This window comes from Crinia signifera, chromosome 2 (genome assembly GCF_055691185.1).
Source record: "Crinia signifera chromosome 2, ASM5569118v1, whole genome shotgun sequence".
NCBI classification, from domain to species: Eukaryota; Metazoa; Chordata; class Amphibia; order Anura; family Myobatrachidae; genus Crinia; species Crinia signifera.
The window spans coordinates 53,647,977-53,720,065 of record NC_139218.1 but is presented as its reverse complement, the minus strand read 5'-3'; the positions used below and the strand labels follow the sequence as shown (position 1 = coordinate 53,720,065).

Below are 72,089 nucleotides of genomic sequence, written 5' to 3'. Positions count from 1 at the left end.
GCAGGTTGGAATGTGTTCCTGAAACACCCCCACCATCCACCCCATCTCATAGCGAGCCCCACGAGGGGCAGTGGTACACGTCCTACCGACCTTTTCATACCCCCACCATCCACATCGGCGTGGAGTTGATTTTATATAGTGTGGCGAGGGGACGTGGATAACTTCACATGTATTCCTGCTGTGCTCGCCACACTATATCAAATCAACTCCACGCCGATGTTGATGGTGGGGGTATGATAAGGTCGGTAGGACGCGTACCGCCGCCGCTCGCCATGCTTCGGGATGGCGTGGATGGTGGGGGTATGAAATGGAGGCATTTGCCAGTATGTAATATGGAGCACTTGCAAATGCCTCCATCATTTTGCATCAGACGCAGGAGAGTCTCATTGCTTGAGCTTCTGAGGCGCTCCTACGTATCACACACATGGAGCTGCTGCTGCTGGAGCGTCTGAGGCGCTCCTACGTATCACACACATGGAGCTGCTGCTGCTGGAGCGTCTGAGGCGCTCCTACGTATCACACACATGGAGCTACTGCTGCTGGAGCGTTTGAGGCGCTCCTACGTATCACACACATGGAGCTGCTGCTGCTGGAGCGTCTGAGATGCTTCTACGTATCACATGGAGCTGCTGCTGCTGGAGCGTCTGAGGCGCTCCTACGTATCACACACATGGAGCTGCTGCTGCTGGAACGTCTGAGACGCTCCTACGTATCACACGCATGGAGCTGCTGCTGCTGGAGTGTCTGAGGCGCTCCTACGTATCACACACATGGAGCTGCTGCTGCTGGAGCGTCTGAGGCGCTCCTACGTATCACACACATGGAGCTGCTGCTGCTGGAGCGTCTGAGGCGCTCCTACGTATCACACACATGGAGCTGCTGCTGCTGGAGCGTCTGAGGCGCTCCTACGTATCACACACATGGAGCTACTGCTGCTGGAGCGTTTGAGGCGCTCCTACGTATCACACACATGGAGCTGCTGCTGCTGGAGCGTCTGAGATGCTTCTACGTATCACATGGAGCTGCTGCTGCTGCTGGAGCGTCTGAGGCGCTCCTACGTATCACACACATGGAGCTACTGCTGCTTGAGCTTCTGCGGCGCTCCTACGTATCACACACATGGAGCTGCTGCTGCTGGAGCGTCTGAGGCACTCCTACGTATCACACACATGGAGCTGCTGCTGCTGGAGCGTCTGAGACGCTCCTACGTATCACACACATGGAGCTGCTGTTACTGGAGCGTCTGAGGCGCTCCTACGTATCACACACATGGAGCTGCTGCTGCTGGAGCGTCTGAGGCGCTCCTACGTATCACACACATGGAGCTGCTGCTGCTGGAACGTCTGAGACGCTCCTACGTATCACACGCATGGAGCTGCTGCTGCTGGAGCGTCTGAGGCGCTCCTACGTATCACACACATGGAGCTACTGCTGCTGCTGGAGCGTCTGAGGCGCTCCTACGTAACACAAAGATGGAGCGCCTCTCCGCCGGAGCCCTCATGATCCCCTCTCCACAGGAGAGAGGATATCATGCGGGCACAAGCGCTGTGTGAGAGGCGCTCACTTGACAGGAGGTTAGGGGTAGCAGCGCTGGCCTGCCACGGAGAAGTCAGCGTAAGGCAGCACGCGATGCCGCCCTGAAACTAAACAAGTAGCCTGATACTGTAAGGCAGCTAGGTAGCTGGCAAGCTGCCAGAATGCAAACAGTCGCTACGCTACTAGCCCAGCTTAAGGCAGTCTGGCAGGCTGTCAATATTCAAGCTAGAGCGTCTCGTGCTGCTGACGTGAAACTAAACAAGTACCAAACATATATATATAGAGAGAGAGAGAGAGAGAGAGAGAGAGAGAGAGGGAGAGAGAGAGAGAGATTGTCAAAGATAGACCTTCTTAAAGATTCATAGGGCCTGATTCAGGTGGGGGTCTGTGAATGCGCATGCGTGGATCTGCGCATGTACAGAATCCCTGTGCGAATGCCTTTGGTAAGTGTCACACTCTCCAAGGCGTTCGCATGGGCAGAGGAGGGCGGGGGAGGCAGCAGGGGAACACAAAGCGTCCCCATGAACTGACATTCCCATGGGATGCAGCGTCTGCCCCCATTTCAGTCATCAGCAGCCATCTGACAGGTAAGTATTGACTTACTTTTCTGACTGAAAGCTGCAGAAAGTTGACGCTTGGTCTTTCCGATATATCTTTTTCCACATTTACAGTCAAGTATATAGATCAGGTGTGTAGTGAGACGTGTCATGCAGCTTTTAATAACCCATGATTTGTCCCAAAATATGTGCCATAATCTTCATCTGCATATTGGCACGTTTTGCACTTATTGCATGGGGAAAACACCTTCGCTGTCTGTAACCAATTTATTTTAACAGTTGACCTAAGGCGACTTGACAGATTTCAGAATGGCAGCTCACCTAAACACTAACTGAGGCTTGGGAGGAAGAAAAGTTTGTAGCAGGGGGTGGACCAGGGGCGGGCTGGGCCGGGGGACAGGGTGCCATCTGCCCCCCAGGCCGCTCTGGCAGGTGTGCTGCTGGCCGTGTCCGAGGCCGCCTTACCGTTTTTTTTTTCACTGCCGGCGGCCATGTTCCTGTGGTCTTTTAAATGATGTCTGCGGCCACAGAAACATGGCCGCCGGCCTCCACGGCTACGTGGAGGAGGGCCCCGGCAGCCTGTTCCCTGTTATCCCCGGCGGCAGTAGCAGACGCTGGGTGGGGACGTCATGACGATGACGCCTCCCACCCACGCGTCTGCAGAGACTGGAGGAAGGCAGGCCGCAGGACAAGTCGTGGTTGCCGCTTCAGGAGGCCGCAGAGAGGGGAATTGAAATTCGTGGAGCCGCAGTAGGACAGGAGGAGCCTGAGGGATAAAAGGCAGTAAGTTAACATTAAACACCTAATACGATATGTTTCATGTATATTAATAATAATGCAATGACACCACAGGCTGCTCCCCCTGTATAATAATTTGTGTCATGGCATTAATATTAATAATAGTAATGCCATGACACAAATTATTATACAGGGGGAGCAGCCTGTGGTGTCATGGCATTACTTTTATATTATACAGGGGGAGCAGCCTGTGGTCACCATGACAGCACAGGCTGCTCCCCCTGTACAATAATAATAATGCCATGACACCACAGGCTGCTCCCTCTGTATAATATAATAATAGTAATGCCACGACACAAATTATTATACAGGGGGAGCAGCCTGTGGCATCATGGCATTATTATTATACAGGGGGAGCAGCCTGTGGCATCATGGCATTATTATTATACAGGGGGAGCAGCCTTTGGTGTCCTGTCTTTTAACAATGCGCTACTTATGGGCCACTTATGCGCTACTTATGGGCCAGTGCTCTAGAATTGCCCCCCCAGGCTAAAAGTTGCCAGCCAGCCCCTGGGGTGGACAGTTAGTACATCCCAATGTTTAGTTAACATTTCTCTTATATTAGAAAGTAGTAGTGTAAGAGACATTTTAAGTAAACATTGGGATGTACGTGGACCCCCTGCTACAATGTGGCTCTGTCCAGTATATTCCTGGCAGCAGAGGATGATGTGGGGTATACTGTACATGTGATGTGCTACATGGCCATAACCAACTGCCACCACCAACTGCCGCCCGCATGCCACATCAATCCTCAGTGCACAGCAATATCACTGGCATTTCCTGGGCAGCAGCTGATGTGGACGCAGGAGAAAAGGCCTCTCAGGTGAGATCAATTTGCAGACTATTAATCGCTACCAGTGATTCTCCTAGTGAGTGACTAGTGAGTGGAGCTCAGCGCACAATTACATCTGTGCTTTTTCTTTCTCTTTTTCCCCTTTTTTTTCCCCCTTAAACTTGATCACCTTCTGCCTCCGGTGACAATGAGCCGCCGAGAGTTATCCCAGCTGATTGGAAATGAAGGTCAGTAAAATGTTTCTTTAGTAAATTAAATCTTAGACCAATGTCTCATCTCTAGCAGTTGGCCTTTGTAGTGGGAGGGATTATAGCAGTGGTGTTTGGCCAGTGTCCCTGTGTTACTGGCTGGCACCTCCCATGCTGTCAGTTACAGATCAGGAACCGCTAAGCACTGGGGCCTGCATCCATACACTCATACTGTTACAGCTCTGTTTTTCAGTTGTATAGTAATATAATATATAAATCATGTTACTGCTGGAAGTCTTATTGTGCACCAGCAATATCTGACCTTTACATGTCACATATGGCTATTTGTTATTTCTACAATATATGAAATATCATTTTAGAACACCAGAGAGCCATGGCTGAGGTCAGGACGCCGCAGACCATCCCGTGGGAGTCAGTCAGCAAGAACATCTGGACCATCATCGGGAAGAAGAAGGTCTGGACGAAGAGGAAGAGACCATCAGACAGTTGCAGAGAGAGTAGATCGCCTCCTGCAGGACACCATCATGCGGCTCGTCCTGTCCCGTCTCCCCACCTACAGCAGGCGCACCATTGCAGACGGAGAGGAACCAGAGCACTGCTCCATCTGCATCTCTGAAATTGAGGTAGGTACAGAAATGGCTGTATCGCACTGTCACCACACCTTCCATGTCCCCTGTCTGACAGAATGGCTGCAGGTCAATCACATCTGCCCTCTGTGCCGCGCGAGACTCTTGAACCCGGATCATTTCTCCCACCTTTACTGACGGCTCCCCAGCAAAGCAGAACAACAAACATAAGATCATGGTCTAAAGCGGTAAGTTCCTGTTACAAAGTTCAAAAGTTTTTACACTTTTACAGTGTTTTTTCAATTTACAGTTTTTGTATTTTTCTAATTAATAAAAGACTTGTCACTGATCCCTCCAGTTCCAACAATTGTTGTTACACGTTTACAGTGTTTTTCACTATTATTTTAATGTTCTGTTTTGAAACTGGAGGGAATTGACGTGAACAAGCTGGGGATTAGGGCTACTGGCGACACCCCAAAAAAAAAAACGACATTGAGCAGCCACCTCATGGGTGTGTTGGAAGAGCTGCTAAGCTGCTAATTATTTTGGAAATGGACAATTAAATCCAACTCATTAATTACTTAATACTTGAACATTTAACATTTAAACCATCGCCGGGTACTTCAGCTAGTAAACCTGACCCTTTTCATCGCCAATACGTCTCCAAGTCATTATTTTAAATTTGTTTACTATTTATTTATTACCAGTTTCTTATATAGCGCATACATATTCCGCAGCGCTTTACAGAGAATATTTGATTATTCACATCAGTCCCTGCCTCAGTGGAGTTTACAATCTATATTCCCTACCACATGTAAACGCACACACGGATATTGTAGGGTTAATTTTTAGCCCAAAAGAAAAAAGGGGGTATAATTGAGCACTTGGGTGGGCTCAAGAATAGAACAGGCGCCTAGTGGGGTGTTGTGTCGAGCTGCTCCCACATAGGCGGCGCTTGTACTTTTAAAACCAGCTCCGGATTCTAAAGGTTGCACTGTTTTTTTCCTACTACAATTTATCTCTGTATCTCATCCCTGGGTTTAACTTTGGAACTTTCTCAGCAATATACCAACATATGGGACACCACCACCTGCATACTGTGGATTACAAATACCGCATACATCGTGAGGACACTCCCTTGACTCAAGGATTGCATTCACCCTCCAGCGATATTTCAAGATCCTGCATGGTTTATGGACTCCCTTAATTCAATCATGGCCAAATCACCCAGTGGGAAAATGAGTTATTAATCTATATAGGAGATACACAAGAACAAGCAGGACTCCAGTACTACTAAGTTACATAGTTACATAGTAGGTGAGGCTGAATAAAGACTTGCATCCATCTAGTTCAACCTATGTTTATAATAGTTTATCCCTTGTTGTATAGTATGTTCCGATATTTTAAAGACAGATTATGTTACTTGTTCGTACCCATGGATGTTTTTAACCAATAAATGTTTATCCAACCTTATTTTAAACGTACAGATGGGACTGGTGTCATCTTTGCAGTGCTGGTGCTTATAACGCCAGCACAGCCATCACGCCAGCCCTGCCAGGGGGCGCGCGCGCATGAGACACTTGCACGCCCCCTGGCAATGGATCCTGCCTCTGGTCCCCGCCGCCGCCTGTCAATACAGGTAACCCTGCCCGTCTCCCTGAAGCGGAGATGGGCAGGGACATGCAGCGTCCCCGCCGAGAGACTGGGACGCACGAGCGTCCCAGTTCAGTGTAGCCCCTGTCCACCGGCTCTCGCCAGCGTGAATGGTCTGGCGAGCCCCGGCCAAGGATGACAGGGGCTCCATCTGTATTTATAGTGTCTGCCGACACCACTTCTCCAGGAAGAGAGTTCCAAAGTTTGACTGCTCTGACTGTAAAGAAATTTTTTCTTCTAGAAGAACAAAATCTTTTTTCTTCTAATCTAAACTCGTCCTAAATTCCTTTCTAGCAGAAAAAAGGGTGTTTGACAGTTCCTTATATTGGCCCCTAATATATTTATACATGTTGAGCATGTCCCCCCTTAAACGTCTCTTCTCTAGTGTAAATAGTCCCAAATTTATCCCTTAATCTCTCCCCGTAGCTTAAATTCTCCATTCCCTTAATAAGCTTGGTTGCTCTTCTTTGGATTTTCTTTGGATTTTATAAGTATACAACCTTTAATATTTTATTACTCAATATATACAGTACAGTACACCTATTGAATTTATAAGTATTATTATTGACAACCGCAGAGCCAGATTAAGGTCTAAATGGGCCTGAAGCTGAATGATCAAGGGCCTATTATGTGCAATAATAGGGATTGTGGCCAGCACCTAATAATGTGGGTGGCGTGACCAGTGTTCTGTTTGGGTGGCCTGCTCATGGGTGTGTCTGTATTTGTGCAAATACTTTCAACTCATTACATATGCCTGGAAAAGGCAGGGGGCTGGCATAAGAAAAATGCAGGGAGATATATTGGCGGGTGCACTCCAAAGGTGCACCCGCAGGACGTCAATGTCATAAGATACTTGCGGGGTGAAGCGACACTGCAGTCATAAAAAAAAAATACTGAAAGCCGAAACTTGGTAGACAACATTTCAGCACCTTTTATGTGGTCACCTAAGTTTACCACACCATATACCCCTTATACAAATCATGCAACACAATAGTAACCCTCTTATACTGTACTTGCCTCTATTACATTATGCCACATGGAATGAGCCAAAATTCACACCGAGTGAGCCAAAATTCACGTTATGCCACACAGATTAAGGCCAAATTCACATTGTGCCACATGGATTGAGCCAAAATACACACTACACCAGGCATATCGAAACAGTGGCCCTCCAGCTGTTGTGAAACTACACATCCCAGCATGCCTTGACATAGTTTTAGCATTCCCTAATAGCAAAACTGTGGCAATGCATGATGGGACTTGTAGTTTCACAACAGCTGGAGGGCCATAGTTTGGACATGCCTGCACTATACCAAACAGATTGAGCAATAATGCACAATATGCTTCATAAATAGGGGCATTGGCGCGCATTAAAAATTTACACCATAATGTCCATTACATGTTAAGACACACACCATAATCTCCATTACGTATTATGCCAAACACCATAATGCCTATTAAAATTTATGCTACAAAAGTGTTGCTTACCTACATGTTTATTGCGAGGGGTTCCATGTTCATTGCCAGGGGTTCCATGCTCGTTGCCATGTGGGATTACATGCTCATTGCCAAGGGGGAATACATGCTCGTGGTAACTGGGGGACAGCCGACTTCGGGCAGAAATGACAGCCATTGACAGCCGGGCAGAGAGCAGGGGGCTGCCCGGCTGTATTCAGAGCACTGCTATTTAAAATAATACCCCTTTCACACCAGAAAATGTAGGGACTTACCCAGGAATATGGTCCCAGGATCATGCAGGGACATTCCCGGACTGGCCCCTTTTACACCAGCCTAGTCCCTGCATTTTCTGGTGTGAGGGGGAGAGAAAACCACCCCCTTTAAACAACCAGATATATCTTCGGAACCAACTGACCCATTTACATGTAGACTTCAAATTATTTTGGGCCCGTGAAACTGGGCCGTTTGGTTCCAGAGAAATCTGTCCTCAAACAACATGAACAGCCATGAAATGACATTTCAGAACTGAAAATAATTGGTTTACCCGCAATATCTCTAGAACCAATAAACCCATATGGACCTGGCATCAGATTGAAGGCCCAGCGATTTGAGCTCTACTGAGATCAACCTCGAGCTTCTGTGATGCCGGAGGGGGAACTGGCAGCCGTTGGAACCGGGTGGAGGTCGGAATTAGCGGGTCCCATGTTATCCTATGGGGAAAACGTTACAGGTTTGCCTGGCGGTATCTCCGGTTCCCGGGGGGCTAGCGATGCGGGGCTCGGCTCGTTGGAAAGCCCTGACCCTCAGCTACAAAATGGGCCTATTCGGAGAGTGGGCCTGGAGCTGTAGCTCCATCAGGCCCATTGTTAATCAGGCCCTCGGTGCGATAGACAAAGTGTTAACATATTTACATCGAAGCTGGAGTTACACACTAGTTAAACAGGAGGAAAACAGAAGGATTACAATGGAGACTAATCTGTCAGCCAACTCTTCTGATATGGACTGCATTCATAAATTTCTAGCTTCTTACTCTGGATACCCTTCAGACCACATCATCCACCCACGTGTCTGGTCCACCTTGCTCCCTTATTGCTACAAATACCATCTGCTGCTCCCTGAAACATGTGAAATCTAATTCCATTACTTTCATACTGAACTTACCACTGTAATACTGCCATTTATGCGACTGTCATTTACTCTTATATTTTCTTCCTGTTACCCCATAGTTGCCTACCTTTTAGATTTCCTCTCCGGGAGAAGCCTTAACAGACATGGTGGGGGATGCAGGGGAGAGGCTGATGTCATGAAGCCCCACCCCTATTCCACAAAAACGCAGTGATTTGCGGGTCCGTGAAGAGGGGGTGGGCTTAAATGATGCAAAATGCAGTGATTTTCATAATTTAAGCCCCACCCCTCTCCCGTAGAGCGCGAATTCCAGCTGTTGTAATTGTGGGGAAGGGGGTGCCTGGGCTCCGAGAAAATTGGGGGAGACCTTCCCACCATCCCGGGGGGATTTCGGGAGAGACTTCCGGCCATTCCGGGAGGGTAGGCAAGCCTGTGTTACCCCCCCAACTGTATGTACCTCTATTATGCACACCCTGCCAGCAGCAACCTACATTGTGTGCCTCACTCAGATGGCTGAATGGATGGTTTCTCCATTGGCAGGTTGCACTACATATTAATATATTCGTGTGTGGCAGACATTCCTGGCCTTGGTCCTCGGGGCACACTGGCGGTGCAGGTCTTTGTGGTATCCGGCCTTTGGCACAGATGGTTAAATCAGAACAATTGAGGATGGTACTGATTGGGTCACCTGTCCTCGGGTGTTGATACTGGGGCATGGGCTGCTGATGTGCTTTGGGGACTGAGTCGGGAAAAGTCTGATACAGACTATGGCCGTATCCAGATCTGATTGCAGTACAAATTTATTCTCAAAATGTGCAAAACCATGTGCACTGCAGGTGAGGCAGATGTAACATGTGCAGAGAGAGTACAATTTGGGTGGGGTGTGTTGAAACAGTAATCTAAATTGCAGTGTAAAAATAATGCAGCCAGTATTTACCCTGCACAGAAACAAAATAACTCACCCAAATCGAACGCTCTCTATACAGGTTACATCTGTCCCACCTGCAGTGCACATGGTTTTGCCCATTTTGAGCACAAATTTGTACTGTGGTCAGATCTGAATAAGGGCCCATATATCATATTGCACAAGTGTGACATTTTTCCCATATATTCCTTGGGTCCTTGTATGGCTTATGTGTAACATTTGTTGTGCAACCTCACCAGGTACTTAAAGGTTCCCATACATCTACGATGTATTCATGTTGAGGGTCTTGAGGGTCATGTTTGGGGATATTTAGCTGGTTTAAAAATCCTGATCCCCTGATCCTGGTGGGAATCAGGGAAAGGGAAATGTTTAACATGTTTCATTTCCCTGTTCAGAGGGTGAAATCACTTGAAAAAGACCACAGATGCACACCATGGTAAGTCACCACATTGCAGCTAGTACACATACAAGTACATCTTTAGGGCCTTTAGCCTTTGGGGGAAACTTACCAAGATGGGAATTCTATTTCACATGTGATGTTGCTATGAACAGCCAATCAGAAACTACTTCTCCTTTATTTAGCACCTTCTGGAAGATAATAGATAGTATATGATTGGTTGCCCATAGCAACATCCATGTGAAATGCAAATCCCATCTTAGTAAATTTCCCCCTTTGAGTCCAGGGTGCTTCTCCTACGTTCATTCATAGGGGGAATTCAATTAGCAACAATAAGGCGATCTGACATTTCGTAGACAAAGTTAAGATAAGAAAATAACCAGGAAAAATGGTTTATCGCTTGTTTGGATTCAGTACTGAATCCCGTCGGTCGGGATCCCGGCGTTCAGAATCCCAACAGCCGAAATGCCGACAAGGGGGGGACGTGGATCGCCCCCCCTTGCGGGCTCGCTGAGCTCGCCACGCAGCGGGCCTGGTGCCTCGCTGCGCTCGGCACACTAATTTATTCTCCCTCCAGGGGTGTCGTGGACACCCACGGGGGGAGAAAGTGTCGGGATTTCGGCGGTCGGGATTCTGAACGCCGGGATCCCGACCGCCGGGATTTTTACTGCATCTCGCTGGTTTGCCCCCTCCCCACATGATTCAACTTATCCTATTGTTACTTTGCAAAATAAGATACTTGTGATAATTATTGGCATTAAAACCTGACAAAAGTGTAGAAGAAAATGGGGAAATCGGTCTGTAAAGGCCCCCATACACTATCCGATTTTGGGATGATTTCATTCGATTTCGGCACTTTGCAGGTGTGTGATATCTGATCCGATCCGATGCGCGGTCCCGTGCACATCGGACTGGATCAGGGAGGTCGGACGGTCAGTACATACGATCACGTCCGACCTCCCTGTATGCATATGCCTGCCCACATGACAGGCATATGCATGCAGACACCGGGGGAGCAGTGGGGCGGGCAGCGGGTCCCTGAGCGCCAGGGAGTGCTGACCTGGCCGGGCGGTGATGTTCATTTATATCAGCAGCGCTGCGGGAGTCGGGAGGGGACGTGGTGCCAGGTGCGGCGGGTGCTGCTGGCTGACCTGGCCGGGCATGTGATAACAAATAGCAGCAGCGGGGATGGGACGCACAGTGGCGGCTATTAGATTTTTAAAATACCTGTCAAATGACCGGCCGTTCTTTGATTGGCTGAGAGAGCTCTCTCAGCCAATCAGAGAACGGCCGGTCATTTGACAGGTATTTTAAAAATCTAATAGCCGCCACTGCGCGTCCCGCTGCTGATATATATGAACATCGCCGCCCAGCCAGGTCAGCACTCCCCGGCGCTCAGGGACCCGCTGCCCACCCCACTGCTCCCCGATGAGAGCACTGCCGCCCCCTGCCCCTCACCGCCCGCCCCCTGCGCCCCGACATGTGATAAATCGCAAGCCATTTATCACATGTCAAATTTGGCTCATCAAGTGCCAAATTGTGTGTGAGCCTCCCTGGCGGCTCACAGGAGAATTGGGTCCGACTTGTCTTAAGGACAAGTCGGCCTAATGTATGGGGGCCTTAAGAATAATGCTTCATGATAAATTCAGTGTACTTTTTTTATTGCAGATGCATGCTGACCACTCAAGTGGACAAGTGTATAAAACTTTAGCTTTGGATTTTATTTTTAGTTTATAAAACCCCCCAATGCTGCTTTGTGTTTTTATAATCACTACAGACTACTAAGAAATATTATGAAAAACAAATCTTGCATTAGATTTTCAGGATTCCTTCATGAAGTCTTTAAAGTAGACTTTTACCAGAATACAAATAATGTATTGTTGAACTTGTCCATTGGCGTGCTTGTCCACGGCAGTTGGTATTCTGGCGCCGGCATCCTGATCTATTTGATGTTTCAGAGTTGGTCTTCTGAGGGCTGTTGGCATACTGAACACCACCATCCTGACCCTTTTGGGTCATTGGTGCTACACCCACTTGGGTTAAGTGGCTAAAGGTGTTATTCAGACTTGATCGGTTCTCTGCTAATCTGCAGACACCCGTGATCAGCTGATCGCCCAGCCAGAGTGAAATCCCACCACGTGTAAGCATGCAAATCGATGTGCATGGCTTGCAAAAATTACACAGATCAGCAGCAAATCCATATGCAAGACTCACCATCAAATCATTTTTACAGTGTGCGCAGTCTGTGCGTAGTCCAGGATGTACTCGGCAGCTGCAATAGAAACAGGCTGTTTGGAGCAAGAGTTGGGGTGACATTTAATAGAATGAGAGTTTTTCGCACTTTCAAAATCGCCCATTATCGCACTTTTTTTAAATCGCGTTCTTGCCGCGGATTCACATATTTAATAAGGTGCGTGTGTGTGCGCTGTGGACATGATTCAGAGTTGAGTGTAAAAACCAAGTTGCACTACATATGTTTTTGCATGCAGGGTAAATACTGTCTGTTTTGCATGTAAGTCACAAATACTGGACAGATTTATTGTTACACTGCAATATAGTTTGCATTTGCACACAACTCTATCAAATCTAAATCTGCACATTTGAAATCTGCCACACCTGTGGTGCAGCATGGCTTTGCCAAGGAGCAGTTATTTGCTGGATTTGGTTTTACTCTCAACTCAGAATCAGGCCCCGTGTTTGTCTGACTGCTTCTGACGTGACTAAGTAAAATGAAACCATTAAACATACATAAATAAAAAAATAGTAAAAAAAAATAATAATATAACAGGAAATAAATAGTAAGAAAACAAACGGGTTATGACAATTATTGGTAAAAACAAGTCTGTAAAAAAGAATTCAGTAACAAAACTATAGTTAAAGAGACAACAATATAAATGAACATACTACCAGACAATATTTAAAAATTGTTTTCTTTTTGTTTATTGAAATGACTCGTAATTCATGGAGATGAAAAAGACAAACTTAATATAACTTCATCTTACTTGTTCTAGGTAGACAGGTTTAGGGTCAGTTACAGAGCGCATGAGAGGTATACTGTAAGCATGTGCATGAACAGTATGGACATTTACATAAAAATAACGAAAGTGTAAAAGGTCAAATAATTCCATGTGCAGATCACCTACAACCTTTCTTACAAAATTGTCAGGAATATGTCCACTGTCATCCATATTACAATGCTAGAAGAGGTCTAGGGTGAAATTTTATTCGCCCCTGATTAAAGTCTTCAATTCCATCTAAAGTGTTCTGGGTGAGAGACTAGGGGTGAAATGTAATAGGATGGGAGATTCAGAAAGTGAGAGATTTGGTAAGAAATCTCCAATTTTTTTTTAAAGCGGCAATCATTTACACTGCAAAACCAGTTTGATTATGAAGTGTAAACAGGGCCGGGCGCCACCACTAGACAGGTCTAGGCATTTGCCTAGGGTGCCGGCCACTGAAGGGTGGCAGTTCGCCCCTCGCCCCCCCCCCCACCCCCCCCCCGTGTAAAGGGGGTCCATGCTGGCTTCTGACAGAAGCCTGCAGTGGTGTCCTTGCCGCGCGGGTACCTCCCGCGGCGCTGAGTATAAAGCTTAAGCTGGCGGCGGTGGGGGGTCCCTTCAGTGAATAAGAAATAACTAGCTGCTAGCGCTATGCGGCGGCGCGGGAAGCGTTTTTGTTTTGAAAACACTGGCCGCACGGCGCACACTGATTGGCTGAGATTCAGCCAATCAGCGTGCGCCGTGCGGGCAGTGTTTTCAGTGGCAGTGTGGCGCATAGCGCTAGCGGCTAGTTATTTCTTATTCACTGAAGAGACCCCCCACCGCCGCCAGCTTTATACTTAGCGCCGCAGGAGGTACCCACGCGGCAAGGACACCACTGCAGGGCTGGCTCCTGTCAGACGCCAGCCTGGACCCCCCTGCCCGCTCCCCAGACGGCGCAACAGGTACCCCGGCACTGGGGCGCCCCCACCCCGACTCGCCTGGGGCGCTCTGGTGCCTTGCACCGGCCCTGAGTGTAAATGATTGACGCTTTAAAAAACGGGAGATTTCTTACCAAATCTCTCACTTTCTGAATCTCTCATCCTATCACATTTCACCCAGAACACTTTAGATGGAATAGATAACTTTAATCAGCGGTAAATCAGTTGCCTCTAATTCAAAAACCCGTTTAGAAACATACGGGGACTTCTGCATTTTTTTTTTTTGCTCTATAATCGATCCAACTAGGCCACGGAAATCAGCGGGGAAACAAAAACTAAATGTAAAACAAAGATTATTGCTGAACATTAAACGGTGGAGTCAATGCAGCCTGAGATTAGTATATATACTGTATATATATTTCCTGAGACGCCCAGGCTTTGATCGCTTACATTTACATTATGGTCCAAAGAAAATTACATCTAATATTCAATATCTTACTGCACATCCCTCCAAAAATAAGAGATCTTAATATGTAAGTACATCTTATGTAAGAAACTATACTATATAACTAGACTTTATTTTATGGCATGATTGCTTGTATTTCATATACTATGTGAATCCTATATAAAACCGGAATGGTGGGTTTGAAACTACCCTGGTCATCAGTAAGACATGCACGATTTACATAGAACTTATAATGTATATTTCATTATTGGAGGAGCGTTTTAAAGTGCAAACTCGGTAAATATAGGAGAGGGGGCACCTTCACTTCTTTTCTTGGTACAATACCACAATGCCTTTATTTTACAGTGGTGTTACCTTATCTTCCTGCACATCTACTGCCAGTACAGAACTACACTGAACTGATGTAATACAGTGCTTACAGCAGGGATGGGGAACCTTCTGCCCTCCAAATGTTGTTGAACTACACATCCCAGCATGCCCTGCAACAGTTTTAGTATGACCGAATAGCAAAACTGTGCCAGGGCATGCTGGGATGTGCAGTTCGACAACAGCTGAATGGCCGAAGGTTCCCCATCCCTGGCTTACAGCATAACTATGAAATCTCCGGCTTAATACTTCATGGATACAAAGATCGCCCGATCCTACATTCTTTCCCTACACAGTAAAATGCTGGCTGGTCTTGCTACTGGGTAGTATTAATACTGGAGTGTAACAAGCTTATGGCTTTTTTGTATTTTAGATACAGTTATGCGACATCCCATTTAAGATGTAGCCAATGCCATTGTGTTTCACTAAAATAATAGCGATGTCTATTATGCTAGGAGACGGACCACTCCATTGTCAGAGCCCAGCAGCAGAAGTCTCTTGGTAGGTAGGACAGCCAGGTTGGTTAAGGTCCCCTTAAAGTTCTCGGAGCTGAGTTTGGTTGTGCTGTTTGGCTGCGAGGAAGCATCAACAAGAGAGTATATGCCAATCTTGTTTGCCACAGTGCCAGTTATGATCTCATTGCCATATAGGTCAAGGGCATGAATCGGGTCAGAAGTGGATTTGAACTGATGTAACGGCTTCTGCTCCAACTCCTTCCAGACGGTCAGAGAATGGTCAGAGGAGGAACTCACCACGATGTTCCCATCTGCCGCCTGTGGGATAGAAAAAAAAGTCATCAGTGTACAGGACAGTAACTTAGTGTAGTGGGGTGAATTATACCCCTCAACTGTAATGCATAGGACGACTGATTGCATTGTAAAATGTACCTGTTGCAACACCATGGAATCTATGGCCCTTATTCTGGTTCACTCGCAACAGTAAATTCCTTCTCAAATGGACAAAACCATGTTGCACTGCAGGGGGGAGGGATTTACAGTGCAATATAGATCCCACTTTGAAGTAAAACCCCTACATTGAATGTTGAACGATGTTAATGTTCTTATTTTAACGTGGCTCACCATTGGATCTGCTACTAGCGCTAGGGCTGTTGAGCCTGACTAGACATTAGACTTGAAAGGGTTAAAGCAGCAATGGTTTAAGCAGTTTAATCCCTGGAAGTGCTCACTGGACCGCGGTGTGGATAATCTAAAAGAACTTGCACTTAATTGAACAGGCCCCTAACTGTGTGGAATTTGCATATTCTCCCTGTGTTCTCCCTGTGTTTGCTCCAGGTACTACGGATCCCACACCAAAAATATACTGATACTGTAGTTTATTTGTAGCCCAACAAAGATTATCAGTAGTGTGTATGTACTGTATGTGGTAGGGAACAGAGATTGTAAGCTCCACTGGGGCAGGGTCTGATGTGAATAAAGCACCGTGGAATATGTAAACACTAAATAAATAATTGGTCATAAATGAATAGGATCCAAAATTTCATAAATGAATCCATAAATAGAAATATAAAACAAAATCTAATCTGAAGCTAGGTACACACTAGTAGATATATCCGCAGATTAATTCATCTGCAGATATATCTACAGGTGGATCGGGCAGTGTGTTCTCCATACACACTGCACAATCTGTCAGGACTGACATGCAAATGCACCCAATCACCGGTGACTCCTAGCGTGGCTGTGCGGGTGGTGGTTTGCAGTACACACAGCACGATGCGCCGATATATCTTTCGAATGGCCAATAGATCAGCCAGTGTGTACACACCGTAAGAAAAAGATTGTTCACACAACATCTACACATCCAATCTACTGAAAGATCTTGGTTTAAGTCAGCGCACATGATTAGATGCACAGTAAACCGATGTAATTGTAGATCGACATATACTGTACAGAAAAAGTGAAGCAAATAGTTCTGGCAAAAACCAACTGTATGGAACACCCCAATGTGGTAATGTGTCCCCTGCACTGCGGCGCCCCACTTGGTGGCTGACATATGTAAGGTGCATAGTGACACATCTTATAGCCAAAGGCAACTTTTTTTCAATAAAGGGACCATCTCCTCAAAATAATAAACAAGTTCTGATAGAATGAACATTATTTCACCTTGACACAGAAAAGGTTAAACAAACTATCACAGCGTGCACTGGGGTAGGCAAATATAAAGAAGAGTTACTCATTACTGAGGCTTGGGTAAAATACAATAACACACTTATTTAAACAAACTGCTCAATACAAACCATTGCAAATACACCATATAGATCCCATATAGGAGAATATGTTACAATATCAAATCCCCTACAGTGACCCTCCTTTCAGCGAGCTGCACCATGGTATGCTGCCCCCCAAAGGAAAAAACACACCTCAGGAGATGGCGCCTAAGGCTCGGCCACCTCTGCTGCTCCTCACAGACGAGTTGAGTGCCACAGTATCACAAGATGCACTCAAGTCAGCTTAGCTCAGGAGCTGGGGTAATAAGGGACATACAGTCCAGTAGCAAAGCTTATCCAACCCACGATGCATGCATAGTGTGACTAGTGCCCGTGATACATCTGTATATAGTTATGGGGGTACTTATGTATTATCTGGGCTGCCGATTTTTTGATTGTATGCCTTAACTTAAGGCATACAATCAGATGTGATGCGATATCGCATCGCATACGACCATATCGCATGCGATGCGATGACCCGATTTTTCCATAGGATTCAATGTAAAAATGGACTGAGTCCATTTTAACATGGAATTCAATGGAAAAAAGGGGTCCTTTTCATACCCCTACTATCCAAGTGGGCATGGAGTTGGATATAAACCTGTGGCGAGCGTAGCGAGCCACCGAGCCCGAAGCGTGGCGAGCGAAGCGAGCCCCGCGAGGGGACGGTATTCTGTGTCCCCCTCGCGGGGCACGCTACGCTCGCCACGCTTCGGGCTTGGTGGCGAGCGTAGCTCGCCACAGGTTTATATCCAACTCCATGCCCACTTGGATAGTAGGGGTATGAAAAGGACCCCTTTTCCCATTGAATTCCATGTTAAAATGGACTCAGTCCATTTTAACATTGAATCCTATGGAAAAATCGGGTCCATCGCATCGCATGCGATATGGTCGGATGCGATGCGATGGACCCGATTTCAAAATCGGCAACCCAGTTAGTACATAAGTACCGTTATGGGTTATAAAAAATGACCCATTTTAAAAGCTACGTAGATTATAAAATAAATCATACAGGGAATGTAGGAAAACTACTTCAAAACACAGGTTTCAAAGTTTGTCAGACAACTACACTATTCTCAAGGGAATACTTTATGCTCCAATATAGGATATTATAGTAGTGTAAGGGAACGAAAAGTAAGATTCAAATCAGCAATTCTACAGTAGAAAGTGAAGCAAAAGCTAGTGGAGAAATGGTCACGGTGTGAAGTTTCCATTGACTAAGATACTACTAACTGTACATATTGATTTTACAACCCACACGTGCTGGCCTTCAACCTGCAATGCTAACACACCAAAAGTCAAAGAAAGGTGAAAACAAACAAACCAATATATTTAGTAGGAAAATATGCTTCTCATTTAGATCAGAATTGTTTTGACAGTTTTGTGTTTGAATTTGACTACCGTCATGGGGGCACATGACGGTAGTCAGATTGCAGCATAGAGCGAGGCGTGGCGTGCGGCTGCTCGTTCCTGATATTAGCTACAATGGGGCCAGTGGCGCATACACATCGCAGAATCGCTGTATGCAGCAAGGACACATCTGTAAGCTGTAACGTATGGACTAGAGGTATGGAGCGGACGCAAGTGTGTAATATACATAGGACCGGGCTTGGAAGAGTAAAACTACAGCCACTATAGCTGCCATGTAATGCAACGTTGTATGAAAGAGGCCCCTTTATGACTGGGACTTTAGAAATACATGACTGGAATTTATATTACCTTCATCTGAAGGATGTCACCCTCGTGAGCCGGCCAACCTCTCAGAATCAGGCCTGTCCTGGTGTCCAGCAGTATAATAAATCCAGATGAATATCCAGCAACAACGTTGCGTCCACTAGGGCTGACTGCCAGGTAGCGGATAAGCCCAGCATTCACATTACCAGCCAGCCTGAACTCGTGCTGAAGAACAAATGAAAGACAGGAGCACATTATGAAGTCAGTTTAACATTGAAAGCAGGGTATTTAGTTTTATCAAACATGAAAAAACCCTACCTTCTCTTATTAGTATTAAGATGGGGATTTCCTCACCTGAGAACCTGTTGGAGAGCTTGGAGCACCAATAAGAGGTCAAATGAAGCCACCAGAGGGAGAAAAACTGAGGCCGGCGGTGGAGAACACCCTTTAAGAATATCTGAAAATCTGGAAGAAAAGCAACCTTCTTCTGGGAAAGGGCTGAGATTTTGTATTTACAAGAGGCCCAAATCCAATCCTGAGTGTAGGAAAGACTAAAACCGGGGTAAACAAAAAGGTTGGGATTAAAATCCCAGAACGTGCATAAGTTTTCCAGACCAGATATTAAATTCCGGGGGAAAGGTTTACGCAATGTATGAATCACCTGAAACAAGAGCCACCTCAGGAGCCTCCCTTCAAAGCGAGGCAATCTAGATCTGCGTGAAGACCCATGAGACAGCAGGTATGGCAGGGAGTCGATGGACAGGCCTAAAAAGGTCTGTGTACCAGGCTAAGCGGGGCCAAGAAAATGGAGGTCCCCCCTTCCTTCTCCACTTTCCTTGAAATTGGGAAAAGGAAGACCGGCACCCAACTGAATGGCTCCCAGATCACTGGTGCAGGAGTAAGAGAATTTGCAATTGTGATACAGCTTCATCAAGTCTATATCTGGGAGAAACCAGTGACGCGCCACCATGTTAAACACTTTGGGCTTTAGAGACCATTCGGTGTGGACATCCTGTCAGCTCAAACTCCGCCTCCCAGTTTTGTATGGTGGGGTTGAGAACTCCTGACAGCACCGGGAGATTCTGTTCAGCCAAACAAAAAATTTAGCTGACCTCCTTTGTGGTCTCTTTGCTCCCATGATTTATATATACAACTACTGTTGCGTTGGCTGACTGAACTTTGACCGTCCTATACGCAAGTACATATTCTGGACATCCAGGATATGAAGCGCTCTGGTTAGAATTATGGAGCGAGGTGACTTCATCCGGACTCTGGGAAACCTAACATACAGGTTGAAGGATTTGAGGTTGAGTACACATTGGAAAGAAACATATGGCGTTTCACTAATAAGAGATTGCTGTAAAAACTAATTTTCTTTTGAGAAGGAGGAACTGGGACAATCATGTGGACAGTAATTATGCCATTGTACAAAGCACTGGTTAGACCGCATCTGGAATATGGAGCACTATAAAAAGGAACATTATAGAACTGGAAAAAATCCAGAGAAGAGCAATAAAGATAATATAGGGAAAGGAGAATTTAAGCTATGAGGTCAGGTTGAACAAATTGGGATTGTTTACACTAGAGAAGAGACGCTTAAGGGGGGATATGCTTAACAAGTACAAATATGCCAGGGACCATTATAAGGATCTGTCAAGCATCCTTTTTACTGTAAGGAAGGTCTCCAGGACACGTGGGCATGAGTTTAGATTGGAGGAAAGAAGATTTCGCTCCCTTAGAAGGAAACATTTTTTTACAGTCAGGGCAGCAAAATTGTGGAACTCTCTTCCGGACGAGGTGGTGACGGCAGACACAATAAATACATTTAAGATAAGAATGGACAAACATCAATTGGTTAAAAACATCCAGGGGTACTAACAATAATCATGATCTGTCTTTAAGGACATTAGAAAACACTAAGTATAACTATGGGATAAGATAATAGATTATACTCACTAAAACCGAGGTTGAACTAGATCAGGAGTCTTCAACCCATGGCCCGCGGGCCACAGCTGATCTCAGTGGCCCCCTGCCCACCAGCCCGCCATGCACAGGATTTTTGGTACTTATGTAATATCTGGGCTCCCGTTTTTCTTATGAGACCACGTCCCCTCGCGGGGCTCGCTGCGCTCGCCACGCTTCGGGCACGGTGGCTCGCTGCGCTCGCCACACTATATAATATCAACTCCGTGCGTAGTTGGATAGTAGGGGTATGAAAAAATGGGGTGCATTTAACATGGGAGCCCAGATAATACATAAGTACCGGATTTTTTTTTTAAAGTAAAAGAAAACACTGCCGAGGGAGGCAGCGTAATGGAGTCCCCCCGGGTGCCGCCTACCCAATTTCCATTGGCTGCAGGCAGGGCAGAGGAGTGGATCCAGCGCGGCTGAGGGAGGAGGAGGCACGTCTGCTCACGAGCTGGGGAGTTGGGACCCGGCAAAGCTGCGGGAGGAGGAGACGCAGCTGGCGGGAGCAGGGGACCCGGTGCTGGAACTGCAGGAGGAGGAGGCACAGCTGGCGGAGGGGACCCGCCGAAACTGCAGGAGGAGGCATGGATGGTGGAAGCAGGTGACCCGACAAAGCTGCAGGATGAGGAGGTACAGCTGGCGGGAGCAGGGAACCTGGCAATGCTGCAGGCATTACTGGGGGCATTGTGTGTGGGGCATTACTGGGGGCATTGTGTGTGAGGGGCACTGTTGGGGCATTGTGTGTGTGAGGGGCACTGCTGGGGCATTGTGTGTGTGAGGGGCACTGCTGGGGCATTGTGTGTGAGGGGGACTGCTGGGGCATTGTGTGTGAGGGGCACTGCTGGGGCATTGTGTGTGAGGGGCACTGCTGGGGCATTGTGTGTGAGGGGCACTGCTGGGGCATTGTGTGTGAGGGGCACTGCTGGGGCATCATATGTATAAGCAGGAGTACTGCTGGCATTATGGTCTGTGGCATAATGGGCATCAGTGTGGGGCATAATGTGCAATGGGCATAATTTTTGTGTGGATTAATGTGTAATGGGCATCACGGTGTGCGGCATAATGTGTAATGTGTATTATGGATAAACAGTGTAACAGTGTATATTGATTTAAGTAGCCTTTCATTGTTTGGGTTCGATCTGTGAGGCGTACTAGGTCACTGTGTGGGCCTTCATGTTTATATGTCACTGTGCAGCCTTCAGTCAACTTAAGCATGTGAGGACAATGACCATTCCTGCGGTAACCAATGTCTGGTCATGCAGGTTGCAAAAGAGGTGTCAGGTAATTGTTTTCCTGCTAGTTCACACTTGTTATAATTAGGCCACACCCCTTTTTTGGGAGCGTGCAATTTATTCAATATTAAATTATATATGGGGGGGGGGGGGGGGCACAAATTTTACTGTTTGCACTGGAACCCAAATTGGCTGCTGATAACTATTTGTGTGTGTGTGTGTGTGTGTGTGTGTGTGTGTGTGTGTGTGTGTGTGTGTGTGTGTGTGTGTGTGGGGTTATGTGCTGAGTATGGGCGGCTGTGCCAACTATCTAATAGGAATGTGCTGACGTTATAGGGGAGCTGTGATTCTATGAGGCTGTCCGAAATACCGCAGTAGAGTATAGTGGCCCTCGGGCTTCACTGGATTTTTTTAGGTGGCCCACGCTGTCTTAAAGGTTGAAGACCCCTGAACTAGATGGACGCAAGTCTTTATTCAGCCTTAACTACTATGTAACTATGTAATGACAGCCAGAAGAGACTGAATTGAAGTTTGCAAGGCCTCTGCTTATCTGAGATCTGAGGGAAGGCCTGTAGAAAATAAATAAAGTAGGATGCCACTTGGGAAATGTGAGGACGTACTGATTGAGGATGGTGACTTCTACCCACATGTCAGGCCTCAAACTAAAGAGAAGTTTGTCTCCCATGCTCAAAGTTCCCTGGTAAGGAACCAACCTGTTTTGAGACAGGTTTTGGTGCTGGATGATTCAGGGCTTTGTAATTTTAGAGGAGTCCTGAAATCTGCAGAAGGATTGCCATTTGGCTTTGCCCAAGAGAAGAAAGGATAAAGATCTCGATTTGGCAGTCACGAATGTCAAAAAAGCTACTGTGACAAAAATGTATCTAGCCAAATATGCCAACCCTTAAAAGGGGAGAGGTTACAGCACCTTCTCGGAATCGGAGTCTGCCTACCATGCGGGTAGTATGAACAACCACAGTTGGTGGCGTTAAACACGTAACCCTATAAGCAGAGGGTAAAAAGTAAAAACATCCATAAGAGACTACAAAAGCAATGTTTGGCTGTAGCCAAGCTTCTGCTAAGAGGTCCTCTAATGGAGAAAAGGAGAGAAATACTGCATCCTCCTTCTTACACTATTATAGCAGTGCCTCAACAGGAGTAGTCATGCCCGAATCCTTGATAAGGATGGATGTCCACCTGGTTATGAGACTCATCAGGTATAGAGAAGGAGGGGGGATAGCACGATCCTGTCTAGCAGACTATTGCTTATACGGCTGTTCCAGCATATGCTGTAATGAAGATTGAGAGAGGCACTGATGCTGGTTCTGATACTGCCTCCTGCATCAGAATGTGTACATAGAGGATGACCCCATCTGGAGGTTGCTGTAATGGAGGAGCACATTTGGAAGCTAACCGCTGATAAGCTAAATGGAGCATGGCTTATAAGAGGGTAGATTATAAACCTTTTTTTTGAAGGGGGAACCCTGGCAAAAGAACAGTCATTCTGCACATCAGCGCAGCAATCCTCGAACAGACCATCGTGGCTCAGAGCCTGCAGTGAAGTAACGGTGTTGGAGACTCCTGCAGAAAATGGTACATATCACAGCAGCATCGCCCTCCATTGCAAGTGTGGCTTATTAGGTCAATAGGCTAACCACTATTGGTCAACAGGTAAAAGGTTGACAAGATTTTCAAGGGTTTCTCTACCTCTGTGAAAAACTCAAAATCGACCCTTTCATGGGATGACCCTTACCATGCTGACCTTTTGCTTGTGTCGAACTTGTGTTCGACCTATCGCACGTTGACCGTTCAAATGTAGACCTATTGCCTAACGACCAATAGTGGTCGACCTAGACATAGTTGACCAAACAACCGGAATCACTCCCTGGGGTCTTTAAGCTGCACGACCCTTAAAGACAGAACAATGAAAACCCAGGAGGGAAGGAGAGAGGAAAGAATCCAACTTGGCATGCAGCCTAGGAACAGGGAAGGGCAAAGGATCAGGTTAGGGCTAATGGGGATATTCAACCCTCCCCCCCTTTTCTGGCAAAACCCTCCAGGGAAATGGCAGCCTTTAGCAGTGCCCTGGAGGAGAGGACCTGGACCCCACTTGTCAGCACCGCCGGTGGCCTACCTCAACGGCAGTGAGACCAACAATGTACCTGGCTTCTTACAAGCAGGAAGCTACATGATCTGCTCCTTGTTGTCCAGCTACAGCTGTGCCCAGTGTGGAGAAGCTGGCTGGTGGCCAGCCATTGTAACTGGGAAGTGGAGTGGCAGTGAGGGCATCTTACACTGACTCACCACCTGTTCATTAAAGCATAAGAGGAAAAAAAATGGGCAAGTAGAAAAGAGGCTGCTTAGCAGCAACCTCCATGCCATGCATCAGACGTAAACTGATCCTATTGGCTGAGGGAGTGGGGTATAGCAGAGAGGGAATCTGTACTTCTAGGAAAGAAAAATGATCTGGTTGGTGCCCAGGGTCTGCTGCTCCACCGTATACTCAGTGTCCCCTAAAAGGAGAAGCGCTCTTCCAAACAGGTCACCTGCTGCAAGCAGATTTATCCAGTTATACCGGGTATTACAGCTTACATCAAATCTGACAGACAAACAAATAGCAAACGTGAGAGATTAAGAATGAGCACGTAATATTCAGATACCTGAAGTCCTGGTTTCCGGGGGTCGATGAAACGAAGCATTGAGTCAGAGCTTCCAAATGTCACACTGCAATATGGAGGTGGCATGGTGGCCACAGCTGTTATGGGCACTTTAGTATCGCCAGCTTCGTAGGTCCGAATCGTTTGACCTATCAAACACAAATGCGTGCATTATGTAACCACATTAATTGAAAAAATATATATAAGGATGGGTTAATTTTATTTTTACTTATTTATATGGATTACAGAATAAACACATACACACAAGATGGCTTTAAAATGATAAGGATGTGTGCAATGCCGCAAGCTACACTAGGATGTAAAATGTCACTGTACACACAATGGGCCAATCCTGGTTGACTTGGTAAGACACACCCCCATGCAAGCCGACACTGCAGGAGAAATCATTCACTTCAATCTCCTGCCTTTGCAAAGAGAAGCAAGTCTCAAGTGACTTATTTGTGGGTGCCCAGACAAAGACAGGGGGGGCGGCTGACGTCATGTGATTCAGCCGCCCACGTACCCATGCGAGCACCCAACATTTTCATGGGGACAGCCATATAACGCTGGGTGTTCCCATGGCCCAGTGCCACCAATGCCTCGCCCTCCCTGCTGCGAATGGCCTGGAGACTGTTTACAAGTGATCCAGAATCCGCCACAATCTGTCCAATTAAAATTTTCAAATAAATATGTGGTACCTGAATTGTTTAATGAAAGTTCCCGTAATACTGGCACACTAATATCAGATCCATTCTATGGCGTAGCTTGGGTTACTGCCTAGATTCCGATTATTGGATTATATTAATGTGACTGGCTGTTATCCCTGCTCTCTTATAGTGTTTAGCTTAAAAATTAATTTAGCTATGTGCTTGGTGTAAAAGCCGTAGGATCCTACCACACCTGTCTATTTGTCCACAGCCAACTTGGTAGCAGTCATATGCTATATGCTTGGACTTTCAAAGGCTGCAATGCTAAAAGCGCACAGTAGTGACAACTTGTGTACAGAACAGTGTTTCGGAAGATCAGAGTAACAATGCCACAATATTCCACTAGATGGCAGAACAGGAATTCTAAAAATTCCAAAGTACAATACTTTGCAATTACATTATTAAAGTAAATTAAGAAAAGATAGAAAGAAACCAAAATTAATTTCGGTACTCTTTACCTAGAACGGCGCCCATCGCGGTGATCGCGACATCGCGGGCAGTACATAAACGGCCGCGACGCGATGCCCGCGATCACCGCGATTTTCCCATAGGGAACAATGTTAAAAAGCCTAATTGACCGCGATTTTGCATTCAATGCCTCAATGCCCGCGATTTTCCCATAGGAATCAATGTTAAATGGTCTACAGAGCCCAAATAGGCACAATTAACCCTTAAATGTCCCCCCAATTTTTGTACGCCACCCCACGATCCACACCAACCCGAAGCGTGGCGAGCGCAGCGAGCCCGCGAGGGGCGGCGGTACGCGTCCTCCGACCTTTTCATGCCCTACTATCCACGTCGGCGTGGAGTTGAGAATAGAATAGTGTGGCGAGCGCAGCGAGCCACCGAGCCCGAAGCGTGGCGAGCGCAGCGAGCCCCGCGAGGGGACGCGGATACCTTCACAGTTATACGCGTCCCCTCGCGGACTTCACAGGTGTCCGTGGCGACGCGGACACCTGTGAAGCCCGTGAAGGGACGCGTTTACCTGTGAAGGTATCCGCGTGCGCTCGCCACGCTTCGGGCTCGGTGGCTCGCTGCGCTCGCCACACTATTCTATTCTCAACTCCACGCCGACGTGGATAGTAGGGCATGAAAAGGTCGGAGGACGCGTACCGCCGCCCCTCGCGGGCTCGCTGCGCTCGCCACGCTTCGGGTTGGCGTGGATCGTGGGGTGGCGTACAAAAATTGGGGGGACATTTAAGGGTTAATTGGGGCTATTTGGGCTCTGTAGCCCATTTAACATTGATTCCTATGGGAAAATCGCGGGCATTGAGGCATTGAATGCAAAATCGCGGTCAATTAGGCTTTTTAACATTGTTCCCTATGGGAAAATCGCGGTGATCGCGGGTACCCGATTTTGATGTACCCGCGATTTACCCGCGATGCCCGCGATCACCGCGATTTTTTACCCCCGACGCCCGCGATTCTGATCGCGGGCGCCGTTCTAGGTAAAGAGTACCTTAATTTCATATTACATTCAGTGTCCTAAACTTTAGTATTCCGCAGGAGATTTCTGTGAAAAGCTATTAGTACACTGCAACAATTCATAAAATTGTGCAGAAACCTCAGTTTTCTACATAATTTTATAGAAAAACAAACCCCAAAGCATATTTGCACAATGGATCTAACGGTCACACTATATAAGAACAGAGAATGTTGTGTTATAAGAGACGAGTCAACTCCCCAAAAAAAAAAAAAAAAGATTCTCTGAAACACTTAATTTTTACAGTGTAAAGGCCCCCATACACCATAACAACATTGGGCCCTAATGTCCAGTCTCGACGGATCATGTGCACATGGTGCGTATTCTCGTTATGATGCGTGGTTCCGCAGGTCGGCCCTCAGATCAGACAAGCTGCACGTCTGATCCGTCGGCTCTCATTGCAGTCGTAAGGAGTGAACGCCTTCGGCGAGTATGAATAGGCTGTGACTACAGGCACAACACCATAACTTCTTTTAAAAAAACAAAACATATGGCTCAAAACACTAGGAACCAATACCTGTGACAATGCAGCCTATCAACACATTAGAAACCAATATCAGTGACAATACAAGCAAGAATGCTGCGTACTTCTTTAGGGACGAATGTTTTACCATGAAATCACAACACAAGAGACTATTTTCCACAGGTTCTGGCCCACTGATCATTGCTGCACAGCATCCGATAGAACCAGGCACCAACGTCTTCAGTTTGACCAACAAAAGTTCATGTAAATGTGGATATGCATGTGTAACATTATTTAAACGCCATTTTTACTTACTATAGGTTGCAGTAATAAAACCAATAAGCCAAACAAAATGTGTGTGTGTTACGTTATTGCATCATTGAAATATAGGTTTACTGGAATAATATGTTCCCTTTATGGAGGCAGTACCCCATACAGTATGTAGCTGGTAATGGCGGAGAGGTACATGTGTAAATTAAGGCATGGTAAATTAATGCACTTTTATTTGAGGATAAACCTTCAAAAGTCAACCCTAGAATTATAGCCAAATACAAGCCTAGATATTCAGATAAAGTTCTATGGTTCAGTAGCTATACGATGCCTTTTAATGTGTTCAGAAAGCACATATACAGATGTGTGTTCATACATACAACTAGCCTCAATGCGCCATGTGATGTGAGACATCTGGCAAGAGTGAGCTGCCAGGTCCAGTGAGTTTGTGACTAAGATGCACCAGGAGACTCTGCTGATTATTTTGAAAGGCAATATATCTGTGAAACTAAAGCGGTGTACACACGCTTCGATTTTTCCCCCTTTCCCTTCTATAAGCAAAATCGAATCCTAATCGAAAACGAATGGTTTTTAGGCCACTTTCGAGTGGCATTCGATTCGAAGCGCGCTCCCGGTTTCTCTATATGGAAAAGAACGAATATAAAGCAAATCGAAGTGTGTGTACACAGCTTAAGTCTCTATATAAAACACAACAGAACGTAGGGTGTACAAAGCCCCAGCCACTGCATTGCAGCACTTTGTATACAGATTCAGACTGAGTCGCACACAGATATAAAAGTGTTGCATATCAAATTAAGAAATACTGTCTCCTGGTGCACCCTAATTACATCGCATGGCAGCAAACATATTTTCTGAATAAAAAAGATGCTCAGCGTTAGAGTTACGCGAGACTTGGTGCAGTAATAGTGTATGAAGATATGTATGTAGGTATGGTAGTGTTAATTTGTGTTCAAGTTACATGTAATAAGAGTATATTTTGAAGAACAAAGCTTTTACTCATACCTGTAAATTGGTCCCATATACAGACCCCTCCATCACAGCTCACTATCTGCTGCACCGACTCCAGCTGACCCACGTAAAACACTGTTTTCTTGTGCTCGGTGTAGGTGAGACGGGACTCTATTTCTCTGGTGCCATCGCCAGAATTATACAAAGGCCACAAACGGACAGTCTTGTCCTTACTGCCACTGAGAAAGAAATCTTCTCCACTTAGAGGTTTGACACATTTAATTGCACCAGTGTGGCCTACAAAGCTTTGTAGCTTGATCTGGTGGAAGTAAAAATGAGGTTCCTGTTGGCTTACACCAATTTCATGCTGCCAATATGCCAGCCAGTTACCACACAGTCCGTGGGCGCTCTTTTGAAGGTCCTGCTTAAAAAGATTTTCGTCAGAATGGAATTTCTCCAAAATGGGCACGCGAAATGTGGACCTTGGTGTTGGCTGGTGGTTTTCTTTCGGCACTTGAATTCGGTTGCCAACCATGACACTACCAAAAGTGCCGGACTGAGTGTCGTCCTCAGAGTTGTGAAAGGGAGAATGTATTCTTCTTCTGTATTCAAAGGGTTGTGCCCGGCTATCAACTTCCTTCGGAATGACTGCTTCTTGGTAGACCGTTGTTAATTTCCATATTAACTCATTGTTTGGAACCAGTTGACCAATACCATCTCCTACAAAACAAAAATATTATTTTTCTATAGAACACTATGTAGTCCTGCAGTATGCTGGCACTCCATGCATAATTACATCCCGAGTGGTTGCACTTCAGAATAAATACAAGTCATTGGGTAGTATTCAATGTGGCCGGTGAGGGGGTTAAACAGCGAGGATTGCAGAAAACCAACGATCCTCGCTGTTTACCCCCTTGCCAGCCGCTTGCCCTATTCAACGTTCCAGGGAAATCCTTCCCCAAAACAGCGAGACCCGCGGCTAATGCAGAAAACTCGCTGTATTTAGCTGCAAGTCTCGCTGCTTCTAGAGCCGCATACGCCAATCCCCCTCGCTCAAAAAACGGAGCGAGGGGGGATTGGCGTATGAGGGGGGCTGCGTTGAATACTGACAGGGTGAGTGGTGACAGCGAGCAGGAAGCCCTGCTCGCTGTCACCGCTCGCCCACGGCATTGAATACACCCGAATCCAGGAAGAAAGCACTCCAAAACGATTTTCTTAAAATCAGCATCAGTGTATTAAAAGGATATCCAAATAATACACGGGATATATTTTTAATACACTGATGCTGATTTAAGAAAATCGGATTGGAGTGCTTTCTTCCTGGACTGACTTATAAAACACAATAGATATTTTTTAAATACATATAAATATGTTTCACTACTATTAAAAAAGCATGCTTGGTTGTGAGAAATAGAGATTATCCAGTCTGCCAATTAACATGCTTACATGCAGTCATGCCCGGGACACAAGGGGGCCATACACATGGAGCGATCCATGCTTCATTTCTAGGTGATCTAGTCAGATCGCTTAGAAATGCTCTCCTCCTAGTTACTGCGTTTCACACTCAAATCCAAGACTTTTCCCATGCTGCCCCCCACCCCACAGCCTTCACTGGCCTCGCTCTATCAGACTTTCCCGAACCTGCACAGCTTAAACACGCACTTGTTCATCAAAGTATACCCTTTCACCACATAACTAAGTCACTTGGTCACTCATCCCATTCTCCGGCCTCAGACATTTCTACTTGGCTTACATCCTGCCTCTGGTCCTCATTCATTGGCTGACACGTCTGCTGTCTACCGCCCTCCCCCCCCCCTTTTTTTTTTTCACAGCCTTCTTATTTTGCACATCAATTACATCTCTAGCAGCAGATCTAAGAATGCTAGTTGTGCTGTCCCTATGGGATACAGGTCCCAAAATCTACGGATTACTCCCTCGTACACCTTGCTTCCCAGCTGTATTGTGTACTAAGAACAGTGGTGGTAATTATGTTATGTTTATTTTCGGTTACTCTAAGGTTCTGCTTACCCTGTACGGTATTAAGTTCGGCCATATGCATGTCCTATTAATAAGACAACTACTACAGATAGCTCCTCTTTAAATATTTGTGTTGTAATACCCTTTTAAATCTGCAGATGGCCATGATCTTGCCAACTGATTATACCAGTGGTTCCCAAACTTTTTTGAATCACGGTACCCTAGAGCAGGGGTGTCCAAACTTTTTGCGACGAGGGCCAGATTTGGTGAAGTGTAAATGTGTGGGGGCCGACCATTCAATCTGACATTCTTTGAATCATTAATCACATCAGAATAGTCCCCCACTCTGCCCCCATTCACTCTATGCCCCCCAGCCTGCCCCTGACTGTATTTCCCCCAGCCATCCCCCATTCACTGTATGTCCCCGAGTCTGCCCCTCCTTCACTGTATGTCCCCCATTCACTGTATGTTCCCCACTCTGCACCCCTTCTCTTAATGTCCATCAGTGCCCCCATTCACTGTATGTCCCCCAGCCTGCCCCTGCTCCCCCCTCTCTGAATGGCCATCACTGCCTTCATTCACTGTATGTCCCCCAGCCCGACCCTCCTTCACTGTATGTCCCCCACTCTGCCCCCTCCATTCTCTGTATGTTTCCCAACCCCTTGTGTGAGTCAGAGGAAGGAGAGGCAAAGCAGGCACTGCAAGGACAGGAGATGCTTGGGCTCCTGCTGCTGCCCTCCTCCGATCTGCATGTTATGGGAGCAAGCTTCCCCCTCCCCAAACACTGCTGTTACTGTGAGTGCGGAGTAGGTTGATATTTGATTGCAGCAGCAGGGGTAGGACGCCAAACACATGTGACTGTGGCGGCCGGCACCTCCTCACTGCAGCAGACAGCAAGGTAAAGGCGCGCTCGCCGGGGCCCCACCTTTAGTGTCCTGTGCTTCCCATATCTGATACTCAGCCTCCAGCTGGAGGCTGCGGGCCGCTTGAAATGACAGCACGGGCCGCAATTGGCCCCCGGGCCTGACTTTGGACATGCCTGCCCTAGAGTATCAGAATTTTTTTCATCGCACCCCTAGGCCAAAATTTAGATACCAAGAACTTTAGAAAAAAATATTAAATTAAATAGGTTGCGTTTATATGTCATTCTTAGGTACAGTTATGTGGTGAGGAACATCACTAGCACTGATTTTTGCTGACCAAATACAATTTGAATTCGTCCGGGACCACCAACCCAGGGCACCCATAGGAGCCAAGGCACACAGTTTGGGAACCACTGTATTAAACAGCATTCGCAATGTTGCCAGAGAAGTTTAATTTCGGGTCCTGAAATGTGCTTTTTCTGAGATCAGATGGTAGAACCACGATTCTTAAAATCTGTCCCCAGTAGGATTTTGCTAAATAGGCCAGGTAATACAAAATGTTTAATCAATAAATACATAATGCCTTATAGTAGGACGGAGTTTGTGTCAAGGGTCTTTCTGGAAACAGGGGGAAGGGGAGGGGCATACTTTATATAATTAGTGTTTAACTGTAACTTTTGTACCTGTTGGTTTTGTTATAGGTCTACTAATGTATACTGTACCTCTTTGTTTGATGGCCAAATAATAACCTATCAGTTATATAGATCACTATCTCTATACTCTACAATTCCAACATGCATTCGTGGATCAAAGGGCTCCTCAATGCGTCGACACAATCAAAATGTCAACACAAGTTTTTCAAGTGTCAATATTGACACCAGTCAACATAGACCCCCAATTAGTGTTGCGCGTACGCTCGTCCTGTTTAAAGCATGGTGCCTCGATCCACTAACTTTACATTGTCCAATCGTGGTCCACGGGGGTCGTAAAACATGAAAAAGTCAAACAAAAGAAGAAAAAAATGCTGATTTTATAATGTGTGGACCTCTGCCATGTTGACTTTTTGCTTGTGTCAACCCATATTGTGTCAACCTATTCACTGATGAACCATCAGAATACCCACCAGTCCAGGGTATTTGGGACAAATTGCCCCAGCTATTTTCATTAGAGCAAACCTAAATCCAAACATATAGAGAAATCCTAGGCCTGGCTAGGCACTGAATACAATACACAAGGTTTCCCAGTGAGATGATAAATCGGATACTAAGTGTCAGCACAGCAGGGCCATGCAAACAGACTCCATCCACACTTTGCTTATCGGCATGTGTAACACTCCGGCTATGCATCATGTCAAAGGTTACAATTTACAGGGAAATATTAGGGAGTCTAATAGTACAGCTGATGGTGTTAATCTGTTCTAGTTGGTGTATACCAGGCATGTCCAAACTATGGCCCTCCAGCTGTTGTGAAACTACAAGTCCCATCATGCATTGCCAGTTTTGCTCATAGGGAATGCTAAAACTATAGCAAGGCATGCTGGGATGTGTAGTTTTACAACAGCTGGAGGGCCAAAGTTTGGACATGCCTGGTGTATACCATACACAAATATTAAAAGAAAAATCAATTTATTAAGTAAGGCACGGAAGTAAATCTTGTAAATACAGGAAGAATCTCCTGTATCCGGAGAGCTCTTATCCAAAATATTCCAAAAACTTTTTTTTAGAATATTTCATTCCCCCCCAATCCAGGCCCTTTTTTCATACTCACCAAGTCCCCCGATGTCCACCACGGCCTTCAGGATCTTCTTCAGCTGTCCCAGAAGTGCATTGCGCGGGTGCGCCGGTGACATCAACGGCGCACCTGCAAACTCGCACAATGCATCCTCGGGACCGCCGAAGAAGATCCTGAAGGCCGCCGTGGATGCCGGGGGACGCCCAGGGACCAGGTAAGTATGTAAAAAAAAAATTTTTAATCCAAAAACCGTAAAAATCCCTTATCCGAAATACTCGGGATCAAGGGATTCTCAGCAAATACAATTGAAACAAACATACAATAAGAACATAGAATTACAGTGCAACAAAACAATTATATAATGAAATACGACATTACTAATAACATGCATGTAGCTTTCTACTAATAATCCCAACTACTTAAGAGTGCGTGCACGTTTAGCTTAGTAAATATAAGAGCTCTCTGACACTTCGTTGCTCGGGTTTTCACTGATACACTGCGGTAACACAGTCTGACTTGTGCAGTAGTGCTGACTTCTGGTAAGAATGGGGTGCTCTAAAATACCTGGGTGCTCTCCATCATACTCTGTAACAGAATATGTAACTGCAGGGGAAGTTTGGCACTCTCCTTCAGGACATTTATGTAGTTCAGTGTGAATTGCTAGCTCAGTCTTTTACTAATCTGCTGCAGATATCACTGTTCTATATCCCTGGCTGTCTCAGTGCGGCTGTGACTGCTGCTCACAGAGGACTGTAATTATACCTTACAGCCTGCCAGGTGTCCATAATAGCAGTAGACCTGCCCTTGTTCTGCCTTAATAGCACTTCTGTGCTTATCTGCTCTGCCTCTGTCCCACCTCTGCTTCAACATCAGCAGAGATCTGAATCCCTGACAACAGAAGATGGCAGCACTCGTCTCACACACACACACACACACACACACACACACACACACACACACACACACACCAGGTGCCTCTGCTCCAAGTTGCTGGTCTTATGGTGCCCATACACGGTGCAATGAACTCCATCCTTTTAGTACTAGATTGCATAGCATCTAGTACAAAAAGCATACAAGCATAGTACTTTTTGTACTAGATACAATGCAATCAAGTACTAAAAGCAGGGGCTGCACAGACTGCGATGGGATACCCACGGGAGCGTGCATCGCACAGCACCATTGTACCGTGTATGGGCACCTTCATGGGATAGTTGGCTAACTGCCAACTATCCCATAACACCTCTGTAACGACCACAGCACAGGCTGTCTCTCTCCCCCAGGGATCCATGCGCCTCTTACTGATTGGACAGTGTCCACATGCCAGTTACATCACTCAGGACACAGATAATCCTATTCCTGCTGCCAGTTTAACAGTGTCCAGCCACGGATGCATTCAGCAGGGGAAGGAGCATTAAAGTTGTGTGTGTGGCAGTTTCAATGGGGGGCCACATCTGCTCCAGCACGGCCATATTATGGATTATGTGAGGGAGTTGTGCAGTTTATAATTATTGAGGAGATCAGAGTAACTAATGTGAATGCCATATCGTGATTTATTTTACAGATTTGCCCACTACTTGGTGTTAATCACGATTTCTTATTCCCATGACTTTTTGGTGATTTGGTTTAATATATTTTTGGGATGCTTCAAAAAGAAAAAGAAAATGGACTCACACACACATAGAATACATTTTAAATGCTTATAATAAAATATAGAACAATTCATTTATATACACTACAAAGGGAATTCAATTGACAGCAAGAAATTAGAAAGGCGGAGTAGCACTGGATGTTTCTGGCAGCTGAGGGGTTTGCAGGACAGAAAATCACTGTGTCTTTTCTCGCACACCCAGAGTTAAGGGGTGTAAACGCGTTGCGATTGCCTTGCGGATTAGATCCTGATTCGATCAATCGGCATCGAAATACACGGCATGCAAAACGCATTTGATTCTGTACTACATCTGTATTATATAGTCTTGCCTGCCCAGTCTAGTTTTCTATTCGATATAGAGTAAACGGGAGCGCCCATTGGGATCGAATCGGCATTGAATGCGGCTGATTTCACCTATATAAGCAAAATCAAATAGAAAAATAGAATAAAATCGAACAGCGTTTCTTTCCTGCCTACTTTTCTTCACTCCTCTCCGGGAGAAGCCAGAAGAGAAGTGAAAGGTGGGTGGGACGAGGCTAAATGTCGGGGGCGGTACAAGTCTGACATCATCAAGCCCCACCCCCATGACAGTCCGCAGCGGCAATTCACGGTTTGGGGAGGTGCTAAAATGACGCTAAATACTGCAATTTGTCTAATTTTAGCCTGGCGGACCCACAAAATTCTGGATTTTATGCAGAGGGGAAGGGAGGGAGCGGGGGCTGTGGGGTGATGCGGGAGACTTGCCCACCTTCCCAGGGGGCTGTGAGGGGGACCCAATTTGTGGGAGGCCCCCGGGAAGGGTAGGCAAGTATGCAGTGTATACATCCTATGTCTGATTTTATCTGGACTTGCTCTGATACCCGGATGGCACCCCTAGTGGGAAGATTGAGTGGAGACAGCTATAGAGGCGAGTAACTATTTTTTTATTCTTCTCTTAAACCGTGGGATTTTCAGAGCAGAGCAGAGAACGGGACGACCATTGAAAAATAAATATAGGATTTATACTTGGGTATTGGGAGAATACATTCCGGGAGTAATCCAAAATATGGAGTGGGGACCGCAAGGTTTTTTACCTCGCTAAACCACACTCACAGTTGTATACCCCAGTGTGTACCCCCCTTTTCTCACCTCTTTAGTCACTTAGAGCAGCAGTTCTAAAACCCAAAGTTAACCATGTTGCGGACCATCAGGTTGATGACTTCTCTAAATTCTCAGTCAGTGATCCAAGGAGTCTGAAATATCTGTTGAACTGTCTGATACTTCAGGCTCCATGCATAATTTTGTGCCTCCACAACGCTGCCAAGAATGTGCTGTCCGCTGACCACACGTGGCGGCCATTCTGCACTAACTTGCTGTGGACCTGTAATAAATTTTACAGGGTCCCAGAGTAAAATAGTTGGAGAATTCCTAACCTAGATCTCACTCTAGATACTCCTACGTTTCTATTAATGATCTACATATATGCAAACGCTAACTCAGGTTAAGCAATTTGTGCACATATTGTGGAGAAATTGGACACCTGCTTACCTATGAGACAAGAAAATGGGATGAATGTGGCATATGCCATCTCTGCATTGTACACCTTCTCCAGCTCCTCAATCAGAGAGAAGTCCACAAGCAGCGTTCTGCCATCTGAGCACCTGACACTCTGTACCGACGCCTCCATTGTATTCGAAGCCTCTGAACTCAGACCCTGTAAATGGGATGACACAATGGCTCATTCAATAAAAGTGGCCTTGAAGCTTTGTAAGCCTTTGCTTCGATTCCCTGTCTGTTCGGTCTTCCCACACATTAGTGTGCTCAGAGAATGTGTCTCTGGAACTGTATTTGTGTGTAAGACAAAAGAACACTCAATTTTTTAGTCAACAGATAGAGAATGTTAGCATCACGTATTCATTTGCAGTCTGAAAGAAATGTTTGTCAGACCAACAGAGGTACATAGACTGTGCAAGTTTTTTTTACCTTTCCTCATATCCTCTCAGGTCTAACAATCTACATTAAACTACAAATACCTGCGAAGAACATCTAAACTTTTCACTTGAAACAAAACAACTGCTGTTGAACACTCACATCTACCAACAATGTACGATCACCTGCATTTCTAATGCTTGGTCTCTTATACAGCGCCACTACTCCTCTTTTCAATATCCTGACCCTATTTTTCCTTATGGACACTATGGGGGTGATTCAGGTAGGTTTGCATACGCAAACTCCTTCTTTAAAAAGGACAAAACTACGTGCATTGCAGGTGAGGCGGGTGTAACATGCAGAGAGTTACATTTGGGTGGGGTGTGTTCAAACTTAAATCTAAATAACTCACCCAAATGTAACTGTCGCTGCACATGTTACATCAGCGCCACCTGCAGTGCACATGGTTTTGTCCATTAAAGAAAGAGTTTGCTTTTGGAAACCAGCCTGTAAAAAAACCCGATACTTGTGAATTATCTCGGCGCCCGCGAAATCGGCCAAAAATAGTCCGCAAATCGCATGCGATTTAGCGGCTGATTTTACGTGATTTCCTGCCGATTTGCACGCAATTCCATCATTGCACACCCCCACTATCCAAGTTAGCCCGGAGTGTGGCGAGCGGACGCGGTACGCGTCCTCCCGACCTGTTCATACCCCCACTATCCACGTAGGCAGAGAGCCACCGAGCCCTAAGTGTTGCGAGCCCCAGGAGGGGACGCGGAAAACGATCCCGAAGCGTGGCGAGCGCAGCGAGTGGACACTGATTACTTGACATGTTTTCAGCGCCCGCTCGCCACGCTTCGGGCTGACTTGGATCTTGGGGTGTGCATGGATGGAATAGCATGCAAATTGGCAGGAAATTGCGGAAAATCGGCCGAAAATCGCATCGCGGATCGAATCGGTCACAAATTGTCCGCTAAATTGTATGCGATTTAGATAAAATCAGGCGCCGTCATAATATACAAGTAACAAAAAACCCTATATGTCCAATCTGACAAAAAAAACAACAACACTCAAGGTCTATCTTTATTTCGCTCCCCGGTAAAATTCCTCCATTTCAAACGTATTCTCTCATCCTGCAGTGCTGCTCTTTCCTTAGCTAAACAGTCATACTACAAAAACCTCATCTACTCCCAGTTTTCGAACCCTTAGTGCCTCTTTGCCACTCTAAACCCCCTCTTCTGGAGGCAGTTGAGAGTGTTGACGTCCCCCAGAACATATAGGTCTGTACATATGCAAATAAACTTGAGAAGAAAGCTTATAACAGAACTGCCCTACCAATATCATATCATATATAACAGAAAGACATTAGTAGCCTTCCAGAATGAAACATTTTGAAAGCCCGGGGTGGGCATAAGAACCAAAAGCAGGAATGTCAGACAATCAGCATCCTGGGTGTGTATGGGAATTACAGAAATGGAGACACAGGTACCAAATCCGTCAACATTTTTTTTTTCAATTATTTTGGGAATACTGGTCATACACCCTATACAATAGAAATACCACCTTCTATTAAGGGGCATTGCTTTTGTTTCATTCACAAGATGGCAGGTGGCAACAGGGAAAATAGGTTGTGCCTCTTTGTTTTGGTGGTGCAATGCAGCAGATAGAATTTGGGAGTCATGGGGATGACAAGTTGTACTACTTAAAAAATATGAATTTGTTCACATCCACCCAGAAACTAGAAAGATTTAAACAACTCAACGGGCAGGACCCCTAACCTCTGGCTGTAATTGGCATGTAAGATCATCTGTATAACAACAAATAAATATATGGCCCTCTGATTACACTGCCCACAAGGTGGTTGGCAGAGGATTGCACATAGTGGACTATAGCAGTCACCTACTGACCAGATTTCAAAGATTGACAAGAAAACATAGTTTATGAGTTTTGATGTTGACTGAAGGCTACAGGTTTATAAACTTTCAAAAAAAAAAAAAAATGGGGGGGGGGGGGGTTATCACATCACACTTTGAGGAGAATAATGACAGGGTTACCGGCATACCTGCTGATGGACATCATGCAATACGGTGAAGTTGCTGAAGAAGGTTCTGAGAGCATCACCAAGATGCAGCTGGACCATTTCTCTCCCTATCCTGAGGCAGATAAGGGACAGGAGGCTGAAACACTTAACACAGAGAGCTATCCGGGCTTGGGGGCCGTTTGGAAACCTGTTAGAAAATTTTTTATTAGAGAAAGCTGATCAGAATTACATTTATTTATGCAATTTCAGATATTGACTTTTACAATAAGTCTAATCCAGTGATTCACAAATATTCTTGAGTCACAGATCTCTAAAAACTGTGCCTGCCTGTCATCCTTGGGGGGGGGGGGGGGGGGGGTATAGTTGCGCTTTGGATTTAATGACTAGCAGCCACTAGCACTGGTTTTGACAGTCACTTCGACCATAACAGTATTTGCATTGGTCCTGGACTACCAACCCAAGGCAGCCCTACAAGTGCATAAGGCACTTGCAGAATAAGATAGCGACTATGGGCCATAATCAATGTAGCCGGCAAGGGGGATAAAGAGCGGGGACCGCCGAAAACAAACGATCCTCGCCATTTAACCCACACTCCGGCCGCTCCCCCCCTTCAACACGCCGGGGAAATCCTCGCTGTCAGAGAACGGCGAGGATTCCGCCAAACATCGAGGCTCGCACATCCAGGTTTTATTGATTTATTATACTTCTATTACAAATATTTTTGCCCTTTCTTTCATGTTTTTACTTTCACTTATTTCAATTCCTGGTCAATGTACATCCACCTGCCCATTTCTCTTTAACATCCTATATTCTCCTCAGTAATACTTAAACGACTGGGTGTAGTATAGGAAGACATCTATAATGTTTACATGAGAATGTGGCCATGGTCAGAATGCTAAAATACAGCATGTCAACATGCTTAGAATGTCACCAGTGACCACGTTGACAATAATGAAGTGTCAACATGATAGAATGCCAAAGTGTAACCCCTGCTGGTACAGCAAAGACCAGGGACCTGGATTTTGATTTAGAAATTGCATTTGTAATGCACTTCAAACAGTTATGGATCACAGGGCTGACTGTGCCTTGGTATTCAGTCAATATGTCTACATCAAAAAGGTCGACACTGAAAAAAAGGTCAACACCAGCAAAAGGTCGAAATGGAAAAGGTACCACATACCTGTACATGGCCAGGTACCTCCCTCTGCTACTGCTGCACTCGGTGCACCTTACCGTTCTGGTTTTTATCACCGGCCAATCAGTTCCACCTGTCATTTTTCAAACCAGGCCTGTAACTTCACGTGGGAGCTGATTGGTGATAAAAACCAGACAGTTTATCACTTCACCGAGCTTAATAAATCTGCCCCTCAATACTTTTGGGCAGATCCGCCATATATAGAAACAGAAACAGTTTCTTCATATTGGTGGAGCTGCCCAAAACTATATATACAGAAACGGTTTCTTCATCTATAAATATGGCTTAGGTCTCTCTACCCTTGTCAAAGTCACTCTGGTCAGAGGTTGGTTTGCACCAGCATAAACGGATATCCATGAAAGATGTATTCAACGACACATCAATTATAAAAAAGTTACACATTTACAAACTTTGGAACTGCTGGTGCCATTCCCTTTTTAGTTTAAGAAGTGTTGACCATGACAGTAATTACCGCTCCCATTACTTTTTTTATTGGAGTATGTGTGTATATGCGGGTGACAGTGCTTATGTGCCTTCCTCTCGCCCAGCAAAACTGTCTATTGCAGTAGTTCCCAAACTGTGTGCCGTGGCTCCCTGGGGTGCCTCGGGACACTTGCAGGGGTGCCCTGGGTTGGTGGTCCAGGACCAATTAAAATTATTAATGGCTAATTATTTATGAGCAAAACAAGTGCTGGTGGCTGGCAATTATAAAATGTGTATAAACAGAAGCAAATCCTGCCCTTTACCACATAACTGATCCTAAGAATCGCATATAAACCCAATCTAATAAAAAAAAAAAATTTGGCCTAGGGGTGCCGTAAATTTTTTATTTATACTCTAGGGTGCCGTGAATCAAAAAAGATTGGGAACCCCTGGTCTATTGCCTTCTTAGTAGGTGCTACTAGCACACAATTGTACTTCTAGGTATTTCACCGTGACAGCTTTTGTATGTACTTTTATTTTGGTTTGTTGGCCTCTTTCTTTTTTTTTTTTTTTTTTTTTTTTTTTTTTAACATAAACTTGTTTGAAAAATACACAAATTATTGAGAGCGCATATGAACCAGTAAAAAATTAAACATTTATTAAAAACAACAGTATTAGACACTTAAAATGGTAGATACAGTAATTAGGTAATAAATATGGCCAATAATCCCTTATAGTAGGCAAGGTCCTATGGACCAAAGTCCTCAGACTAATTAAGTCTCCAATTGAATTTCCATTGAGTAGGGAATAAACAGTATAAGTTCCAGAAATATTGATCTCACCACTCGTTGTATTAGCGCATGAATGTCCTTGTAGTTCCACAAAGGTGGTCCGGAGCTTACCGGGTCAGTTGTTTGGCAGCTGGGTTGGATAGGCTCCAAGGGGGGATCTGCAATCTGCGGTCCTCGGACGCTGCGGTCGATGTTGTAATCGCTGTGTCAGGATGAGATGGTTACTGCTGAGGGCTTCCAAGCTGCAGGCAGTAACCATCTCATCCTGACACAGCGATTACAACATCGACCGCAGCGTCCGAGGACCGCAGATTGCAGATCCCCCCTTGGAGCCTATCCAACCCAGCTGCCAAACAACTGACCCGGTAAGCTCCGGACCACCTTTGTGGAACTACAAGGACATTCATGCGCTAATACAACGAGTGGTGAGATCAATATTTCTGGAACTTATACTGTTTATTCCCTACTCAATGGAAATTCAATTGGAGACTTAATTAGTCTGAGGACTTTGGTCCATAGGACCTTGCCTACTATAAGGGATTATTGCCCATATTTATTACCTAATTACTGTATCTACCATTTTAAGTGTCTAATACTGTTGTTTTTAATAAATGTAAAATTTTTTACTGGTTCATATGCGCTCTCAATAATTTGTGTATTTCTATTCTATTAACCTTTGCTGGGAGCTGCATACCAGTTGCTACCTTATCCTACAAGTATTTATTCAGAGCAATTAATTCGATTTTTAGTCTGCGCCTGATTATTGTTTGTATAGTTGTTTGAAAAATACCATTAACCCTTTGAGTGCCAACACTGCTGTGAGCGATCCTCAAAATATCCGCTAAAAATGCCAGCGCCGCTCGCAGCGACTTTTATTTTAGTATAAATAAATACAGTCAAGTCAATTCATTGAAGCTTAGTTAAATATTGCGCCCAAAAAAATGAACAGTCGCTGCGAGCGGCGCTGGCATTTTTAGCGGATATTTTGAGGATCTCCCACAGCAAATGTTAGCACTCAAAGGGTTAATAAGGTATGCTGGGCAATTTTCACACCTACTTTCACAAATTCCCTTGGCACGCAAAGGGATAATTGACTCTAGAAATAAAAAAATATAAAAAAAAAAAACATAGCAAGCAAACATGTACTTCAGCCATTTAAATAATGGATACACACTAATAATGGACGTAATTTTTAACGATTTTACTGATTCTGACGGGTTAAAGTAGTGACCAGTGTGTATGCACAATGTCGCGGATGATGGAGGATATTGCTAGCGAGTGCCACGCTGCGGAATGCAGCACGATCTCCGCTTCCCCCCCCCCTCTAGTCGCAGGTGGCATTGGCAAGTTTGTGCACACTTACCGCTGCCAGTAATTACATTTATTTAACTTCACATAAATAATTAGATTATATTTTGTCTTTCGGTCTCTTACTTCCTCAATACCAGTAGTCTGCGGGTAAACAGTGACATGAGTCACCTTGCAGAGCGTGGCAGGAAATCCCCTTTTGCTTTCATCTGTGCAGTAAAACTCTAGAGTGGAAATGTAGGTCTAATAGTATAAACTCTCAGATTTGTATGTTCACAGGTAAATGCACTGTACTAATTACCACCATGCAACACTTTGTTGCTGCACTGAAGTGTAGCAGGAGTAAGACACCTGATTATCTAACTGTTGTGTAACTAAAACCAAATGGTGGTCAGAGAACGCTGAAGCGTAACACACAGCAAACAAGCAGTTTGTCTCCTACTGGCTTATAGATCCACCCAAAAATGTGCAGATACTACATCTCAAATTAGGTGGGCGTTGCTACATCTGTATTGTTTAGATAACATTTTGCACAAATATATATATATATATATATATATAAAGGAAAGTCAAACTGGCACTCAATGTGGCAACAACGGAGGGGCACAGACCAACCAATAAACCATCCAATCTATCTAGAATTCAATTGGACTGTCTGCCAAAGTTGAGCTCAGACCCGACTATTACGATTCGCCCCGCTGATAAAGGCGGGGGAATCGTCATACAAGATATGGATCAATATCGAAATGAGCTCCTCCGACAACTATCCGATGAAGAAGTGTACACCCGTTTACCTAATAACCCTACATTGGAGTATAATGAAGAACTTAAACAAATACTACTACGGGCGGTTGCCGACGGACTCCTTGCCAAATCGATTGCCGATGCTCTGATCATTCAACATCCCATCGCCCCTGTTTTGTATTCTATCCCTAAATTGCATAAGAACGCTGAAAACCCTCCGGGACGCCCTATTATTGCAGCACGAGACTCTGTGTTTTATAAAGTGGCGAAATACCTGGACTTCCACTTTCAACCCACAATACAAGCACAAACCACGTATTTGAAGGATACTACGAACTTGATCAATAAATTGAAAGATCTGACTGACCTTCCAGAGAATTGCTTGTTATGTACCCTTGACATAACCAGCTTATATACTAATATTCCGCATAAGGACGGGATAGAGGCAGCTAAACATCTGTTACTGAACAGCCCTTCCTACAAAGGTCCAGACTTAGATCTGTTCATTAAATTATTGTCTATGACACTTGAAAAAAATTACTTTTTGTTTGACAGGGGATGGTATCTGCAACGCAGGGGCTGCGCAATGGGTTCTTGCGTAGCTCCTGCATTTGCCAATGCTTACATGTTTCATATTGAGCAATTATTCTTTTTTGATAATCCGGAAATTTCTAACAAAATCAAACTGTTTCTGAGATATATAGACGACCTACTGATCGTCTGGGTAGGTACTAGAGAAGAACTTGTCAATCTCATTGATGGAATCAATGACAAAGATTCCACTATTAAATTTACATATGAAATTAGTAACCAATCGGTACACTATTTGGATGTACGTATATCCATACGCGATAACAGAATTACGACCAGTCTCTATACTAAACCTACCGACAGGAACACCCTGCTGCATTGTTCCAGTGCACACCCAGAGTCCTCTAAGAGAGGTCTCCCCTTCTCCCAGTTTTTAAGAGTCAGACGTATATGTGATGACCCGATGGAGGCTGAAGTGGAGATCGATAAAATGATTGTCAAATTTATCAGTAGGGGATACAGACCACAAGAACTGTATAAAGCCAAAAGCAAAGCTTTAAATATCCCTAGAGAAACCACTTTGATACAAAAGGAAACCAAACGGTTAGATAACAAAATTACCTTTGTACAATCATATAATTATGCTGCCCAAACCATTTCAAAAGCTGCTAAGAATTTGTGGCCCATTATTACCAAGGACCCTGATTTGAAAACTTTTGCTCATCATGAAATTCTCCCGAGTTATAAACGGCAACGTAACCTCAAAGACATTTTAGTACATAATGATATTTCAAATATCATTACTCCATCTCCTAGCCATTTCTTGCAACGTAAGCCTGGTTGCTATAAATGCACTAAATGTACTACGTGCAGCTTTCTTGAGACGGGTGACAGTTTTCCACACCCGCACACTGGTGAGAGAATTAAAATCAAACATGTGTTGACATGTTCGTCGACACATGTCATTTATTTTATCAGATGTCCATGTGGCCTCTTATATGTGGGCAAAACCACATGCCAATTTAAAACCAGGATGGCAGGGCATAGGTCACATATAAGAGCAGCTTTTGATGGCAAGATTGGCCCCACGGAACAACCGGTCCCAAGACATTTTAGGGAATGTAAACATAATCTATCCACTTTACGTTACAAAATGATTGACCACATTCCCCTTAATTTAAGGGGAGGTGATCGGGATAAAGCTCTATTGAGACGGGAAACCAAATGGATTCACCGTTTAAATACAGTTCACCCGTATGGGTTAAACGAATCGTGCAGTTTCCATTGTTATTTATAATCCCTTTATCTTCACATGTACGTCCCCTCTGACTAACGTGTAACCTGATGCAGACTATGTCCAGTTCCCCATCGTATGTCTAGCATGTTACTAATACGCTCAGTCCCAGCCTTCCTTAAATGACAGTTTCAAGTAGTAATGAGTCTCTTTATTTTTGCTACATACATTGATTTGATATACAAAGCGGGATGTACAGTGTATTTTAATCACAGTATGCTTTTTTGTTGTTATTTTTTCAGGTCGCCTAGCAACCAGTCCAGAGTGCCGGACGCACCAGGGTGTGCGCGTCTCAGACTGATGACGTCATCTGATCCGGGCGGACGGACGGATGCGGGCGACCGGTGCACGGGGGTTGGTGAGTGATATCATGTGTTTGTCTATATATGTATGTACTTGTATGATTATGTGCTGAGCTTGAAAACGGTTAATTAAACCGAAACGTCGCTTACAGAAGGTGTCTGTCAGTTATTTGTGCTGTGAAGTCCGACGAGTGCCAGTGACTCCCTCTGTTGCTATATATATATATATGCACAATGGTGTAGCACTCGTAGCCAATAATCAGGAGAAGACGCCAGTTGATAATAACGTTTCAATTTATGTAAATTTTCATCAGATTATATAAATTGAAACGTTATTATCAACTGGCGTCTTCTCCTGATTATTGGCTACGAGTGCCATACCATTGTGCCTCTATACCAATTCCCCTGTGTGGGCACCGGCCGCAGTTACTTCGTTACAGGGAGTGTTGATCCTACATATATATATATATATATATATATATATATATATATATATATATATATATATATATATATATATATATATATATATATATATATATACATACACACACACACACACACACACACACCACATGAACACTGGGAGTAATTATTTTGCTAAAAAAATAGCACTGACAATAGCAAAATTGTCTTCAACACTACAGTAAGGACACTAAACTGGAGTAAATGTTGTCATCCCTGCGGCTTTCTAAGAGGTCTATGAAGTCCTGCCATTTATCAAACACAGCCCGTACAATGTCAGCTATTAGCTGATTGGCTGGTACTTTATCTCCGACCAGCTCTCTCCAAGGCTTCGTAATTTGTAGATTAAGGTATACGTCTCCTGGCTACTGATAACTTCCTACCACCAATATTTTGCACATACTACTCTCTACGAAACTTCCAACAAGCTCTCAAGGCCCACTTCTTCACCAAACCCAGCGAACTCTAATCCTAACTCTCTGTTACATGCTCACCTCTACCACTTGTCACCCCTGTCTGTCTGCCCCTCCCCTATAGAAGCAGGGCCATTTCCCTCCATACTTTACATCACACTCCGTACTACGACATCGGACCCTAATGCTTATTTCAATGTCATATCAACTGATATATATATATATATATATATATATATATATATATATATATATATATATATATATATATATGTCTATATAACATGTACTTGTTGCTGGTTTCTGGTTTTGCAGATTTTTTTATATACAGTAGATTGTTAGACGCTGTGGAACCTTTTTGACCACATAAAAATAAAGGATATTAATATTATTTTAAAGGGGTCTATTTTAGGGGAATGTACAGTTGTCACACCGGATAAAAGATAGACTCGCCTGGCTGAATCCTGGAAGTAACCATCACTAATGCATCATTGTAATATTGCTAAACTGGGTGGCCAAATTGGAAGAGACCTGGTTATTTTGCAATAAGGCTAACAGCTGAATCACAGTTTGCCTCCACAGGGGCCTGTTAGATCACCACTGAGCTGGTTACTAACCAATACCGCTTGCAGTATTGCAGTGTGCATGGGATGCATTAACAGACTTCTTCAACCAGGTGACATTAATTCACATTAATTGCATTCCAAATACACTTTTCCAACGGCTAATAAATGCTTTGCTTTAACTAGTTTCCGTTTATGGAGGCTTAGTATACAATGAGAATAAAATGAACAAGAATAGTAATTATTGAGTCAAGTCCAGCCCAACTATTACAAAACATTACCCAACAGTGGTGGAGGTCAGGAAAGTCAACACTGGAAGCAGAACGTCTTGGTTTATTTTAGGTAAAATGTCCATGAGGGTGGTGTCTGATAGGTAAGTGGTGATCTTCTGAGTAAGGGTGACAGCGGCTAGGAGACCAGCTTCTTTGCGGCTGTTAAGTCGGCACCCACTGCTGGGGGCCACCTGCATGGAAGGAAAAATAAAAATCTATAAATAATTAATGAAACATTAATTAATTGTGGCGCCTCAACAACAAGATCGATGCATATTTGCTACACATGGCAAAGTATCTGAGTTTCCATCTAGAAAAGTGTACAGAAAATTCAACTTAATCACCAGATAAAATGTAATATTAAAGAAAGAAAAAATGGCAGTACATAATAGGGAAAGAAGAACACGAAAGAATGGGAAAGAGCCTATTGATATTCTATGTTATCATATCAGAACTGATAAACTGGCCAATCTGCAAGTGGGGAAGAAGGAACTTTCTATTTCCCGTTTCCTTGCTGGTTTCATACACCCGGCTGTTCTCTGCCTCAGTTCTGGAAACAGGGATACGTATAAAGAAAGGACAGTATCGAAAGGGAAGAACACTATTCTACTGCAGGTCTGTTACATGAAGCGACAGCAAAATTGCAGTTGCTAATCTATGGTGATAAAGTGGGGAATATACATATACAGGGAAAAATATACAGGGAAAAACATTACAATGGTCATGCACAGGCTTGTTTATTAACATAGCGCAGTCGATTTATTACTGGCTAAGAGAATCAGTATCTTACACCACAGGTTCTCAAAGTCGGTCCTCAGGACCCCCACACAGTGCATGTTTTGCAGGTTTCGTCACAGAATCGCAAGTGAAATAATTAGCTCCAGCTGTGGAACTTTTAGAATGTGCCAGTGAGTAATGAGTGCACCTGTCAGATGACCTTGAAAACGTGAACTGTGTGGGGTCCCGAGGACCGAGTTTGAGGACCACTGCCTGTACACAGTTATACAGAGATGCACATAAACCTGCATTCAGTTCAGTTTTATTCACCTACCTCATAGGTGTGCGGAACATCTCCTTGACACCAAAACTGCACTAGTTCTCGGCCACCCTAATAATGACTTGTTTCCTATCCCCTGATGAAACGGTCTTTATTTACCATGTACAGGTCATAATTGCCAAGTCGTTTTCTTGTGGAACCCTTGTGGTGCCATATAAATAATAACTGGATTTGGTTTGGCATTCATGAAAGCCATTTGAACATGGAAGAGTCCTTATACCAGATATAAATAGGACTTGAGATGGCAACATATCGGCTGGGCCTAAAGGGCCCCTTACACTTGTGAGATTTTGTAAGATTTGACCCAATTCAGGTGGATTTGGTCAATTTATCCGACAAAATCTGATGTGCCTGATGTGTAGGACCCAATGCACAATCCCGTGCCATTGGGTATAACCAAAAGATTGCAAGAGATTGATCCTCCTGCACATTGGATAAATCGCGAGTCAAATCAGGTCCAACTTGTTGGACAAGTGTAAGGGGACCTTAACTTTATGGGGCTTAACTAGTGTGAGGAGCCTGACAAACAAGATCTGTTGCAAAATATTTTGGGGGTGAGTTTTCCAGTTTTTTTTTAAGTGGCAATCATTTACACTTCAAAATCAAACTGGTTTTGCAGTGTAAATGATTGCCGCTTTAAAAAAACCTGGAGATTTCTTACCAAATCTCTCACTTTCGGAATCTCTCATCCTATTAAATCTCACCCTCTATGTCAATTGTACACCTAGTTTTTTTTTTTTGCATTTGTAATTTGTTGTAACAGTTACAGAAAATTTATGGCATAAACACGATCAGAATCGGCAGGCATTAGAGGCCGGAACTTAGTAAATAAACCCCTCCGAGTGTCAGCTGTTGAAACAAATCAAAGTGGCTGTGGGAATGGTTTTCAGTGAATTTACTTTGGGAGAGTTTAATATAGACAAACCAAGTGGATTTGTTCTAAATATCCCTCCCACACACATGTTATGTATGCTATGTATACCAACTAGGCTTGCCGGGACATATGACAATGGTTAGGAGAGCAAACACATTAATATTGGTACAAGTAAAGGGGTCCTTGTGTTGAGTGATAAAATCACTTACATGCTTCTTTAATCACTGTCCCATAGATTATTAGCCAATAATTTACAGGTTTTATGCTGGCCACACATCATAACAACTTTCCTCCAACCATCCAACTAGTTGGTTGGATGGAATAAATCCTGGTACTGGATAGGAGCAAATGTAATTTGTAATTAAGTCATTTGTTTCCCAAATCGGAAAATGTACTGTAGTTGGACCTATTTGATTTAAACAATTTCACCGAACGTTTTCGTCCATTTTCCTGAGCTTGTTAGCAAATTGCTTATTGGCATTTGGTTGGACTGAAAATCTGGTACTGTTTAGGGGCAAACAACTAGTTGGATGGCTGGAGGAAAGTTTGTCTTATGTTGGCCAGCATAAAGAGCTTTGATTTTTCAACTTCAAACCTTACGTGCCCACAACAGGTCATGTTATCAGGATTTATCTGTGAAAACAGGTAGGATAACTGTACATGACTACAGAAATCAGGAAGACTTTTTCGGGACCCTTGAGTGCTGAAATTGAGAAGTGGTTTTTTAGACGACAAGCTGAACTTACCAAGTAGCTGATGTAAGGCAGATACTGGTAGGTTAGAAAAGGTTCTCCATAGAGATGAGCCATATGCATCAGACAATCAAGCACAGGCTTGGACACCTGATCGCCACATACAGGCCTCTTGACATTCAGTGGGCTATTCTCCTCCACAGTAGACAGAAACTGATGCCTCTGGTGTCCTGGGTAAAGCAACAAACAAGATAGACCTAGGAACTTTTGCTTTGTAATATAGGGGTGTATTTGAACAAATAATCTTCTTGCATCGGACAGACACATAACTAATCTCCATAGATGTTGATGATTACATACAGAGGGGGTATTCAATCCCGGGCCACGACTGTTGGTATGTCCCAACAGCCGTGACCCTGGCCCATGTATATCAGCAGGTGGAAGGGGTGTCCACGTAAATGGGCGTGGATTGTCGAGATCCGGCTTGACCGCAACGATTCACGGGCGTTCTTGGCAAAACGGGCCTACCTTTTAAAGTCGGACCCGTTCTGTCAATCTGCCTCTTCAATGCTGTCGGGAAAGACCATATTGAATAGGCGCCCTCTGCTATTTCCCCTGTCAGAAATAGCGGCAGGGATTGAATATCCCCCATAATTATTAAAGGTTTAAAAAAGACATAAGTGCATTGAGTTCAACCTATTTACAAAATTATACTATATTATCTCCAGCATTCCCTGAGCCCTTGGCCGATATTGATACTTGTTTAGTTTCAAGGCGGCCGATGTATCGGATGCGATATTGGCCGATCCGATTTTTTACCTGTTCATAACCCCACTATCCACTACGCATGGAGTTGATTTTATATATGTGGCGAGCGCAGTAATCCGCGTCCCCTCACCATGCTTCGGGCTCGGTGGCTCACTGCGCTCGCCACACTATATAAGATCAACTCCATGCTTAGTGGATAGTGGGGTTATGAACAGGTAAAAAAAAAAAAAAATCGCATTGGATCGGCCGATATCGCATCCGATATATCGGCCACCGTGAAACTAAACAAGTACCCAGATATTAGCCCTACTGGACCTCCCACTGATTAGATTTTAGATTGTTTAAGAGGCTAGACCAACTTATAGGCAATCAGGTTTGCCACCTATGGATACACAGGGGATGGCAGAGAAAAATACTGTAAGTTACAATTAACATTTTAATTTTGGTACTGGAAGAGACACCCACTTCATATACTACACAACCGTTCATATATACATTTTTAAAAGACTAAAAACAGGTGCTCTAAATGTACCTAGCTACAATCATCTACTACAAAGTCTGTTATAGCATATTTTCACACAGGCCTGGCTAAACTGTGGAGCTCCAGCTGTTGTGAAACTACAAGTCCCAGCATTCTTTCCACAATTTTGCTATTAGGGAATGCTAAAACTGTTGCAGGACATATTTAAATGTGTAGTTTTACAACCACAGGTTGGCAAGACCTGGTATGAAACACCAAGTTTGTATTCACTAAGGAGATGATTTTGATGATTTTGCTCAAATATACGTCAACCATAGAATGATGGTGATGGTGACCTGAGAGTCCCTCTAGACCAGTGGTGGCCAACCTGTGGCTCTCCCCCTTGTAAAGTGCGGCTCCTGCTCCCACTGCTGCCTGCCGCCCACCGTCTGTCCCAGTCCCCCCTGCTGCCGGTTCCCTGAATCCCTTCTCCTTCTGAGGGGAGGAGAGCGCCCATCGCGCATCTCTCCTACCCCTTACTGTGCATCCTTGTGACTGGGCCGTCTGCCAATCAGAGCTTGCGGGCCAGCAGCCAATCAGGAGCAGGCCAGCGAGCTTTGATTGGTGGACGGCCTAGTCACAGGGAAGTGAGGGGGAAGGAGACGCGCGGTGTGCTGTGCTGTGCTCTCCTCCCATCAGTGACATGACAGGAGGACTGCAGGGGGACACCAGACTGTCCTCTCCCCGCCTGGCAACAGCAGCAGCAACAACGGTGAGTGCTGCTGCTGTGAAATTTGCACTGTGGGGGCATAGCAGTTTGTGGCACTGTGGGGGCATTGCAGCTTGTGGCACTATGGGGGCATACCAGCTTTTTGGCACTGTGGGGGCATACCAGCTTTTTGGCACTGGGCGCATACCAGCTTTTTGGCACCGTGGGGGCATACCAGCTTTCTGGCACCGTGGGGGCATACCCGGCACCCTGTGGTGCATATGTATATATGGCACTGCACTATTGGAGGCATATTGGTTTCACACCCACCCAAGGGGTCAAAATGGAGTACGTCCCTTTTTTAGGCGCATGCGCCTTCGGCGCACGCATGATGTCGGCTCTTTAGCTTGACTACCGATATTTTTCGGCTCTTTACCTCTGGCCAGTTGGCCGCCCCTGCTCTAGATGGACGGTGTAATGGTTAGCGTTACTGCCTCACAGCACTGAGGTTATGGGTTTGATTCCCTCCATGGCCCTAACTGTGTCGAGTTTGTATATATTCTCCCCGTACTTGCGTGGGTTTCCTCCGGGTACTCCGGTTTCCTCCCGCAATCCAAAATTATACTGGTAGGCTAATTGGCTCCCAACAAAATTAACCCTAGAATGTCTGTGTGTGCATGTGCATGTGGTAGGGAATATAGATTGTAAGCTCCACTGGGGCAGGGACTGATGTGAGTGGTCAAATATACTGTGTATAGCGCTGCGGAATTTGTATGCGCTATATAAGAAACTGTTAATAAATAAATAAATGTGTGCACATTCAAGAGGAAGTGTGCGGGCAGCTGACATCTGGTGCCCGCCCCCCCGCACCCACGTCACGGGGTGTTTTAAAAGGGAATGCCCATCGTTTGAATGGGAACACCCATGAAACGCTGGGCGTTCCCATGGCAGCGACTACCCACCGCAGTGTTAGGTGCATGCGCCTGTTCACCGTGGCCATGTGCAGACACACAACATTGGTCCCCTGTGTGAATGCACAGAGATGAGAATGAAGCAGAATAACCCCCATGATCTGTTTGGGGTCCTGAGGACAGAGTTGGAGAATCCTATTACATTGTAGTGCTTATTTCCTGTGCTTCAGCAATGTATTTGGTTTGCCAACCCCTTCCTATGCATGTTATGTTTTGCCCATGATCTGGTTCTGCAGAGCATTGTAGTAAATTATAAACAAGCGAAAATTATAATAATGATAATAATCATCAGTTTCTAGTCGGTCTAAAACCTACCGCTTCATTACCTAGACATTCCTCAAGACAAGAGACAAACAATTACCAACATAACAGGACACCAGCAACCTCAGCAGATTCCTTGCAATGCAGCGGGAGGTCACAGTTGGGCCTAGCTTGGCCGACAGCCATCTCACCATCTTACAGGCAGTATCTGCAAAACAAAACACACAGATTTATGAACACAAAACAAGCTTCAATTAATCAAAGTAAGAAGAACCGCACATCATGCAGCCACGCTGCCCTCCACTGCGTCACAGAGTCATAGCTTCAGGACAGGGCTGTGAGTCGAACAACCAAGCAGTGGAGAAAATCATTGCTAGGGTGAGTAGTTCTAGTGATTTTTGCAATAATACAGATTAATAAGCTAATGGGATGTCATCCGCAATGCTGCCTGGGTCTTCTCCTAGCTCTATACTCCTCTCCCTCTCTTCAGTACTCCCCACATACATCTGTCTGTGACCCACGTTCATGTTTGTAAAGCAAAAAAAAAAAGGCAACTTGGCAAAAACATGTTGCTCTGCTTGTTGGGCAAATGTAAGGTGCAGAGAGATTTAGATTTTTAAAATGTAAGTTTTCCAGTATTTGTGGAGTACATACAAAAGCAGCAAGTATTTACCCTGCACAGAAAATATATAACTTATCCAGAACCTAAGTCTCTCTGCATGTGTTACATCTGCTCCACCTACCTGGTATAGACACCAGGGTGTTGCGACACACACTTTGGGAACCACTGCTTTAGAGCAGTGGTTCTCAAACTGGGTCCTCAGGACCCCACACAGTTCACGTTTTCCATGCCAACGGACGGGTGCACTCATTACTCACTCACTCACTGACACAATTTAAAAGATCCACATGTGGAGCTAATTATTTTACTTGATTCTGCATGCACTGTGTGGGGTTAGTCTGTGGGGGGAGGACGTTGACAGATGGTAAATCAAACTGGTTTTGCAGTGTAAATGATTGCCGCTTTAAAAAAATTGGAGATTTGGGAAAATAAACACTGTGCGATTTGAACTAAAAAAATCAAATCACATACGATAAATCACACCACATGTGGGCATCATAAGTCTGATGGGGGAGGACGGCTAGGGGTAGAATGCTCCCCAAAATTCATCAGAATTTGACTGTCATGATCCTGCGACCTTTATCGTGACCAAACTATAAGCCCTCCCACCATTTAGCAGTGTAAGTCTCCCCAAAGTTTCTGCTTGTGTTCACTTTAAGCATATTTATCAATGTGTTAGTAGCAGAAGAATGAAAAACAAACATCTAAGTCAGTGATTTCCAACCTTTTTACCTTGCGGCACACTAAATAAGATTTTAAAATTGCCAAGGCACACCATGAGATCCCCACAGGTCAAAACACATTGGCCCTACAGGAAAAAATCCAAACCTATTGGCCCCCAATATAAAAAACAATCACACTGTTCACCACAGGTAACACAAATAAAATACATTCGCCCTTTACATGAAAAGAAGAGACCAGTAAATAACAGTTGAACTGGTGGTGGCTGTAAACTGGTTTGGGCATCTCTAGATCTGGGGGCACACTTGAGAACAGCTCAAGGCACACTAGTGTGCCACGGCACAGTGGTTGAAAAACACTAATCTAAGTGATTATTATGGATACAGCAATTCTCCTATACACCAGCTTGTAAAAATATACCACCTGTCAATTACAGCCCCACTTACCACAGTACTAATAAAATGCACAGATCCCTATAAGTGGAGTTGTTACCGATAGCAACCAATTATATTCTAGTTATCATTTATCTAGTAAATCTAGAATCAGAGTGATGGCTTGAAGCACCCTATACTTTTTCATTTTAAAAGATTTAAGAAATCTTTAGGAAGACTAAATCCACTGTGTAATATATTTGACATAAAATAGAATTAAAAAAGGACTTTTCCATATTCATAAAGGGAATACATAATCAATGCCTTACCTATTAATATCTTTTGTTCTTTTTCCTCTGTTTGATTATTTAAATCTGGCTCTTCTTCATCCAGTTCTCCATTGTCATTGGCTAGGACTGTATCGGCAGATGCATCAGTGGCGACGGACACAGTTAGTTCAGAGAGACCTGGTGATGGATCCCGCTCATCCTCTTCTTCAGATTCCTCACTCTGCTTTAAATCCTGGCTACTGTCTCCAGACTTCATGCTCCCCTTCTCCCGAGGGGATTCGCAATCTGCGACTTTCTCATCCCCAAGAGAAACTTCACTTGCACTACTTTTGTCACTCAACCTGCCAAGGCTGAGAGACTCTGGCTCTGGTGGCTGAAGAGGGTCACTGACATAAAGACCACTTTGAAAATCTTCATTTTCAGCCAAGTAAACCTGATCGTGGAAGCTAACACCAGACGTATAGTCTAAGAGTTCATGGGTAGAGGAACTGTGATCTACACTGCTCTGTCTACCTTCACCAAATTCACCGGAGACTGGGCTTTCCCCTCCACTTTCCTCATCCTCTGCTACTCCCGAGAGCAACTTTCCTTCATCACTGGAGCTCTCCACGCCAATAAGGATTTGAAAGACGTGATTAAGTAAATTAGAAAGAAATGCTTGCAAGCCCAAACGTACTATTAACTGTGCCACAAAGCAATCTGTATAGAGGTAAAACCTCCCATGAAGATAGGAAGGGTTTTCATAAGCACCAATAAGGGGCTTCAATAAATACTTGTTTGCATTCTTAGGCCCTAAAGCTTTGGCCACCGGCTCAAAGAGATACCAGGCTGCATATACAGCAGTGCTTTCTTCTGTCATTAATGACAAGACAAATGGAAGAATGATCTCCAACCCTTCGGGGGTTATGTCACAAAGAATACCATCTATTTGCTGCCACAACTGGAACACCAGCTCACGCCCCTGGCTGTCATCTTCTGTTCTTCGTGATTGGTAAGTTAAGATAAATTTATGCAGATTTGGAAAATACTTTGGGAAAGGAATGGTGGAACAATAAGGACTGAGAAGTTGTGAGGGACTGGGTGGAGGAAGACCGTTGGAAATGTGAGGAAATTCAAATAACTTGACTTGTCCTTCAACATTCACATCACCAAAAAGCACGTCATCTGGGGTGTCCAGCTGCAACAGGGACTCTAGCGTTTGCAAGAGAGGAGTTGGAATCTCCTTAACATGGTGTCTACTGAGATTACGGACTAAAACATAGCGCTCCATCAGAGAAGCTTTGGGTGCCGTAGTGTGAATCCTTGGTGCAAATATAATCTCTGCCATCATCACACCCAGAGCCTGGATATCTCGCTGAAAAAAATCTAGAAGGCTCAGCGGAAGCTTTTCTGGAGAATCTTTCACAGGAAGAATGGTGCTATGCAAACCTTGAACTAAAAATATATCCAGTTTCTCTAATTCTTCCAAAGCCTGTATAGGGTTAAAACCTTCAGGGAGTGACAGTTTGCCCCCACTTTCATCAGGTGCACCCTTATATTGTCTGCTTGACTTAATAGGTACTCTGCTGTCACCTGAGAAGTTACTGGCACCAGTAATTTGGAGAGATGGTACACTGGCTGGATCAATGTTCTTCCCTGCAGTTCCTAAGGCATCCAGAGCCTCCGTCCCTTGTTCCAGATCTTCATCTGCAGTGCTTGCTTTCTCACTGATCCAATGGCCCTCACAAGGAGTGGCCTCCAGTACAAGGCCATTAACAGTGTGTTTGTCATCACAAATGCTCATCTCAACTATGTTATGTCTTGATGGAACTATAGTAGGAGCTTCATAGAGAGAATATCCAGGGCCCAGAAGACGTTTAGGATGTGGTTGATCAAACAACTGCACAACTCCATAACATGTCAAGTTTGTATGATTATCCACCAGATGGAGGCAGACATTCTTTTCTTTGACTGCATTTTTCCCTGTCAATTTGTACCCGAAAGTGAGGTCAATCCAGTGATGAAGATCCTGAGAAACATCCCTGCTTTCCAGGAGTGCTCGGTGGACATGAATGAAGTCTTCATAAGAGCTGCACCAAGATGGAATGTCGAGATCCAACATGTCTGGATGAATAGATTTGAAGATAGTAGGGTCTGTGTAAAACTCTGGAATACACTCATCAGGTGTCCATCCCTGCATACGCTCCATGCTTGCAGGGTATTCATTGGGTTCCCACTGAGAGCGTACATGATTGCACAGCACAGATTTAGGTGTCCTCCTAGCCTTATAGACATAGTAGGTGATGTCAGATAGTACATCGGAGATATGATGAGGCACATGCAGCTGCTCGGAGCTGCTTCCCCCTGCTACAAAAGCCTGTTTTGTCATTTCATATGTGAATTCAAGTTGTTTGTCTCCTTTGTTCAGACGAAATTTGGATTTTTTCAGGTCCCTAAATCTGCCATTCTTGGTAGTAAAATCTACAACCCAGGGTAAAACTGGGTGGTAATTTGGGTCCCCTTGTCTTCTACCAACCAGCTTATTCAGATACATAAGGTAATCAAAGTTGCTAATACTTCCATGAATCCAGCCTAGAACTCTCTCCTTCAGCTCATGGTTGCAGTTAGTACATAGTCCACCAGCGGCTTTCACCTGCTCTGTGACGTCTCCTGAATCGGCTGTACAGTACAAATCGCTGTCAAATGGCCTTTCATAATCGATGAAGTTTGGCATTAATTGGCTGCAAAGTTTCTCATCAACAGCTACATTGCATAAGGAAATACCTCCACTTGACAGGCCTGCCTGGTGACAGGCCTTCATGGCCTGGAGTACATTATACAGGATAAAGAGTACTTTGGCATGGCTATTTGCAAGTTTTGCTGGGCTAAAAGTGACCGCGTCATATAAGGAGTACTGCACATAAGGTAATATGATGTACAACATGTCAGAAGACTCTAACAGAGCTTCAGCAGGGACAATATTAGGGCAGGAAGGTGCCCCTAAAACAAAACTGGCATTCTCTTTAGATGGAGAGAGACTGGTAGTTGCCTTATTTATGAGAATGAAGGAGCAACCATAGACTTTCTGCAGAGACAACTTGAGCGCATCCAAGGCCTGCATGCTTGGCACTTTTGTTAGACTTTCGTAGTGCTGTACGTAAGTCCTGTGAGCTTTGTTCCACGTGTTTTTATAATTTTGCTGAGTAACATTTTGCATAAACCTGATCAAAGATTCATCACAGTTTTGTTCTTGCAGAAAACCATTGTTCAATGTGACGGTGTAGGCCAGCCTACTTTTCTTCAGTCCATGAATTTCTACCCTTGTCCAACCAACCGGTAATTTCTGCACAGACCGCTGCAAAAAGGTCTTTATTTCCACACTGCTGAATCCTTCCAGCTTTGGGCATTGCGCCGGTACTGCTCTGCGTTCTTTCAGGTTTAACAGCCATTTCTGAGGCACAAGTGCGATCACATGACTTCCCTCCTGAGAAACAGCAAGATAACTTCGGTCAATGTGAAGTTCTTTCTTAACAGATTTTATCAACCACTCCATCATTGGCCAGGATTACATTGGTTTTTATCGAGGTCACATTTTAGTATCTCCACACTGCAAAATAAAAAGAATATATTTATTTAAAAGGTGATATAAAAAAAACACCACAAAAAAACAAACAAACAACAGTGCTTTTCACTCGTAATGCTGAACATCCCCAACAATGGGAAACCAGTTAGGAATCACATTAGGATTTCCGACAATAGAGACATTTCCTGTATGCTGAAATCCAAAAAAGATATAATATATCAGAACTGCATAGTAGGCACTGTCCTCACAAGAGAATGTAGTAATATCCCGGAACACAAAATGTCAATGGTCAGGATGATAAATGGGGTTAGGGCCAGGTTAGATGGTTAGGGTTAGAATTAGGGTTAAAATACTTGGGGATTCTGTGTGATGGGATATTGATACTAACAATAATAATACAATTATTAATAATAATAATAATAATAATAAAGTGCCAAAAAGTATCATGCTCCCAGTCATAACGATTGTTACTTTTGATTGAAAAAAAAAAATGAATCAGATGAAATGTATGTATAGAAGAAACATATTCAAGTTATTTGCGTAAATTTAGATGGTCAATTAGCAAACTCATCAGAAGAAGAGTAGTGAGGTCACGCCTATAAAATATAAAACTTCTGTTTGTAGAGTGAAGTCACAAAGCTATTTATCTGTCACTGAAGGAAAAACCTAGAATAAGGAGAACTTCACATAAATACAATCAGTATAAATAGACATAATGTATTCCCAATATTAGAAAAAATAACATATTAGAAGTCACTAGAGCAGGACAGGCCAACATGTGGCTCTCCAGATGTTGTGAAACTACAAATCCCAGTATGCCTTGCCACAGTCAACACTCCCTTATAGCAAAACTGTGGCAAGGCATGATGGGATTTGTAGTTTAAAAACACCTGGATAGCCACCAGTTGGCCAGGCCTGCACTAGAGTGATGTGACCTATGTAAAAGCATTAATCTGGTCATGCCATATTGACAAAACTGAACTTATTATCTCCCCCCCCCCCCCCACACCAAGAGTTACACCTGCTACTAATGTCTCTATCACTGTTAACAACACCATCATCTCCCCCGTTCCCCAACTCTGCTGCTTGGGTGTCACGCTCAACTCTTCCCTCTCCTTTGCACCCCACATCCAAGCTCTGGCCCATTCTTGTCAGTTCCAGTTACGCAACATTGCTCGCATCAGGCCTTTTCTCTCACAGAGCGCAACTAAGCTGATCATCCACTCACTGGTCATCTCACGGCTTGACTACTGCAATGTTCTCCTCACCGGCCTCGCTCGCTCTCAACTGGCTCATCTCCAATCTGTCCTTAACTTTGCAGCTAGGCTTATCTTCCTCTCCTGGTGCTCTACTTCTGCCACTCCCCTTCAACAAAATCTGTACTGGCTCCCATTCCCCTACAGAATCCTCTTCAAACACCTCACACTTACATACAGGGCCATCTTTAATTCCATTGCTCCATATACTGTTTCTCTAACCTTATCTCCATTCATACACCCTCCCGCCCTCTACGGTCGGCCGACGACTGTCGTCTCTCCTCCACCCTGATCACTGCTTCCCACGCTACAGTACAGGACTTTGCCCGTGCTGCACCCCTTCAGTGGAACGCACTCCCCCACTCCATTAGACTCTCTCCGACCTTGCAAACCAAATGGGCACTGAAAACTCACCTATTTATCAAAGCGTTCCCATCCCGCTGCATTACCTAGTCCTGAGGCTGGTACTCCAACCCCCTACCTGTTTACATTCTGCTATCTGCTACCACCCACTTGCTTGCACCTCATGTAATCGGTCTGTCTCCCCTTCCTACTAGATTGTAGGGCCCTCTTCCCTTCTGTTGTCAAAGCCCTCTTCTCTTCACATTTCACTCACAGCTCTCCCATACTCAGTGACCATCTTTGTCCGCATACTCATCTCCATCATTGGCCTCAAGCCTCTAGTTGTATGTTAATGGAGTCCTCACTACTTATATCCAAGCTGTAATGTGTACTGAACTGTGGCAGTCTTTATTTGTACTCTATTTCTTTTATTTATTCAATGTAATGCCAAATTTTGTCTCCCTGTACTGTTCCTTTGTACGGCGCTGCGAAACTCCCTGTGGCGCCTTATAAATAAAATAATAATAATCCCTTATTTTGTGAATAGGGGTCAAATTATTTCTGCATATCTGAACTCCCAAATGTATGCAAATGTAGCGATAGCCTGGACCAGGCAATCAGCAGATTGGCCATTCATAGCTTCATGTTGAGGCAGCGTTCCGAGAAACGGGGGTGTGACATCCCCATTTTCCTGGAGGAGCGAAGCCGGGGTCCGTGCCATGCAAATTTCCTAGCCCTACAAGCTGCCAGGACTCTTCAGGGCAAGTAAGCTTCAGCCAATGCAAACTGACCAGTGTGATGGTGATATGAGTGTACAAACTACTGTACTTGGATCACAAATGCAATGCATTTGAATTTGGTGGACAGAATTGCAAAGCCACGTGTGTGCGGTTCTGCAACTCCGACAATCTCTGAATCAGGCCTAGGTCTCTACAACCCCTAAGGATGGAAAGGAGCTCTATTCTGATGGACTAAAACCCCTGATTAATGGGGGGGGGGGGGGGGGGAGTCAAAATGACTTGCGAATATCCTGGTCCTAATGGAAAAATAAACCTAGGGGGCAGGTGCAGAGCATGGACAGAAATAGTGATACTCCCTCTTCTCACCTTTGAGGAACAACACTGGCACAGGAAGTTAGGCGGAGGTCCAGCTGCTGCTAGTTGCCTTAGTGTAGTCATTAAATAACATCTGCAAGACAAATGTAAATCTACATGAAATGTATGGGACCAAAAATACATAAAAATAAAAAACTTTACATAAATGTATTGAATTGGAAAAAGCAGATACTCAAATAAAACCATAATATAGGAGAGCTAAAATAGAGAAAACATCGGTAAGAATTTATTTTAAGCTGCATAATCTAGTATTACATTAATACATATAGAAACTTCTAATAGGTTATTCCTAAAGGTTCCCATACATAAATGAAGATGAATTCGCCCGTGATCACCACTTGAGCGGCTTGAGAAGGTCCCAGGCGGCAGGATCGCATGCGATATATCACAAGCGGTCCTTTTAAATGCCATAGATCGCATTTGATCCCAGCCAAGCCTGCCATGCTCAGAGCAATCCAGGAGATTGTTTTTCCACCCGGGGAAATAAAAAAAAAAAAAAAAGGTTCTGGTGCAATGAGCACGTTACCGCACATCGCATCAGTCCTGTTTTAATTCCCCTGCAATTTGGGCTCTTTTCCAGTGAGTGTATGGAGGCCTTCATTTACCAGTAAACATGGCATAGTCCAAATGTGTAAAATGACAACTATAAGGAAAATTTATCTAATTTGGATCTCCTTTATAAAATAGTTTGGACAAAGTAAACCCAAACTTTTACTATTGATCACTAACACTCTGTACCTCTCAAACCCCATGCAGTTCCTCTTTCCTGCCTGGGGAGTTGCTCACTAATGTAGTGCTTAAAGTACAGCCGGTCTCTATTTCTGCACTGAAATACAGACCAGATTGTGCTAGAAGCATCACAGCAGAGAGCGACGCCCCAGGCAGGAAAGAGGAACTGCACAGGTTTTAGCCCTGTACACACACATCGATTTGCTTTTGATTCAATGTTAGATTTGATTTTCTATTAGATCTGGCATTAGATCTTTCCATTGGATTTGGCATTAGATCTCTACTTTTGGATTAGATATCGAATTAGATATTCATTCATGGTACACTCTACACATTCAATTTACTAGATCGAATTCGATAGTTCCTTGGCTGCACAGTAGATTTTTCTGTTCGATTTTGTGAAAACGGGAGCGCGCATCAAATCAAATGTAGATCGAAAGTGACACAAAAACCATTCGATTTCATTTAGGATTCGATACGATTCTGCTTCTATAAGCAAAATCGAATCAAAAATCGGGAAAAATCGATGCATGTGTACAGGAAGCTAGAATGAATGTGATATTTCCTGGATGAGCCTGTTAAACATAAATAATGTCAGATAACCCGTTAAGTCTGTGCATTTGATGCCCCTTTCAGACCGCACTAAAAAAACAGTGTTTTGCCGATTTTTAACCGTTTTAAAATGGTAATATGTGCGGTCTGAAAGGTGCAGAACCGATTTACTGTTTTAAAAAAGACGTTTTTGCTAATCAATTAAAAAGCAGGGTCCTACCTGTTTCAGACCCGGTATTTTGGCACCAAAATCGGGTCTGAAATGGTATTTAGGACCCAGCCAATAGTCGTCCGCTCTGTGCATATCTAATGAGCGGACCACTGTTGGTCCCCCCCCCCCCCAACTTGGGCAGCGCAGGAAGGGAATGATCATGCTGGGGGCAGGGGGTCCCTGCAGTGTAAGTTAGATCAGTGACGGGGTCCCTAAAGCGGATGGGAACTAGTAGTACTAGTACCCCCTGCCCCCAGCGCGGTCATTCCCTTTCCTGCGCTGCCCAGGTAGGAGAGGGGGGGGTTTAGACCACTGTTGTGCCATCCCTCCAGCAGCGTCCGCTCTACCTTCCACACACCCGGCAGCAGCGTCCGCCCTAAAAACCACCCACCCGGCAGCAGCGTTCGCCCTACCTCCCACCCGACAGCACTAGCAGCTTCAGCGCAAGCACCCCCCTGGCCCGGGAAGCAGGTATATGGGGTGCATCGGGCAATGGGTAGGCCGGGGGGGATCGTGCTTAGAACACTGGCTTTGACCCTGTATTTAAAAACTTGGTACTTGTGTATTATCACGGCGCCCATTGCATCGCATACCACTAATTAAGGTACGCGATGGGACCCGATTTTTGGGTCCAAAGACCCACACTGTACAATAAAATATCGCATTGCATGCCATTAAAATGGCATGCGATGCGATTTTTAATTGTACAAGCACCCTGATGGGTGATTACTATGTTAAATGCACTCCCATTGTCAACGCCACCCCCACTATCAACGCCAACCCGAAGCGTGGCGAGCGCAGCGGTACGCGTCCTCCGACCTTTTCATACCCCCACTTTCCACGTCGGCGTGGAGTTGATTTTAGATAGTGTGGCGAGCCACCGAGCCCGAAGCGTGGCGAGCCCCGCGAGGGGACGCGGAATACATGTGAAGTAATCCGTGTTAGCTCGCCAAGCTTTGGGCTCGGTGGCTCGCTACGCTCGCGACACTATCTAAGATCAACTCCACGCCGACGTGGATAGTGGGGGTATGAAAAGGTCGGAGGACGCGTACCGCTGCACTCGCCACGCTTCGGGTTGGCGTTGATAATGGGGGTGGCGTTGACAATGGGGGTGCATTTAATGGTACTTGTGTAGTTTCTTGGCGCCAGCATGGCGCTGTGCGTCTGAGTCCCCTTGCGGGGCTCGCTTCACTCGCCCACGCTGCAGGCTCGGTGGCTCGCCAAGCTATCTAAAATCAACTCCATGCCAACATGTATAGTGGGGGTATGAACTATCCATGTTGGCATGGAGTTAAGTTAGTTTATTTTAGATAGTTGTGGCGAGCGTACAACCCGGAAGTTGTTGGAAACGTTTTCAAATACAGGGTCAAAGCCAGTTATGCGGTCTGAAAGCAGCATGAAATACTTGGGACCAGAACTATTGATTGGATTTTGTTTGTATTAAGGAATATTTGCATAACATTATTTATTTACACTTTCTTATATAGCGCAGCATATTCCATTGTGCTTTACAATTGGAAACAACAGTGATTCAACAAACTGGGTAGATACAAACCAACATGGAGGGAATCTATATAACGAGATATCATGGTTAGAAGGCTCAAGTCTAAAAACTAAATGCATTTAATACACATAGCATAGCAAGGCCCTCTATATAATATTTCACAACATCTTGTGCATAAAACCAAGTTTGTGTACATTGAATCATCAGAAAGCAAAGCCGTTACTATCTGAGTCACTCCTACAAAAAAAAACCTAAAAACTCTGTACTTTTGGATATGGGAGGCCCAAACTCTACAAAAAGGCAATTTTAATAAAATGATTATGTACCCTTAGGACAACAGCATGGCATAGTGCAAGCAAGGAAACTAGCCCAAAGAGGTTATTCTAGTGAAGAAATTGCTTCTGACAGGAAAAATTCTTCTCCACAATCATGTGATGTCTCTTACTCATGTATACAGTACATGTCCTCCTGCTAACTGAGAGGCAGCCAGCATAGGGAAATGGATTTCATTAACAAAAAATGTGATCCTATCACTATGGTTCCCTCATTATGGTTTTATAACTGCATTTTACATACTTTTACTGTATGCTTGCCTGCCTAGAGAGATCAAAAATGTACTCGATCCGCTTACTTGCTGCTGGTGTATTCAATAAGGGAGTGAATTAAAAAAGTATCAGGTATATACAGATATACATGTATACCAGTGCTCTCCCCATGCTATATTTCTCAGGCAGTCTGCCGGGCGAAAATTCCCCTGCCACCCGGCACTGTGGCACGGTCAAAAGTTGCGCTGCGCTGACATTTCATGAGAATACACTAATGCCTTTTTGCCTGTGTGCTGGTGCAGGCTGGCAGGGTCCGGGAGGAGGACAGTGCATATCCCTATTCCAATATAAAAGGGAAGACAGCGCTGCTTGGTTTGAAACTTTCTCCAGTTCTGTCACAGTGGTGCAGGCTGCATTACAACGTATAGTATTTCCCTTCACTCACAAATCATTGCTATGCAGTCACATTTAGCCAACTGAGTGATTATCTTTTCAGATTCAGCAGATTATGTTGCATTCACAGGGAAAAAACAACATGGTTAATGAGTATACCTGAAGTATTCAAGTTCACAGGAACCGTAAACAAGGTAAGCAGCTCTCATAACTGAAAGAACTAGCACCTCTTATCTTTCATAAATGGGAACTGTTCTGCTTTATAGATTATAGGGTTTTTTCATTTGTCATAGTTTCCTGGGTTTATTTTAATTTTAAAGCATGGCTCCTTTGTAATTTCACTGGAATAAGGAAATGACTAAAGAAGATATATATGTGTGGGGTCTTTGCGATTTGCCAAGCACACTCCTGAAAACCCTCAGGGCCTGATTCTGATTTGGGAATAAAAAAAGAGCAAGTAACGGTGTTCATGGACAAACCATGTTTCAATGCAAGGCGTGCAAGTATATAAATATTTTTTGCATGTATAGCAGTTGGATGCGGATTAGAAGCTATAGCCGGGCCGGGCGTGGATTAGAAGCTGGAGCCAGTCTGGATGCGGAATAGAAGGTGTTAATACTGGTACAGTTCAGAACATAAAGATATCAATTATTTGGGAGCACAATACTAAGCAGTAACATCAGCAGAAGTGATGTTGTACTGGCGACTTGGTCTTGACAAGAAGTCCCTCTTATAGTACCAAGCGGATGCTCATTGGATGCTGTGGTCAGCTGATCTTGGAGCAGCATCTGGATTGGCTATGGAAAGACAGCAGGTTTTACCAGGGAAAGTCCCGGAGCAGCAGCAGTGTAAACGGGCAACCCGGGTCATCTAAACCAGGACCCATTTACAGGATAACATCATCTCTAAGCGCCAACACTTGCATTTCTGTTGGTAAACTTCTGTTTCACTTACACATATAGTTTGTTTGGCCAGTAAAATAGGTTACCTCAGCACGGATATTAATGAATCTAGCGGCTAAATGAATATTAATTTTAATAATAATAATATTAACCCATGTTAGTGCAAGCCTTTAAAAGTGTAGAATTTTTTTTTTATTTTTTTTTACAGGCTCACAGAGATGAGTCTTCAAAAGTTCTGTAGATGGGCAGTCTGTTGAATGATCTCACAGCTGCTCTTTGCAGAAGCATAGCTGGGGCTGGCTCTGCACTAATCTCATACTGCCACCTGTGGAACTGAAGATGGCAGCTCCCATATCTATCAAACCAAGTATTTCACATTCAGAGCACGGGTAGAAGAAATAATGCTGCTTTCACACCCCAAAACCTGCTTAGACCAGGTATTTAAAACGTGTCAGAGCAAGTTTAACCCCTTTCACACCGTATGTAAATACCTGGTCTAAAGCAGGTTTGCGGTGTGAAAGCAGCTGACACATCCCAGAGATGCGCTGGGCAGTGACCTCTTGGAGGTATAGAGGGGATCAGGCACCAGAGCCCCCACCTAGACTGCCAGCAGGAGCTCCCGCACTGCAGGCAGGGAGGAGAGCAGCAGGATGCTGGAAGGGTAATGGTAGGGGGTCTGACACTGAGCATTAGCTGGTCCCCTCTGAACCAGCGCAGTGCATATTTAATGAGCCGGCCGCTCATTACATATGTAATTAGCTGTCGGCTCATTAAATATGCACTGCGCTGGGGACCAGTAGTGCTCACTGCTGCCTGGGTACCATTTCAGACAGCAAAAAAATGGGTCTGAAACGGGTAGGACCCTGTTTTTTTACTGTTTCCAAAAACCGTTTTGTTTTTTTGAAACGGTAAAATCACTCTGCACCTTTCAGACCGCAGATATTACCGTTTTAAAACGGTAAAAAAATCGGCAAAATACAGTTTTTTTAGTGCGGTCTGAAAGGGGCATAAGGCATGTGGCCTGTTTCAAAGGAAGAGGGGAGAATTGCTCATTGGAGTGCTAGTCATATATGACTTAAATCTACCCTATGAAATTAGCGCTTGTCTAAAACCAGCTAATCATTTCCTCTCAAACAATCTCAACTAAAAAAGCAGTAACATGGCTCTCACAATCAGACGGTCTCTTCTGCAGCCCACCTTAGCATGACTGGAACTAGACAAGGAGGTGGTTTTGGCCTTGTCCTTTCTCTGGCCTGCATATTCAAAGTTCTCCCATACTTGTTTTCCTAGAATTGCTATGGCCCTTACGTTACCCTTTATCACGATAGTTCACTGTGTCCCACATCCAATCTACTTCCAGCATGTGTCTCCCTAATAGGCATGCATTTTACACAGCACACTACAGAAACTTCACTTATGAACCTTTGCAGTACTGAACACTGCATACACATAAAGCAGCAGATCATGGCTATCACGCTGAATTGAAGCACTCCAATAATATTCTGCTTTGCCTCTTGCAAGTCACTGAGGGGTAGATTTATTATATATTGAGCAAGTGTCTGGTTTTCAACTCCGGCCAATCAACGCCTGCCTGTCATTTTTCAAACCAAGCCTGTAACTTCACAGTTAGGAGATGATTGGCCGGTGATAAAAACCAGACACTTTATCACTTTATCAAGCTTAATAAATCTACCCCTGAGTAACCTCAGAAGCAGAGTGTAAGCTGCTCTTTAAAAACCACAATGAAAGCTAAGCGTCTTTATTGATATCCCAGGGGTCAACGTGCTGCTGAGGATTTGTTCCCTATTTATGCTAGTCCCAGAATTTACCTGAATTTTTCTGTTTCTGTATTTCTTCTTTAATTTCAATGAAACAGATTTGTAATGTATTAATATTAGTGTGTGTTATATTTGGTATTCACCTTAAGCAGTAGTTTTTTTTTCATAAAAACCTAATTTTAAAAAAATTCTGTCTTGGTGTTCCAACTAATTTTAGCAGTAAATATCAACCGTTACAATTTATTTATTACCAAGATTCTTATTCTCACCAAGGGCCTGATTCAGACGTGGATGCAATGTTTTTGGCTTGGACCCATTTAATTAGGTTCTGTATTCACAACATGTAAAGCCCCAGGGATGTACTTTTATTTGCGGAGCTGCAAGGAAAAATTGGTGTTAACACACCTGTTTGGCGTGTAACACCCGGAAAATATGTGGGAAACTAGGAATCTATGGGTAACCTCCAGAAGGTTTATCTGGAGTGCGAATGTCTGGCTCTGCATATCCTGAAGCAGATTTCCTGGCCTCGACTAGGCGCTGCGACAGCCAATCGTGTAGCCACAGGCTCACTCAGATGGCCAATTGTTTCACAGAATGATCTGATGGATACAGCAGTTGATCACCAAAGCAGGAAGTAGACTTCTATTTACACAAGACACCTCCTGCCAAATGAGACGCTACAGCTGATGTGTGTTGCATCCACCTCAATGATGGCCTAATTTGATGTGTGATATACTTTTTGTAAACCGGAATAACGGGAGAAATCCGTAAGGTCCGTAAACACTACGCGATATCGGCAGCTGCAGCGACCAGAAAGGGTGTCGGCATCAACAGTGTGTAGGATGAACGATGGTTGGGACCATGCTGCATGCCCTTGTTAATGATCCGTCAGCACGGACATCGCAGAGGGCCGTAAACTCTATGCAATATCGGCGGCTGCAGGGACCACAAAGGGTGTCGGCATTGACAGTGTGTAGGATGAACGATGGCTGGGACAGCTGGGACCATGCTGCCTGCTCTTGTTAATGATCCGTCGGCACAGACATCGCAGAGGGCCGTAAACAACCCATGGGATCCTGCATTGGTCGTCAATGGAGGAATACACAATGAGCGATATGGCTCAGAAGAGCTAAAATGAGCGATATCGCTTATTAGATCTCCCAGCGTGTACAGAACTTTAAGGTCCTTATAAACTGTATGATATGCGGCACCACCGATATAGTTAAGGATATCGGCAGTGCCATGAAAACGAACAACCCACGGGTAAAAAAAAAATGAAGACTATTGTAAAGGATATCATTCAGTGACGTTATCAGGATCCCTGCCTAACATGCGGGAGCGCGCACAATAATATAGTTAATGACAGCATAATCGTGCATTTAGATCATTAAAATCAGATACTGTGTGTACCCAGAATAAGTGTCTACGCCAACAACGACATAACAAATCAATGCTAAATGATGTGATGACAGGTTTATACCAATCATTACAATAAAAAATAAGATAGTAAAAGAAAACAATGTTATTATTACTACTACCACTACATAAACACACCCTGGAATGGAGCTATTTTCTAGTAAAGTGAAATGCCAGCACTACAACCTGCAAGTGTATCATTGACAAACAAAACTGAAGGTATACAGTATATAATATATGGTAAACAACATTAGGGGCCGCTCAGCAATCCTCAGACCCGCACCGGGCACGGTTACATCACAGCTCAAGCCTTGCTACCGGGGGGACAGCAATGAGTGTGACACTCACCCTCCTCCTGCACGCAGCGGCCTCTCTCCGCCTGTCCTGCTGCTTCTTAGCGCCGGGGTCTGGCTGTTGTTGCTGCTGCTGCGGCTGCACTGATGATGCGGGTCACAGCTTCACTTGTCCGGGTAGAAACAAGAAACTGAAGACAGTAGTTCCCCTCAGACTTTACACACAGACACTCAGACAGTAGCTAGGAGGGCAGCAACAGTAGCAAGATTGTGCCTGGTGACGCTTCCTCCTGTCTTGCTATATAATAGTGGCTAAACTCTTCCAGGTCATAGTCTGTGCTGCCCTGGAGCTACATGTCACATGAGATAAAGGAAGCTGATGTAAACTTATTGCCTGAAAAACAGTCCCAACTTTTGCAGTCAATTTTTCTTCTTCAGTCACTTGCACGTTTATTTAATTTTTTGAAATGCTAGCTGCAGTACCTGGCACCACTCTGGTGAAAGTCGGTGATAACGGAAGTTGGTTACCAAGGTTTTCAGATTACCTATGAATAACTCTATCACGTTACACCGTACATGTGTTCCGCAATGTTCTGATTGGTCGATATTGAGGCGCGTACATCTATCGCTGCCAACTTCCCATGGAACCCAATCCACTTCTCCCTGACGACCACTTGTTATTGAGGCGAATATGCTTGTTGCCTCTGACTTGCAAAGCGCAGTGTACGGGACCCAGGGATGGATACAGGGGTGCCGAAGGCGGCGATCACAGCGAGCCCCGTGAGGGGACGCGGAATATACGTCAAGTAATCCGTGTCCTCTCGCGACGCTCGCCACGCTTTGGGATAATTTTACGCGTCCCCTCGCGGGGCTCGCCACACTTCGAGCTCGGTGGCTCGCTGCGCTCGCCGCGCTTTATAGAATATACTCCACACCGACGTGAATAGTGGGGGTATGAACATGACGGGAGGACGCGTACCGCATCAGCTCGCCACGCTTCGGGCTGACTTGGATAGTGGGGGTGTGCAAGGATGGAATAGCATGCAAATCGGCAAGAAATAGGGGAAAATCGGCCGCCAATCGGTCGCTAAATCGCATTACATTTTTTTATGCAATTTGCGGCCAATTTTGGGCCGATTTTGCGGGCGCCGGGATAATACACAAGTACCGTATATATTACTCACTGTTGTTTGTGTGGTGGTTGGGAACTGGGGGAGGCGATACCCCACATCCACAGCCCGATCGTGTGCAAGCTGGGAGCATGGGTAATATCACAATCTCCCACTTCTGGATCACCGCTACCTATTACTTAATTACTTAATGAAATTAGATGATTTGAGTTCAGTTAAATAAAACATGGTTTTATTTAAACCGTCTGGATGTATTGAGTTAAATTTTAACATACAATAGACTTCTCTGTCATCAGTGCCAGATTAAGCCTTCGGGGGGCCCGGGGCCAGGTTACGGTAAGTCAAGTGAGGAAGGGTGAGTCCCAGGCCCCAAAATTCCTGATGACGGGCCTGGGCATGAGGGCGCTAAGGCTGCTTTAACCTGCTCGCTAGGCTCTGAATATATGCAGCCTAGCGAGGAGGACTGAATCAGGCCCCTTGTCCATAGTTGCCGACTCTGTGAAGCAGGGGGGCGGGGCCATCGCCGGGAGGAAAAAAGGGCGGTTTGGGGGTGGAACCACGGAAGTAATGCCCTATTGGAGGGGTGTCTAGAGAGATTGCGGCTTTTTAGCCTCGCCCCTACCTTACAATGCCAGTATTTCAGGCATTACACTGCGGGGGGCGGGGCTAAAATGCCGCAATCTCGACATTTGAACCGTGGACCCCCCCACCGAGGAGGCGGTCCGTGGGAGATGGACGGCAATGTGGGTGGGTTGCCCCCCTTTCCGGGGGGCTGGTAGGGGGATCTGATTTCCGGGACCCTCCCGGCCATTCCGGGAGGTTAGGCAACCCTGCCCTTGTCCCTTTAAAACCAGAAAACAAATGCCATTTTCAGTTCATTAGCTGAAAGCATTACAACCTGAAATCTAAAGCTCATAGGGAATATTGTGTGCTGTTTCAGCAATGTGCATTAAAAGGGTGCTATTGAGCGTGATCAAAACATATTACAGCCTAGATATCTCAAATTGAATCCACTGACTGCTCATCAGGAGATTGAACTGATAAAACAAACCATTTCTTTCCATCAGCACCATCTGCTGTTGTGGTCAACAACTCAGGCGATTCTCAGCCAGGCGTGTTTCCTGTGTCTAGTGTCTCATTACGCGTAATTAAGAGAACCCACAAGTGCATCAAGACACAACCTGAGCCACAACAGTGTGCTGATAGAGGCTGCTAACCTGTCAGTGCTGCCTGTTTTTTTTGTGGTTTTCAAGATGCTTATTTTCACATGAGTGACCTGTTTCAGCCTCGGCCAATTGCCTTTTACGGGCAGTAAATGTTTGTTGTCTAGGAAACGGTGTGAACTTACACGTCAAATAAACACTATCTACTTTTAAAAAGTGCAATTAAGGGTTTATTTACTAATCCTTGGAAAGAGATAAAGGGGTTGGGGACAAAGTACCAACCAACCAGCTCCTAACTTTTTCAAACCTAGTCCATAATGGTGCCAGTTAGGATCTGACTGGCAGGACTTTGGGGGAGATGTATTAAGCCTTAAACAAGAGATAAACCTGCTTACTGCCATGTTACAGGCTGTGTTTGAAAAAAGTCAGTAAGGAGCTGATTGGCTGGACATTTTTTTCTTTTGTTTGGGCCAGATGCACTAAGCTTCAAAAATTGATAAAATGGAGAGTGATAAACAGCCAGCCAATCAGCTCCTACCTGCCATGTCACAGACTGGG

At 44.7% G+C, this 72,089-nt stretch overlaps 1 protein-coding gene across 3 annotated transcripts; it reads right to left on the bottom strand.

Moving 5' to 3' along the window:
* Positions 1-13,889: 13,889 nt before the first annotated feature.
* On the bottom strand, positions 13,890-69,477 carry WDR81 (WD repeat domain 81). Of its 3 annotated transcripts, none has more exons than XM_083172124.1 (12): positions 69,294-69,477; positions 60,907-60,988; positions 54,680-58,226; positions 52,777-52,884; positions 49,562-49,737; positions 46,894-47,075; positions 38,605-38,770; positions 36,159-36,324; positions 28,467-29,132; positions 24,524-24,669; positions 18,712-18,891; positions 13,890-15,541 (listed from the first exon to the last, which is right to left on the bottom strand). In XM_083172124.1, the coding sequence occupies exons 3-12, from the start codon at positions 58,173-58,175 to the stop codon at positions 15,215-15,217; spliced, it is 5,613 nt and encodes a 1,870-aa protein (XP_083028250.1). In that variant the 5' UTR covers positions 58,176-58,226; positions 60,907-60,988; positions 69,294-69,477; the 3' UTR covers positions 13,890-15,214. The 3 variants fall into 3 exon arrangements, with proteins under 3 accessions (XP_083028250.1, XP_083028251.1, XP_083028252.1); XM_083172125.1 differs by lacking the exon at positions 69,294-69,477 and adding an exon at positions 69,195-69,216; XM_083172126.1 differs by lacking the exon at positions 60,907-60,988.
* Between the last annotated feature and the right edge of the window lie 2,612 nt (positions 69,478-72,089).

Coding starts and splice junctions, on each gene's coding strand:
- WDR81 (XM_083172124.1), bottom strand. CDS start 58,175: ATGATGGAGTGGTTGATAAAATCTGTTAAGAAAGAACTTCACATTGAC. Junction 49,738..52,776: donor GCTGGTGTCCTGTTATGTTG/GTAATTGTTTGT, acceptor TGCTTTACCCAG/GACACCAGAGGCATCAGTTT. Junction 36,325..38,604: donor TGCATGATGTCCATCAGCAG/GTATGCCGGTAA, acceptor TCCCATTTACAG/GGTCTGAGTTCAGAGGCTTC.